This window comes from Crotalus tigris, unplaced genomic scaffold (genome assembly GCF_016545835.1).
Source record: "Crotalus tigris isolate CLP2741 ecotype Arizona unplaced genomic scaffold, ASM1654583v1 scf7180000018173.423308, whole genome shotgun sequence".
In the NCBI taxonomy this organism is placed as follows: domain Eukaryota; kingdom Metazoa; phylum Chordata; class Lepidosauria; order Squamata; family Viperidae; genus Crotalus; species Crotalus tigris.
This window is the reverse complement of record NW_024096865.1, coordinates 14,772-85,833: the sequence shown is the minus strand read 5'-3', so window position 1 is coordinate 85,833 and position 71,062 is coordinate 14,772. Positions and strand designations below refer to the sequence as shown.

At 40.1% G+C, this 71,062-nt stretch overlaps 3 protein-coding genes across 12 annotated transcripts in view; 1 reads left to right on the top strand and 2 right to left on the bottom strand.

Moving 5' to 3' along the window:
* Positions 1 to 11,219, bottom strand: part of LOC120310404 (mitochondrial chaperone BCS1) — a 12,037-nt gene extending 818 nt beyond the window's left edge. The window contains exons 1-8 of one of the 4 annotated variants that reach the window (XM_039348780.1): positions 11,135 to 11,219; positions 9,644 to 10,029; positions 8,168 to 8,307; positions 7,748 to 7,942; positions 6,147 to 6,210; positions 4,978 to 5,147; positions 3,355 to 3,472; positions 1 to 1,083 (exon numbers count right to left, since the gene is read on the bottom strand). The exon at positions 1 to 1,083 is cut by the window's left edge and continues 818 nt beyond it. In XM_039348780.1, coding sequence (XP_039204714.1) covers positions 831 to 1,083; positions 3,355 to 3,472; positions 4,978 to 5,147; positions 6,147 to 6,210; positions 7,748 to 7,942; positions 8,168 to 8,307; positions 9,644 to 9,963 — 1,260 coding nt within the window. In that variant the 5' untranslated portion in view covers positions 9,964 to 10,029; positions 11,135 to 11,219 and the 3' untranslated portion in view covers positions 1 to 830. Of the gene's footprint in view, positions 1,084 to 3,354; positions 3,473 to 4,977; positions 5,148 to 6,146; positions 6,211 to 7,747; positions 7,943 to 8,167; positions 8,308 to 9,214; positions 10,030 to 10,439; positions 10,943 to 11,134 lie in introns of those variants that run through there. The other 3 variants (XM_039348781.1, XM_039348779.1, XM_039348782.1) reach the window with 3 other exon arrangements.
* Positions 11,220 to 11,225: 6 nt separating this feature from the next.
* ZNF142 (zinc finger protein 142) lies at positions 11,226 to 28,827 on the top strand. Of its 2 annotated transcripts, none has more exons than XM_039348777.1 (10): positions 11,226 to 11,372; positions 11,745 to 11,825; positions 15,505 to 15,725; positions 17,131 to 17,220; positions 17,309 to 17,827; positions 19,673 to 20,485; positions 21,927 to 22,104; positions 23,068 to 26,275; positions 27,666 to 27,771; positions 28,161 to 28,827. In XM_039348777.1, the coding sequence occupies exons 3-10, from the start codon at positions 15,551 to 15,553 to the stop codon at positions 28,646 to 28,648; spliced, it is 5,577 nt and encodes a 1,858-aa protein (XP_039204711.1). In that variant the 5' UTR covers positions 11,226 to 11,372; positions 11,745 to 11,825; positions 15,505 to 15,550; the 3' UTR covers positions 28,649 to 28,827. The 2 variants fall into 2 exon arrangements, with proteins under 2 accessions (XP_039204711.1, XP_039204710.1); XM_039348776.1 differs by having other exon boundaries at positions 15,505 to 15,806.
* Positions 28,828 to 30,708: 1,881 nt separating this feature from the next.
* On the bottom strand, positions 30,709 to 65,697 carry PLCD4 (phospholipase C delta 4). 6 transcript variants are annotated; one of them, XM_039348769.1, is made up of 19 exons: positions 60,290 to 60,826; positions 59,819 to 59,998; positions 55,547 to 55,595; positions 53,733 to 53,795; positions 51,150 to 51,208; positions 49,512 to 49,670; positions 48,246 to 48,474; positions 47,699 to 47,828; positions 46,112 to 46,343; positions 45,584 to 45,785; positions 43,821 to 43,965; positions 42,884 to 43,036; positions 41,586 to 41,750; positions 40,976 to 41,132; positions 40,206 to 40,322; positions 38,632 to 38,810; positions 37,419 to 37,554; positions 35,663 to 35,812; positions 30,709 to 34,409 (listed from the first exon to the last, which is right to left on the bottom strand). In XM_039348769.1, the coding sequence occupies exons 2-19, from the start codon at positions 59,871 to 59,873 to the stop codon at positions 34,306 to 34,308; spliced, it is 2,484 nt and encodes an 827-aa protein (XP_039204703.1). In that variant the 5' UTR covers positions 59,874 to 59,998; positions 60,290 to 60,826; the 3' UTR covers positions 30,709 to 34,305. The 6 variants fall into 6 exon arrangements, with proteins under 6 accessions (XP_039204703.1, XP_039204704.1, XP_039204707.1 ...); XM_039348770.1 differs by lacking the exons at positions 55,547 to 55,595; positions 59,819 to 59,998; positions 60,290 to 60,826 and adding exons at positions 65,178 to 65,265; positions 65,572 to 65,689; XM_039348773.1 differs by lacking the exons at positions 59,819 to 59,998; positions 60,290 to 60,826 and adding an exon at positions 65,572 to 65,618.
* Positions 65,698 to 71,062: the final 5,365 nt, after the last annotated feature.

Below are 71,062 nucleotides of genomic sequence, written 5' to 3'. Positions count from 1 at the left end.
TTCCTTGGCTGCATTTGTTGGTATTTGCGAGAATAGGCTGGAACAGTTATAGACAGACTATGTTCTCAGTACAAAGACAGTGGAAGTCCACAGATCAAAACAGTTTCAGAGCAACATAAGAGCAATATGAGAAACGGGTTGCTGTATTTCAATATCATATTCTATGAAAAGCATTTAACCCCTAATGCTAGCAGACAGATTCCATTTCCTTCAGGCAGAATTAAAACCAATCTATTTGCAATACATTGAACTGCCCACACGTACAATTAACCTATTAAGAGGCTTTGCTGCTCCTCTATAATCACCATTTTCCGACCTTGGAAGATCATGACAAGGCAGATCTGGTTTTGATGTAGGCTACAAGTAAGACATTCTAGAAGAGAGATGCTTTGTTTCCTTTCTGGAGCCTGTAAGTTGCTTGAAGCTGAATGGTATGCCCTAGAGCAGGGGTAAGCAACCTTGGCTTTATGACCAGAATTCCTGAGCCAGTTATGCTGGCTCAGGAATTCTGGGAGTTGAAGTCCACGAGTCATAAAAGAGCCAAGGTTGCCTACCCCTGCCCTAGAGCCATCAATTTTAAAAAACCAAGTGCCTTCTCAGTATATTACTACAGCAGTTATTGAGGCACAGAGGGGAAGGGAGAAGTCATTCAATCTGAACTCCATATTCAATTTCTTTTTCAGAGAAGTGCAATGAGATTGTTTGGTTTATTCTTTATTTTTTACAAAAAGGACCACCTCACTGAGACAGAAATATTGACGGTATCCCCTTTGTGCTGGGTGAACAGCCCACGCAATTACCTTCAATGTTTTCTCAGTGTTTGTTCAAAATCAAGATATAAGCATCTCTACATTCTGAATGGCTTTAACTGGGTCTGCTTTGTGTAACATGAAATAACCTTGAACTTGTGCAGCGCTGATTTTAACAGAGACAGAAAGGGCTCGTTTAGCAAATTGCTCAGCTAGAACAGATGGCTGGTCTGGATAGAATTTGTGGAACATCTGTTTGAACTGCCACTCTGAACAATACCCAATGTACTGTTTGAGGTCTACTCGGCCTGGGCGAATCAGGGCTGGATCCAGCCTGCAGGAAGTGAAAAAAACAACAAAGAAGCTCAGTAAAAGTTTAACCTCCCAAATATAGCTTCCCTCTTTATACACAAGCCCAAAATGCTGTTATTTCTAAAATTCCAAAAAGAACGAGGCTAAAAAACTTTATCTTAAAATAAAATCTGTTTTATTTTATCTGTAATGTATAATTGGCCATCATATTCAGGAAAAATATAAATTTGGTGGCCAGTAAATATATTAATACCAATAGAGGTCCTATTTTAATTAAATCTTTTAGTTCTTCCTCAGCTATACTACATCAATCCACACTAAAGAGTCCTGCACAGAATAAGGAAGAACTATCACTAAGGTATGTACAGCACAAAGTAACATTTTAAATAATTGTGCCCATATCCACTTCACACAGAATGACTATACAGTGCTTCATATTCAGTTCTGATTCATGAAAGCAGCTGTGTCTATTTTATTTATTTTATTTTATTTTATTTTATTTATGAGACTTATATACCGCTTTAAGTGCAAGCACTCTCTAAGCAGTGTACACCAGTAAGCAATGTCTATATATATTTACATTGCCCCCAACAATCTGGGTCCTCATTTTACCTACCCCGGAAGGATGGAAGGCTGAGTCAACCTTGAGCCGGTGAGATTTGAACCGCTGACCTGCTGAACACAGTCAGCTAAAGTGGCCTGCAGTACTGCACTCTAACTGCTGCGCCACCTCAACTCATTTTCATAGCTACTACATAGTTAGAATCAATCATCGCTAATTTAATGTTATAATTGCACTCCCACAAACTATGAACCTCCTTTACAGAATCATATAAAGCTTACATAGCCTAATATAGATATATTTCCTCTTCTTCCTCCTTCTCTATCACCTACCTTTAAATTACCCACCTCCTTGCTACAATCCTAGCAGCCAACATGAAGCCAGGAAAGGTAACAGCGAAAACTACATGTATATTTTGCAGGTTCAATGTTGTAAATGTTTCAAATCATGACCAAGGCCATTAATGACAATGCCACTGCCAACACATTTCAGCCTTGTCACTCCATAACACTTGACCTATGATTCTTTCTTAGCAGGCTAACATTGCCCCGTGCTTGGGAAGAAAAGCTGAAAGTTATACAGATGAAGTTTCTAGGACACTTCACAAGAGCCTCTCTTTTCTTTGATTTCTTTCTCCTGTTTTCTCCTCCAAAATAATGCCCTACTATATTCTTTTATCAGTCAACACTTGCCTTAGGAGAGTTTATATCTTTGCTGTCTTTTGAACACGAGGGGTGCCACAAGCTTTTTTTTTTAACAATTTGCTTAGATATTGCATGAGATAAAATGGGATGTATTGATTTATGTCATCAAACCATTAGGGCTTCTACTAGTGTAGGGGTGTCAAACTGCTGGCCCGCGGGCCGGATGCATCATAGTGAAACCACGCCCACCCCATTGCCAGCAATGGCAAAAAAGTCACGATACGTCAAGACACATCACGTGATGTTGTGAGTTTGACACCCCTGCACTAGTGTTTCAGCGTGCAGCTGATAAAGGGCATCACTGGAAACAATACTGTGACTGGAAATTGATAATGGAAGAAACTCTGGGAATGGCAGCTGTTTGTTTTCCTATTCTGTGGTTTTGATTTAGCAGCCAGAGCAGAGGTGTCAAACTCGCTGTGTCACGTGACGTGTTGTGACGATTGTGACTTTTTCCCCCTTGCCGGAGTTGAGGTGGGCGTGGCTTCCGCGTGACGCATCCAGCCCATGGGCCGGCAGTTTGACACTCCTGAGCTAGAGCAAAAACTGCTAACTAGTTATGTCATCATTATCAGCAACCGTTATTACTTAGCCCTTATTTGAGGGAGTGCAATCTGGAAAGTGGCTTTATTGCTAGGGAAATTGTCAGGCCCAGAATTGCCAACCCCAGCAAACATGAGCATGTTATTGTCATGGATCTGCCCACTGGACTCCTCTCCAGAGGTGAGTTCAGGGGAGGAGGGCAAGTTTGAGTCATCAGATGAAAGACTAGAGCTAAGTGTTGGTCAGGATCAGGGCTCAAAGAGTGCTAGCCTGAGGGAACAGCCTTGTTTTAATCAAATGGGCCACAGGCTGAGGCTGAGGGAGATGAGCCACAGCTTCAGGGAGTTGGCCAGGAGGCTCCAGGTGAGGACCTGGAGCAGCTGCTGTCTGTTAGCAGTGAGGAGGAGGTGGAGTTCTTCTAAGTCAAAAGGTCGGCTAAGTTAATAATCCCCACCTATCCCACTTTTTGTTCATCAGTTCTAACCTGTCCATATAATTCGTAGTCATAAATACTAGTCTGGCTTCAGAAGAAGCTACACCATCCAACGCATTGAGAAGGCCACTGAATGTTAAACGTCCCATGCCTTGATATGCAACAGGATCTGAAGAGAAAAAGCAACAGAGTGTTATTCAGAAATATGGAACAAAAGAAAACTAACAGTATGAGTAAAGACATAAATATTACTAAATTTTGCTTGGATGTAGAAGCAGCTTCACCAACTGGTTTTAGAGCTCCCATAATTCTTATTCCCACTACCCACTACCACAGAGAGAGAAAAAAAATAAAACTTTTTTTTTCTATCAAGGGCTGTATCAAAGGTATCTGATTTAAGAATTTGCAGGTTACCAGCAGATATTGAACCGTTACAAATATGATGCTAACCAAGGTTGCCAAACTATTCTCTTTCTTCTTTCTATTTTGCTATGTGGGAGGAGAAGGGCAATACATTATTGTTAAGTTCTGAACTGATTGCTTATCAGAGCAATCTTTAATCTGGGATAGGCAGAAGTAGATGACCTGCAGTCCAATTCCTGGATTTGTAATACTTGGAACATCTTCTAATCATGGCTGCAGAAAACGGATGGCATCATTTGAGCCAGTAGTGTGCTGCAGCTGCAAAAAAAGCCAACAGTTCTAGGCTGCGTGAACAAAAGGACGGAATCAAGATCATGTGAAATGTTAATACTACTTTATAATGCCTTGGTAAGGCCACATTTGGAATATGGCATCCAATTTTGGTCTCCATGATGTAAAAAAGATGTTGAGACTCTAGAAAGAGTGCAGAGAAGAGCAACAAAGATTATTGGGACTGGAGGCTAAAACATATAAAGAACAGCTGCTGGAATTGGGTATGTCTACTTTAATGAAGAGAAGGACGAGGGGGACATGATAGCAGTGTTCCAATATCTGAGGGTTTGCCACAAAGAAGAGGGAGTCAAGCTATTCTCCAAAACACCTGATGGCAGGACAAAAAGTAATGGATGGAAAATAATCAAGGAGAGAAGCAATCTAGAACTAAGGAGAAATTTCCTGACAGTTAGAACAATTAATCAGTTGGACAACTTGCCTCCAGAAGTTGTGAATGCTCCAACACTGGAAGTTTTAAGAAGAGTTTGGACAACCATTTGTCTGAAATGGTATAGAGTTTCCTGCCTGAGAGGGGGGTTGGACTAGATGACCTCCAAAGTCCCTTCCAACTCTGTTATTCTATTCTATTTTCCAACCATGTTAGAGGGAATGCATTTCATTGGAACACATACAAAATTAGCATGTATTAAACTAGACATATCACTATTAAAAGGCAAAAAAAAAACCCAAAACCCAATCCTCCCAAGACCCACTCCCTCCAAGCTTACATACGCATGTTTGGTGTTATTCTAGCCATTTTGTAGCCCTCAGCCCTGGAAAAATGCTAATTGCAGCCCTTGGCCATAAGAAGGTGGCTTATTCCTAGAACTAAAGGAAAACAGCTTCAACAAGGCATTTCATATGACATCTCCATGGTACAATGACTCTGTCACAGGTTCAAAGTTAGGCTCCAGCTGGAATGAAGGAATAAGACAGTTTGGAATAGGAAGCCAGAAGGAGCACGTGTCTCTCACTCACTTTCAGCAGCAAGGTCCCGACTGACAAAGGCCGCATCTATGTCTTCCAAGAGGATGATGCTCTGTTGTGGAGCTACACTCAGCAAATGATTGAGGCGATCATCTGAGAGACTTCGATCACTCAGGCTCAGAAGACAGATGCTGTACTGCAATTTTCCAGCCAGGGCTGTGCTGTAATAGGTAGGAGTTTCATTTCAGAATGTACACATGCAAGAAAAAAAAAAGTGTTTGAAAAGAGGGGAGGAGCTCCTCCACATTCCTCTCAGAATTTAAACACCTTTGTTTGCTCCATATCCATGTAAATAGAGTTCTGCATTTACACACAGAGAACCACCATGTTAACTTCTAAATTAGCCTAAATCACCATTAAATAAAAAGGTTCAGAGTAAGAGGATACTATCTAGAATAACATAATCAAGTTGCACTTTAAATCTTAAGAAAACATATTTGATTAAAGTTTTGTTCAGAATCAGATTCTCTGAGAATTATATCCCTTTTTCCTGTGATAGTTCCATTACTTCTTGCTTTCTTGACATATATGTACTATATTCTCTCTAGGATGGCTTTTATCATCACTTCTAAGAAGAAATATTCCACAGGTGAATCCACTTGGAGCAGTTAAAAACAGCAATAGGTTGAACCAAAAACACTTTTGAATAATTTAATGTAGCTTGATATAACTCAGCTTGCAGGGAAAGAGACAATAAGTATCAAAATTGCATGAATGATTCTTCCCCAAACATCACAAATTATGAGGAAAGGGAGACGCTAGATTAGCAAGCCCTTATCACTTTGCTCCCTGCTGAAAAACTATTTCTAAGTCCACAAAAGGACATTTATTACATCACTTTTATGCCCTGCATTTTGTGAAAGTTACTTCCTAATACAGGTGACTGCTGTTAATTTGGCCTTTAAAAAGATCCTAAAATACTTGTTCTAATTGGTCTACCAATGATTAATTTAAAAACATTTAACCCTTTTGTTCAAATGACAATTTAATTCCACTCAAACACAAGTGTTATCACTTCGAGATACCTTAGAATCAAATCAAGCCTCTTCCAATTACACAGTGGCATACAATATTCTCAAACACTGCTAAATAAGGATGGGAAGAAGGGATACTTTTTGAGAACAGGTTCGATATCAAGACTACAGAAAGCCCACACTTACATGAAACTGCTCTTGCCACAACCTGGGGGCCCATACAGTAAGTATCCTCTCCTGTAAGGTATTCCTGTGAAGAAAATATCTAATCAGAAGACACCATTCAATTATCCAATTTTCTACTTTATGAGTTATAATCACCATGCTCTAGAACAGCGTTTCTCAACGTTCGTGTGACGGCGACCCCCGTCACACGAACATGCTGCGCATGCGTGGCGGCGCCCCATGTGCGTTGCACATGCGCGGCAGCGCCCCCATGCGCGGCGCACATGCGCGGCGGCGCCCCCTGAGGGGGGGAAATGGCGGATCGCATTGTTTGGCGACCCCCATAAAATGGTCGATCGACCCCAAATGGGGTCGCGACCCATAGGATGAGAACCGCTGCTCTAGAAGTACGCAAATAATTTTTCTGCCACTTCTAAACAAGGAAACAGTTTTCTAATGATCAGCTCCAGATATTGTGAAAAAAGTTGCACAAGAGTACTTGCATTGTGGTGAAAATGATGAAGTCCATTTTCTTATCCTCTTACAGTCTTACGGTTTAGGCTTATCCTGGGTGAAATTATATGTAACTTTATTAAAACACTACTTTACAGGCTGTCCTCAACTTACGACCATAATGGAACCTGCCAATTATAATCACAAGCTGTGATGGTTGTTAAATGAGACTCCCACATGGTGTGGTCTAATGACGGTACGGATCATTAAGCGAAGCATGAGTTCTTCAGGGGTGGCAGAGTCCCTGGAAGGCCTAGCACAGGCCCAGGCCTAAACTTCAGCATCTCTCCAGCTTCCAGCTTCCGGGGTGGGTAAAATGAGGACTCAGATTGTTGGGGGCAATATGCTAACTCTGTAAAACTGCTTAGAGAAAGTTGTACCATTATGAAATGGTATTTAAGTTTAAGTGCTATTACTATTGATATTACATATTGCCTGCCCATCAAGCACCACATGCTCCACTTCCCACTTCTTAGGGTTCCTGTAGGCCTTGGGCCTCTTTCTTGCCCCACTGGTTCCCAGAGCTCAGACTGGGAAAGGAAAGCAGGCTGCTTTACCTTCAGCATCCCTGCAGACTACATGGCTCCAATTGAAAATAATTTTGCAAGCATTTATTCAAAAAGGATTACCATAATGTGAGTTTGACCTAGAAGATTTAATTGTCTTTTAAGAAATATCCTAGACATTTTGGAATACTTGGAGCAGCATAATGAAAAGCAAGCTGCATTATTTTCTTAGACAGGTGCACATAAGACCTTTGGAAATTTGAACTGGGCCTTCCTGATTAAAGTTTTAGAAGATATGAATTTTTGAGAGAATTCTATTACTGTAAATGCATAAGATTGATTTACACTTCAGAGAAAGCACAAATAATGGTGAATGAATTGTGAATTGTGAACTAACAAAACCTTTTGAGATACAAAGAAAGAGACAAGACTGGGATGCCTGTTGTCTCCTCTCCTTTAGTTCTTGAAACACTGAATACAGATATTAGACAAGAGGAGAGAATATACCCTCTGTGTATTTGGCATCAAATACATCCTGATTTATCTATAAAGGAGAATCAGCGCATTATGTCATCTCACTGCCAGCCTCTGAAATGCACTCACCTCTATCAATGTACCACTTGGGGTTATCAATGAACTCTTTCACATCTTGCACAATCCTCTCTGATATTCCTTTGTCGAACACTACAGAGGTGAGTGGGCGTTGTCGTCGTGGGAAACCAAATGGCCGCCATTCAGCAGCCATTGCTGTATACATTACTGTTTTGCCTTCTTGCTGTCTCAGAGCCAATTCCCTGGCTAAAGAGAAAGTAAAATGTGAATTATACAAAATATCTGGCTATAAATCGGAAGGAAGCCAGGACAAAGCAGAAAAAAAAGCTAATTCCTAGAAACAAAAAGGAATCAAAATACCACGTAGAAGAGATTGCCTGTTTAGACACAATGTCCAAATCTGGTTGGTTTGTACTTTGGTCTGAGCAATATTATATTCAGGGATGCTTCATGTTTGGGGTGCTAACATACCTTCTTGCATGATGTTGAAAAAAATTTCTCTTTTATTGCCAACTGCTGTAAATGTGACAGACTCCCAAGGGGTGCCTGTGTGGAGATCAATCATCTGGTTCTCCCGGTTCCGTTCTATACGTATCCACTTCTTTTGATACCTGAAAGCAGAGGAAGGAACACCTGAGTAGGATAATCTTTTCTGGACTTCCACCTCCAGAAACATCCTTTTCCATGCCTGTTGATCTATAATCAAACAAGAGTTAACATAGGATTTATATGTTCAATTATGGCCAACCAAAAAAGGCAATGGCACAGATAACAAAGATATCTCTTTTGTGACTACCTACTCTCCCAACTTACAAGCTTAAAAAATTGGGTTTTGCTTTTTGCCTGAAATTCCATTTTTGCTGTTTACCCATGCTATAAAGCTCATGTTTCTCAGGACTTTCTCCAGTTTTCTGAAAAAGGAAAACAGGAAAGAGAAATTTGTTCTGTGAGTTTTCTTCTGCTCTTGTAGCAATATAGTGTAGGATACTACAGTAATAGGAATAAGGAAAAGTTACCCATCCAATCAGTTTTGCTTACATAAAATGTCTCTATTCCATTGTTTAAATAGCTCCAAATTTTTAGAAATAAAACTATATGTGTATAATGCAAACAACGAAATAGTGCAAAAGGAGATTTAGCTATTAAAATAACAAAAAGCATTTCAAAATATTTTATTATCATGATCTGAGTTGGAGGAGTAAAAAACCAGATGTAATTGTATGCTTGTTTACTGGAGATTAAATTAAATAAGCTTACAAAAAATGTCAGTGCTTAGCTGATATTGATTAATCTTAAAAGATAAACAAAGTTGAATCTAGTTCATATTCCAATTGATAAATCAGAAAATAAAAATAGAAATGAAATAATGGAATTGATTATTCAAATAAATGAAAATAAAATAATTTTAAAAATCCACCATGGAATAAGGCAACAGCATGACTGCTAAAAAAAAACCCCTGCGCAGATGCACCCATGAAATAAGGATTTAAGCTAAGCTCAAGGGAGATTTTATCTTACCTTTAAATCCTAGAGTTCAATTTATTCTTAAATATGGAGGCATGAGAGTATAGAATAACAGCATGAAGTTTCAAAAATAAGACACTTGCTGAAACAAAAATTTAGCCACTGTTGGAAATCATTGGCATAATAACTATCCTTTGAGATTCAGCAGAATATAGAATTTGCTCTGACTGCACACTTGTAAATATCCATTCTATTTCTCCTGCACATGCATTTTGCTGTTTTCTTGATCTTTGCCTATTTTGCAATTTTAGAAACTGAAGTTCAGGATGTAGACATTTAAATTTACTTTCTTCTGTTAGTTGTGCACTGAAAACTCCTGCTTATTGCCATAGAAGTATTTGGGAGTTATTGCAAAATATATCTATTCATGTTCATAATCTTCCCACTACTTGCAGCCTGGAGATATTTCATGGTCTCCCTTACCAAATGAAATGATTCCCAGGGCTGGGAATAAAGTCAAATTTTGTACTGACACGGCCACTCTCGTGTTGCAGGTAAGAAGTCTCCACGCTCAGGTGCTGGGTGTGCTTAGCATGGTGAGATATCCAGTTCAACAGCCAGTGGTAACTCTTGTCCCTGCTTGGCACTTCCAGGGTGATCATATAATGCCGTTTGAAAACCATCATGCCAACCTGAGCCCCCTTACGTGCCAGGGCCAAGGCTGTGCCCACACCAACTAGACCAAAGCCTGCCCCAAAATACGGATTGTCCTTTAGGGCTAAGATAAAGTCAGAGAAAGGCATTGTGTGTGGGAAGAGCAAATAATGCCAAAGTTAAATAATCACTCTGTGTGGCATTTCTTTTAAAACCTGAAAAAAAAAAGGAGAAAGCAGTTAAACCCATGAACGGTTTACTGACAAAACTCAAAGGCACGAACAGCTTGCATCAAATACACCGGACTTTTTGCAATGTCTAGATACCAGACGGCTCTCTGTCTGGTATTACAAGCCATTCATTTCAGCGTACTGCAGTTGCTTAGCAAACTAAACTCAGGAATCAAAGAGAACTTGGTCTCTAGACTCGCCTATACAAAACAGAAACTGTGCAGATTCCCATAACTGCCCTTCACTTGTTAAAATAAGGTGGGGAGAACCTCTTTGGGTTTTAAACTTAAAAAGTGGTTTGTCCTCTTTTCCTCCCTCTCTCTCTCTCTCTCTCCAGATTTACTGGAGAAAAATGCAGCCTCGTGTAGATAAAAGGAACGAGAAAGCTATCCTACCTCCTACTGCAAACCGGAGCTTGAGTAAACCCCACTTCCCACCTTCCCGCATACAGCGTACTACTGTAGACACCCGATCTCCTACTTGCCCTTCCTTGAGCGACCTTCCCCTCTTCCAATCAGCGCCGCCCCGTCACTTCTGTGGTTCCACCTGATCGGGAGAGGTGACTCTCCGCCCTCTTGTTCCTACCGAGATACCTCTGTAGCATATGCAAGAATAAGTTTAGAGCAGCTTTTCCCAGCCTTGGTGTCTTTAAGGCGCCTGGACCAACTCCCAGAACTCCCCATAATTCTGGCACTTAAAGGCCGCAGGTCTTAAAGTCCCTGAGGTTGAAATAACGGTTTAAAATAAAACGGAAAGCAGCCACTTGCTACTCCTCGACTTTTACAGGCACCGTGGAACCACTCTAGAGAGTCAAGCCCTTTACAATAAACACGAATAGAAAGCAGAGATCCGCTCTGAGAAAAGGTCGGCATGGGTGATTCTAATTTTCCTAGCTCTATCTTCATTTTTCGCTTCGGAACCGAAGGCTGGCTACTTTCTATGACATTATCCTACACTCTATGGTTTCTGGGAAAGCGGTAGGTTCCTGGGTTCCTATATACGAACGTTCGCGGCAGGGAGTCTGAATATCGGGATTTTGATTTGTGAGAAGATGACGAGCTGTTCTCCTGCTTTGCTTTAAGGCACCTACCGCGCAGCAGGGATAGGAAGACACTCTCTACACCTCGTCTTGGGGCAGCGCCTCCGATCCCCCAACGCCGAAGCCTGTGTCAAAGGTTACCATAGAGTTGCTCGAGGAGAGCGCGGACGAAGCAACAACAAAGAGGGAGGGGGAGAGAGGCTAGAGAGGAAAAGATGGGTGCTTTCCTACCGGCGCGGGGAAGGAAGAATCGTTGAGACACGGTGCCTGGAGTGGGAAGCCGGGCATTGTAAGTGGTGAGGAGGGGAGAGGCGAGAGGAAGCGCGAGTCAGGACCGGTGTTTTTGTCGAGGGAAGGCAATGGAGCTATCCTGGGGCGGAGGGGGAAATAGGTAGCCAGAAAGGCAGAGGACCAAATTGGCTTTTTTCGGGAGGGGGGTGGTGACGGGGTGGGTTTCTGTGCTGCTCTCGAGGATCTCTTATGCTTAAGGGATTTTTGAACGTGGGTACTACAATGGAGGGCTCTGTTAGGGGCCTGAAGAGGAGCAGGCCCTGGCTCCAGTTGAGATTCGTTAGTCCTATAGAATTGGCTGTTTGTCATTCGGATTCAGAAAATGCTGTCATCAAATTGGTGGTTTTGTATCCTTTCTCTTGCACTTCAGAGACTGATAAGAATGGTTCATGCCTGGCATACAGAATCCAGAAGGTTGCAGAAAAAGCCCACGAGAAGAAGAGGAAACTGGGTGTGTGAGTTAATCCTTTTCCTCTTGCCTAATGAGATGGCTACTGTTCTTAATCACCAATGCTGCTTTTATTATAATAACTATTAAAACAATATAGAAAACCTCTGTATCACCTAATTCTCAACATCTCAGAGCAGCTTGAAAGTATATAGAAGAGATACCATGAAGGAATCCTGTGTCCAGGAAATAAAAGTATAGGGTAATGTGCATATATACATAGTCCTCAATTTACAGCCATTCATTTAGGGACCAATTGAAGTTACAGTGGCACTGAAAATGTGACTTGTGACCAGTTTTCATACTTACAACTTTGCAGCATTCCCATGGTCACGTGATCAAAATTTGGTTGCTTGATAACTGGCATGTATTTATGACAGTTGCACTGTCCTGAGATCATGTGATCACCATTTGTAATCTTCCCAGCTGGCTTCTGACAAGCAAAGACAGTGGGGGAAACCAGATTCACGTAACAACTGCAGTGATTCCCTTAAGTGTGGCAGAAAAGGTTGTAAAATGGGATACAACTTGCTTAACAACTGTCTTCTTAGCTATAGAAATTTTGGGCTCCATTGTCATACGTTGACAGGACTACCTGTATATATAATGTACAGTATGGACAGAACCTGGTGAAGCTGATTGGCTCCAGGGTGACAAAGGAGTGTGACAAGTCTGTACTTTCATCTTATGTATTCAAGTCTATATGCTAAATATATATTAACAGAGATTGGATTGAAAGAAGATGAGTGTGGTTTTAAAATTGGAGGAAGAAACATCAATAACCTGTGCTATACTGATAACCAAAAATGCAAAGAATCTGCAAGCTCTAGTCATAAATGTCAAGGAGCAAAAATGAGACTAAAATTAAATATAAAAAAGATCAAATTAATGACGTAACCCAATCAGCCTTAGAATTGACAATGAAGATATTGAAGTGGTGGATAGCTCCTGCCTTTTAGCTCAATGATCAACAATAAAGGAACCAGCAGTCAAAAAATATGTTGTAGACTGGCCCTTGGTAGAGCAGCTGTAAACTTCTTAGAAAAGATATTGAAATGCCATGATATGGCTTTACATACAAATATCAGAATCATGCAAGCCGTGATATTCCCTGTGACATTCTATGGAAGTGAAAGTTGGACTTTGAAGAAGCTGGATAGAAAGAGTTTTGTTGTTTTTAAACTTTGGTGTTGGAAAAGATACCTGAGAATTCCATGGACAAACAAAAAAACAAGCCAATGGCTCTTTGAACAAATCAATTCAGAATTCTCACTTGAAGCACAAGTGACCAGGCTCAAATTATCTTACTTTGGACACATTATCTGAAGATTCAGCTCTCTGAAAAAGGCTCTAATTCTGGGAAAGATGGAGGGAAACAAAAGAAGAGAACTAACAGCAAGATGGATGAACTCAGTTATAGTAGCAATGAGTACATTGTTGGAATACCTGAAAGACCAGGTTAGGGACAGATCATCTTGGAGATAATCTGTATGGTCACTAAGTGTTGATAATGACTTGGTGGCACATAATCATGGTGAAATATTCTTTCCGCAGAAATTGCAATGCATGTAACTGTAAACCATACCCTTCACTTTTCCTGATAGAATTATTTATTGTTTGCAAATATACGTGCCACTTCCACATCTTAGCCAGCAGCCATTTATATTCATTTGGTCTGGAACCTGTTCTTTAAACAATCATGTTTGTGACTAAATCACTCAGCCTTTCTATAACATCAAGTATAGTGTAGATTAATTTCTGAGAATGCAGATCAAAAATATTAAACACCTTTGGCTGGCTCTTGTGTCTGTAGTCTATGAAATTACTTAAGAGCAGTCTTTCAGTTAAATACATGTTTGCATGCTAATGTGATTTCTATACTATAAAGTAGCCCTTCATCAATAATACAATTAATTAGTTGAACCAAACAGATCAGGAATGGCTATAGTTGAGTAATGAATGGGTCACTGAATGCTAGGCTTTAGAAAAATATGTAAATAATTAAAATAATTATGTAAGTAATTCAAGAAATGGCTTTATTAGGATTATGAAATAGATAAATAAATAAATGCATACAGAAATGATTATAAGAGGCATTTAAAAAGATAGTAATGAGCTATCTGCTAGAGTGAAAAAAGCAAGCAAAATTATGCTTATTCTTTGGATTGAAATTAAAAATGTATATATAATAAACCTACCTTGGGGTGAGCTTCCTCAGCTCAGGCTAGTGGTTCTCAACCTGTGGGTCGGGACCCCATTTGGGGTCGAACGACCATTTCACGGGGGTCGCCAAACAACGCAGTCCGCCATTTTTTTCCCCCTTTTCCTTAGCTGTGCTACTCCCTTTTATTCTGTTGGCTTTTGAAAACCAATAGAATAAACTCTCTTGAATAGAGTCTAATTCTATTGGCTTTCAAAAGCCAATAGGAATTGTCCAGGCTGTCTCTGCCCTGCTGAGCCCGCCAAAAGTCCCATTCTGCAAACGTGCTGCACCAGTTGAATAGTCCTCGACTTACGACCGGTTGAGTAGTCCTCGACTTACGACCGGTTGGGGGTCACGGCATTAAAAAGGTTGAGAACCACTGAGTTAGACTGTGTGTATTAGCATGCCTGTTGATAAATCAGACTTTATATAACACACTGTGATTTCTTTAATTATAGTTTGTATGAAATACCAGAATTGACTCATCTTACATAAAAAACAGTATGTCATAGATTATGATGTACAAGCTGGAACAATGGGATTCTCACATAAAATGCTAAACTAGGATCAAGCAAATTATATCATAATTTAATATGCAATGTAAATCCACTTATTATATCTGAATCCATCAACAATCTGTGATAACATACTAGTGCATTCCAGCTTTAATTTGAAAATATTGATAGAAGACGTCTTAGCCCTTCCCTTTTCATCTTGACTTCATGAGATTAAAACAATGTCTCTTTTTTTCCAAATCCCTTATAATCCTTGTTTGCCCCAATTTAAAATCCTATGTATTTACAGTTAAACTATGTCAGTGGAAATCCTCATGGGTGTAAATTCAGGTTACACTTATTTGCGAGTGTTAGTATGAAAACCATTGTGTTTGTACCTGTACAATTATTTCCTCTTTTATGTAGTCCATTGGAAGATCAAAGTACTGAATTATTTCACATACTATATCAACTGCCCTCCTGCATTTTCTTCTACACAGGTGTGGCTACTAGCAATACTGAACAATTATAGCTGTTAACAATATATTTCTTTATTGCAGTTATTGATGTCCCACCTTTAAAGACACTAATCCTTTCAAAGCATTTAGAATCTATATAAATAACTACAAATAAAATGCGGGAAATGTTGAAAAGCAAGTAAATGTCTAGTATCTTTTCTGCAGGGCAGATGGTAGTAATAGCCCTAAAAGGGAAGGCAGAGTTTAGCTAAGGAGGCCTTGTCCCTTCCTCTCTAAATATCTTCTGCCACAGCTAACTTAGCAAATCCCCTGTGGGAAGGGGAAGAAGTTATCACAAATACTATTCCAGGATAGTTGTCATCTGCCTTCCTCTGGTTTTTTTTTTTCTCCTTTGTTAATATTGGGTATTATCAGTCCATTCTGTATTCATCTTCCTTAGAAACACTATATGTATCCTTATTTATTTCCCTTTAGAAGACTATTTGATTTTTGTGTGTCTTTAACAGGATCTATATCTGTATGTCATGGTGTAAAGCTATTTGAGGAAAGACAATGAGCAGAGGAGCAGTAGCAACAGAATCCATTGGAGACGACAGAATGAGTGGGCTTTGCCAAGAGCTGTTATTACCTGGCTCAGGAATTACAGGAAATGAAGACAGCCATGGCATCTCAAGTGAAAATCTACCAGTGGGACAGAATTTGCTCTTAACAGAGGCTTCTGTTGTAGGTACAGAAACAGGTGGTATTGAAATATTTGTAGAAACCATGAGTAGCACCATGGCTGTCAACAATCCAGATAGCCCAACAGGTATGTTGTACAAAGATAGATTATTTCACATTCACACAGCACTGTCTTAGGCCTAAAGATATTTACCCATGTAGTAGGACTGTATTGATATCCTTCTCATCTTCTCATCTTTCCTATTGCCTTCTATTGGGATCTGTGATTTATCACTTATTGTATCTTATGACTAATGATTGTAACTATGATCTATGACAGGGGTATCAAAGTGCCGGCCCATGGGCCGGACGCATCACGAGGAAAGGGCACCCACCCCATTGCCAGCAATGGGGAAAAAGTTCCGATATGTCGCGCGACGTCACATGACATCGCGAGTTTGACATGTTTGATCTATGATATAGAACATGTCGCTTTGTTGTTGTATGCACACTGAGAGCTTATGCACCAGAGACAAATTCCTTGTGTGTCCCCTCACACTTGGCCAATCAAGAATTCTATTCTATTCTACTCTACTCTACTCTACTCGACTCGACTCGACTCGACTCTACTTTACTCGACTCTACTCTACTCTACTCTACTCTACTCTACTCTATTCTATTCTATTCTATTCTATTCTATTCTATTCTATTCTATTCTATTCTATTCTATTCTATTCCAAACTACAATTGGTCCATAATATGATGGCAAGATTATGGGGTCAGGTTCCACAATTCTGAAGTAATGCCTCTCATGAAGTTGCTGCACTTACTATCAATAGGTTTCTTGGTCCAATTCAGTGTACCTACAAAACCCTGTATAATAACACCAGGTTACATAAGCCATTGACTTGATGGAATTGAATTTGCCTGTCTGGTGATAGTATATTGGAAAAGCTGTTAAAATTCTCCCTTCTCTCTAAAGTAAAAGGAGGTGGATGAATCCATAAGCCTCTTCTGTAGTAACCCCCATACTTTGGAACTATGTACCTCCTGAAATACTTAAAGTTGTCCCTGTCTCTCTCCCCCCCCCCCATCAACTAGTGTGTTTTTTAGAAGATCTGTGAAGGAAGCTTTATTTCAGTCCTAACATTTCCATCCATTTTAGAAGAGATTATTCCTGTTGTTTTTTTAAACATTGTATTGTATTATAATCTTGTTTTTGAACATAGCTATTGGAACCTGTTGCAAGGGAAGCTTAACCCACAAATCCCTTTGATGCCAATGCCGTTTATTAAAATAAATGATAATAGTGTTTTGATGTAGTTCCTAGAGAAGATTATTCATGGTCATTGTTCCTGATGGACCTTAGAAGAATTGAATGTTTGTACTAGGTTTATAACTACTGGTACTGAGAGGTGAAAGGGAGAGGCTTGTTTGTTTTTTAATATAAAATGTTAACTTTTTTTTCCCAGAGGTCTTAGTCAAAGTTGTGGAACTCTATTTTTGTGAACATTGTGGACGAAGCTTCCCTGATCCCAGCCTTCTCTCCCAGCATCAGTGTGGTGAGCTTTTCAGATGACAATTTGCAAAACTTCCCTCATCTCCAAGGGTTATCATTATGCCTCACTAATTAAAACTTACCTGTTTCAGGAGAACAGTCAACTGTTGGTCAGGCAGAAGGGCAGAACTTTCTGGATGGAAGCCGACAAGACCCTCAGTTCTGCACTGAACCTCTCCTGTGTCCTATATGTCAAATGGAATTTGCACTGCCTACTGAGCTGAAAGAGCACTTTAAGGAGCACCACAAACCTCAGGGTGCCCAAGCCTGTCCTGAGGAGGGCTGTCAGTATAGTTCAGAGGATCGCAAGGAGCTCCGAGGACACCTTCAGCATGCTCACCAGGTATCACCAATAGCCTGTACATACCGTGGCTGCCCAGTTTTGTTCCGAAACCATGAGGACATGGAGCTTCATCGTAGGAACCACTTCCCATTTCATTGTGACCATTGTGACTTTATCAGTGCAAACATTAAGCAGTTTGGGCTACATAGGCAAATCCATCTGGATGAAGCTATACAGCAGGACATAGAGACGGTTGCTGAAAACGTGGAGGGCAAATTCCCTGCCATAATGAAAAAGGGATTGACGGATAATCTGCTTCTAAACACAGGTAATCATACACTCTGAACTTGACTAGGGTGAATGGAAAGGAATATTGTGGAATGATGTACCTTATTCTGTACCCCTTTGTACAAATATTGCAAATTTACATTAATTAAGAGAAATGTAATTTGAAAAATGGTAAAATTAATAGGGATGATAGTTGAAACGATAGGGTTAACAAGAGCAGTTTCAGGGGAATATGGAAATTAAAAGCAGTTTCTTTTTGAGAGCGCTTTAATATTTAATCTTCATTTGTGCTAAATACCCTAATTTCCACCTGATATACACCATCTTTAACCCTTTTTGGTTCTTGTTTCTGTAATTAGTTATTTTTACTTGCAGTAAGCAGTTCCTTGCATACCCCATGCCAGAGTGAGAGTATGGAATAAATACAAATCCAGGTTAAAATACCTTTATGGACCTCAGCACAGGAAGCATTTTGTAGAAGAGGCATAGCAGATAGGGCGAAATGGCTAACAAGATTTATTAATACAGGGAGATAGAGAACTAAAGTTTGGAGAACAATTGACTGTAGAAAGACTGAGTTTTCAATGGTTCTCATGCACCGTTAAAAGTTTATGGATAAAAAGACAATTGGAATTGAAAAATACAAGAGAGAATTTGAAATTGAATTATGCACAAATGATAAATATGTAATAGCAAAAATTGTATAAACCTTTGTTAAGATTTGAAACAGAAAAAGACAAAATGGGCTATTAATTTTAGATATGACAGAGATGGACACTTGGGAGAGAATGTGGGTAATGATATTAAATTTATATTATGTCATAATATAAGAGACATTTTTAATAACATGGTGTAATATTGCTATATGACACCAGAGAATGTACAAAAATATTTTAAAGTTCTTGCAAGGTGGACTTGTGAGAATGCTAAGAAACTTTGAATACAAATTTATAGAATCATGCAAAGGATTTTAAAAGTTAATATTGTGAGGAAACTAGAATCTTTTTATTGGGATCTATGTACAATGAAGTGGAAAAGACATATAGTAGATTGATTTTGTGTACAGTAATTATTGTGTACATAGCAATGGAGGAATAATGAAATCCCACAGTGAAAAAATTGATTGTGAAAATGTCAGAATTTGCCCAAATGACAAAACTGATCTGTTTGGTCAGAGAGAAAAACAGTCTGGAAACCTTATGTGGATTTTTTTGCTGAAAGAAGAAAAGACAGAAGAAGAACTTTATGGATTTGAAGATTAAGAAAGATGTGGATTAAATAAAGTGTTGAAGAGGTTTGAATAACATCTAATAGGGAGGAGGATAATAAGATTATAATTAATTATTGTAATTGTTGAAAAGAAGATCGGAAATCATTTAAACAAATGTCATTTTTTTTCTGGAGTAAAATAGGATGCTGTGTAAAATAACTACTTTCTAGTAGGTATTGACAAATTTTCAGATTGCCTCTAAATCAGTGGTCCCCAACCTTTGCGGCTTGGCTACCCGGCTGGAGAGGGAGAGGGGAACCAGGTCGTGCGAGCGGTGGGCTGGTGCTCATACACACAGTTTGATCTGCACAAGTGGCAGGGCCAGCAGGCACACACATGTGTGTGCAGCTTGACTTGTGAGAGTTAAGCTCGGCACACATGTGCATGTGGCCCGATTCCGAATAGGCCATGGCCTAGTAATGGGCCGCAGCCCAGGGATTGGGGACCCCTGCTCTAAATCACCCCGGAGCTTAATAGTAACATGGAGTTCTATAAGAAGAAACATGAAAAGTGATTCCTATTCAAAAAGCTGATTGTTCCTCGAAGTGAGACAAAGCACAAAACAGGCTTCTACTTTTCATTTTTCTGTAATGAACTGCGATTTGTCTTGTGCAGGAAATGTCACCGAGGAGTCCAAATATTTGTTCAAGACCCACATGTGCCCAGAATGTAAGCGTTGTTTCAAGAAGCGGACCCACTTGGTAGAACATCTTCACCTCCACTTCCCAGACCCCAGGCTGCAGTGCCCAAATTGTCAGAAATTCTTCACTAGCAAGAGCAAACTGAAGATCCACATGATGCGTGAAACCGGAGAGAAAACCCATCGCTGTCCATTGTGCCACTACAGCTCAGTTGAGAAGAATGCCCTCAACAGGCACATGGCCAGTATGCATGAGGGCATCTCCAATTTCTATTCAGATGTATACTCTTGTCCTGTGTGCAAAGAGAAGTTTAAACTAAGCCAGACCCTCAAGGAACATCTGAAGACCCACAAGACAGAGCCCAAGCAATTGAGCTGCTTTCAGACTGGCTGCAGTTACACCACGGAAGATCGCAAGGAGTTTCTGAGGCACGTCAAGGAGGTTCACGGCATTAAAGCAGTGGAGTGCAAGTATTATGCCTGCTCTCTGCTTTTCCCCTCGATGGAGATTATGGAGACACATCGTAAAACCCATTATGCCTTCCATTGCCAACAGTGTGACTTTATTTGTTCCAACAAGCATGTCTTCCGCAAGCATAAAAAGCAAGGCCACCCAGGGAATGAGGAGCTCCAGTGCAGTTTCTGCTCCTTTGCCACATTTAACTCGGTGGAATTCCACGATCACGTTGGCAAGATGCATGCCAGTGAGAAGATCCACAAATGCACAGAATGTGGCTTTGCCACCGCACACAAGAGGGTTCTCATCCGCCATATGCTTCTCCATACAGGCAAGTGTCCTTCCCAATTCGATGATACTTAACATGTGTACAAATATATCCTTACCCTCTACTTTTGTTTTTCTCCAAAAGAGCTTTGCAAGTCAGGCCCTGTAATCCAGAATTCAGCATTGCAGGTGTCGGTTATTGGCTTTTCATAATTTATATCCGTGGGTAAGCTGGGAATTGGAGAGTTTCTTTGGCCCTTTTTCCTCCCAGGATCAAATTCTGGTATATACCTTTTCCAATTTTACGCGGGAGAAAACCCGAATAACCAAAGACCTACATACAAACACCCACGAAAACCTCAGAAAACACACACACACACACACACACACACACACACACACACACACACACATAACAGAATAATCAGAGAAGCCATCAAGATAGAAAAACGCCCACACAGCATGAACAAACGAGATGATACCTCCCGCCTACCAGCCATTTGGAAACCTGTCCTTATTGACAAACGAGTCCCTAACACAAAGAATGACACCAGACCCACACTCACGAAAGCCACACAGGATGTCACCACCACACGTCCACGCAAAAAGCAAACCCAAACCCACACCGATGATGAGGCACGACCACAAACCAGAAGCCAGACCACAGCTGCATCATTAGCCACTTTAAACCCCTCCAATCCATACATGAAGCAAACTGACACCCACCATGAAGATGAGGCACGACCACGAACGCGAAGCCAAACAATAGCAATGCTCACCATCTCACATCCCCCTGCAACTCAGATTAACCTGAGCACAACAAAGCCCCCACCCAAACAGAACACTCCCCCACCCAGTCACAGCACAGCCAACCCCCCCCCCATCCAATCAGAGCATAGCCAAGCTCTCATCCAATCAGAACACACTTCCATCCAATCAGAACACAGCCAAGCTCTCATCCAATCAGTTCATACCCCCACTGGCAGTTAAAAGGAAGAAACAGCTACGATCACACATTGCCCCTAGAAGCACGAAGCCAGAAACATCAGCCTGAAGATGACGAATGAGACTTCGTTGAAACGTCGTCAAGACACTTCCAATTTGACGCGGGAGAACCCGAATAACAAAGATATATATATATATATATATATACTGATGTTTTGTCTGTCTGTGTGTGTGTGTGTGTGTGTTATATATTACTTTAATGCTTTTAGCTAGCTGAGCAGGGAAGCCTGGGAAAAAATGTTGTTTAAGTTCTCTCATTAAATTATCCTATTTCCTTAACCCTAGCTTCCTGAAAATACTTAGCTTTTGCATCTCAGTTTTGGTCTCACCCAACCTGTGCAAGATCTGTACTATTCTAGTCTCTGTGAGAAGTCCTAGGTCTGTTTTCAGGGGGGAGGGGGCAGAAGGGGGCAGAATTCAACTCCATTTTAAATTTAATCTGCTGACTTCAAGGGGCACGACCATCGACCCACAGCTTCGGGTTTGCTCTGTGACTTTAGGAGAGAAGCCTCACAAATGCCAACTCTGTGACTTCACTTGCCGAGATGTGAGCTACCTTTCCAAGCACATGCTGACCCACTCTGACGATAAGAACTACATGTGCACAGAATGTGGCTATGTGACAAAGTGGAAGCACTACTTGAATGTTCACATGCGGAAACACACGGGCGATCTCAGGTATTTGGCAGCCTCCTCCTTACCACTTGAGCTTATTTCTAAATAAATAAAGGCTAGAATTGATTGGACACCATATCTATAGGGTGAAATCATTTCCATAATCTCTAAAGTCCCAGCATGGGTATGGTTTAAAACTGGATATAATGCAATTACGAAATATCATGCAAAAATCAAAGACGGAGCAAGATTTCTGGTTAAGATAAATTGAACTATTGCATGAATTGGATGCCTGCTCCGGTGTCAGGATGGTAACCTGTATATTTCAACCCACTAGTATCTGGGAGTACTTGCCTGTGATAAAAGCAATAAAAATATTAGCATTATTTGAGGGAGAATGTTTTGGTTTGGTTGTGGTTTTCTTGTTGGATTTATATTCTTTCTTTCTTGCAGTAACTATTTATCTTGAGTAGTTCAGATTATGGTGAAGTCTATTGCATTCCTGCATTACAATGTTAATAAGAATAAATTCACCTCTTAGGATTGGAAGTGCAAAGGGAAAAAAATCTAATTTCAACCTGGTGCTATTTAAATACCTTGGAGAAAGCTGTTCTGAGTTTTTACTTTCAAGCTAAGGGAAGCTGTACATTTCTAGTCATTGAACTGAACTTTGTTAAAAACCACAACGAGAGGTAGGAGCTTTAGGCCGGGGCAGCCCTTTTCAAATCCCAGCTCCTCTGTGAAACGGTTCCGCGAACCCCGACAAGCCATTTTCTTCTGCCTGTTTTCCAGTTTGCAAATAAAGAGCTAAAATCATTAGTTTTAAGTTTTGTGAGTGGTAGTGATTGTAACTGCTGTAAAGCAAAGTAGTTTTTGGTTAGTTAATCTTAGCCTGTGGAAGGCTATGCCGGTTGGGAATTTGGAGAATTGTCTGTCCCAACATTTCTGGAGAACCATCAGATTTGGAAAGGTTGACTGTGCTGATGTTTTGTCTCAATCTCTGATTCACTCTTGTTCTTATACCAGGTACCAATGTAACCAGTGTCCCTATCGTTGCCATCGGGCTGATCAACTGAGCAGCCACAAGTTGCGCCATCAGGGCAAGTCTTTGATTTGTGAGATCTGCGGCTTTGCTTGCAAGCGCAAATACGAGCTGCAGAAGCACATGAAGTCCAAACATTCCCAGGATTATCAGATACCCATTTTTCAGTGCCAATATTGCAGCTACCAGACTAAATACAAGCAAGCCCTGCTGAACCACGAGAACTGCAAGCATACCAAACAGAGAGAATTCTGTTGTGCCCTGTGCACTTACCGTACTTTCAGCAACACTAGTCTCTTTTTCCATAAGCGGAAGGTTCACGGCTATGTGCCTGGCGACAAAGGCTGGCAGGAGAACTATGCCAGCAGAGAGCTGGAGGTTTCCTCTACTGAAGTGCTGCTTAGCTACAACCTTGCCATGACTCTGCATTCGGAGTCGAGTCCCTCTCTGCCTGGGAAAGAACCATGTCAGGATAAACACAAACTCCCTGCTTTGGAGGCCCAGGAAGAAAACCTCCCTCAGAAGCCCCTCTGTTCAGATGAAGGCAGCACTGAGACGGAAAGAGAAGAATCGGCGGGAGAACAAGATTATAAGAACACAGACGTGGTTTCTTCCAAAGTCGCCTCTGTGAATGCGTCTTCTGAGAGTCCAGAGGAGCTGGGCAAGTCTGCTCAAAGTTGCATCCTGCACTTAGAGCCCTTGTGTGACTCGGAGCCAGCTTTGGAGCAGCTGGCGAAAGGAGCACCTGCAGCTTTGTCGGAGAATGAAAAAGCTCTAAACGGCCAGGAAGTAGAATCCACTTATCAAGTGTTGGGTTCCAAGGATTCACTTCTCCTGGAGGAGAGTGAACCCACCCTCGAAGATATTCCCGAATTTGAAGACGAAGCAGAGATCCGCGACAGCGCAGATTTGGAGAAAAATAACAACTTTGATACTGGTGGAAATAGAGAAAAAGATGCTCTTCAGAATTTAAAGGACAGTAGCGGTGATAGCCAGAATGCTGAACTTTTGCAGATACCGCTTAGTTCTGAGCAGAACTTAGGATACAAAGAGTCAGAGCCTTGGTCAGGGGTGCTAAAACAAGGTCCCCTCCAACCTGAGAGTAGCCCTGAAACCTCCCTTGCTCCAGAAGACGCACTTTCTTCAGAAGAGGGTTTTCAGTCAGAATCAGTGCTTAAAGCTTTAAGGAGGCAGGACAAAGAGCAGGCGGAAACCTTGGTCCTTGAAGGCAGAGTGCAGATGTTGGTAGTCCAGTCCAAGAGTCAGGTCTTCAAATGTGAGAAATGTTCCTACATCACCAGGAAGGAGAAGTCAATGTTGGTGCACTGCAAAGCTGATTGCCAAAGCAAGAAATGCCCTTTGGTGTGCCAGGAGTGTGGAGCCACCTTTAAGCAGCAGAGAGGACTGAATACTCATCTCCGTAAGAAATGTCCAATTCTAATAAAAAAGAACAGTGGAAGTGCAGTTTTCTTAGAGCAGCCTGCTGCTGTACTGCCCTGCAGCAGGACTCTGGAAAGAATAGCAATCAGAAAGAATAGTACAGGAATCCTAGATGAGGCAGAGATAAACAACCTGCCAGAAGCTTCCTGGGAAGTAGAACTCAGGCCTGTTAATGCTGAATCTATGCCTACCGTACTTCCTGATGCACCATCTTTGGCCATCAGCCTGCAGGATAAGTCATCTCATCGTGATTCTGAACCTGTGGTAGAAGAAACCTTGTCAGAGACTGTGACAGGGGCTGCCAGCCGTGTCTCAGAGAGATACTTCCTGGAACAAGGCAAGTTCCATTGTAAGTCCTGTTCCTTCCTCTGTTCAAGAGAATCCACCATCCGCTCTCACGTAGAGGATAGCTGCCGTGGCTTGGAACAGTTCTGGTGTCTTCTGTGCTGCAAGCCTTTTCGTTCTAAGAGAGCGCTCAAGATCCACCAGTCAGAGGGACATGCTGAAGCTCTCCTGCCTAGCCTGCTTGAAGGGTCTAACAGCACCACATCCCCAGAGGTTGTAGCAGAACAAAGAAATGAACACAGCTGTGAAGAAAAGCACCAACATTCTGAGCTAGCAAGAGTAGTACCTTCACCTCCAGTTACCCCCCATAAGAGACGCCATTTCTCCTGCCCTACCTGCCCTTTCACATGTCACCAGGAACGGGCTTTGAAGACCCACAAAAAGCGTGGCTGCCTGAAGCTGGGTGAGTTTCGCTGCACACTGTGTCCTTTTACCTCCAAGGCTGCTGCAGCTCTACGACTCCACCGCAAGCTCCATCGGAAGTATCTCAAAGCCCGTCCTCAGTTGACCTGCCGCCAGTGTGACTTCACCTGCAAGCAGGTGCGCTGCCTCCGCCAGCATGTCCGCATCAAGCACGAAGGGGTGAAGCCTCACAAGTGCCCTTACTGTGATTTCAGCACCACCCGGCGTTACCGCTTGGATGCCCACCAGTCCTTGCACACCGGCGTGGGCCGCATCGCCTGTACTGCTTGTGGCCAGACGTTTGGCACCAATTCCAAACTGCGCATTCACCACTTACGTGTCCACGAGAAGAAGCCCACCCACTTCTGCCCATTCTGTGACTACAGTGGCTATATCCAGAATGACATCACTCGCCATGTCAGTAGCTGCCATCAAGGGGAGCTGAATTTTGCCTGCTCCCGCTGTGAAGCTCGCTTCAGTTCCGAAACAGCCCTGAAGCAACACACCCTGCGACAGCATGAAGAAAAGATCTCCTATTGCTGTCCTCGATGTGCCTTTGTCTGCCACAGTGAGGCCACCCTCAAGTGCCATATCCAGAAGCAGCACCCACATCTGGAATGTGCCACCTGTAAGGAGACTCTAACTACTCGGGAGGAGTTGGAAGAGCACAAGAAACTCCACTTCAGTCACCGCTGTGACATCTGCAGTTTTGCAGCCAAGGAGCGGCAGCAGTTAGTGAGCCACTATTTGGAGGCCCATGAGCCCTCCGTAGGCGCTGAACCTCCATTCAAATGCACATTCTGTGACTTTGGTTGTCATCATCAGCTGGTCTATGACCATCACATGAAAGGCCATGGTGGCACCCGCGTCTATAAATGCGCTGACTGTGAATACACCACCAAGAACAAGCAAAAGATCACATGGCATATCCGCATCCATACTGGGGAGAAACCTTACAAATGCCACCAGTGCCAGTATGCCTGTGCCGACCCTTCACGCCTCAAGGTGAGAACGTTGGGCAGCTTTGGTGAGTTGATAGTGGAAGGTTGTTGTGGAAGATGTACAAAACCATTTTCCAGGAAATGGGAACTGTGTTGCCATGGCACTCTTTATCAATTGAATAGTCTCTTAGGGATCAGATTTTTCAGGCATTGGAGCAGAAGAAAATACTTGGATCTGGTAGTCTGATCCATAACCCACTTTAAGGAATGGCTTCTCGTTAGGTTGCTTAAATGTCTCCCCATGGTGTCTTGTCTTACAATGTATACGAATAAAGAATTCATTCCTGCTTCTATAATCTGCAGAGATCTGTATTTTCATCTCTTTGTTTTGTGCAGAGCAGATCGACATTTTGTGAACACCCTGGGTGAAGAGCACTTTGGATTGCATCTCTTTCCCTCAGACAAATACAAACTTGGGGTCACCTTTATGATGTAATACTTGATGAACAGATTTGTTTTTCTGATGGAAGGATCTCTGTCTTTATTTTCCACATCAGTCAATTTGATACTGTCTTTGGAGATTAATGAATTTCTTGATATGGGAAAGTAGTTGAATTCAAAATGAAGTGCAGACCTTTTATAGCAACGGACCATTTTGGAAGCCCTACAACTAGGAAATGAGCAAACGTTTCTCACTCTAAAAAGTTTAAAGGTTTTATTAAATTTAAAACTTAAAACTAAAATTTAAAATGTTCACTTAATTTACACTCTGAAAACAGATTGAACTAATCAAGAATGGACTTTTAAAAAAAAAACCCAGCTTAATTCTGGAGCCAAAAAGAAATCTCTAGTTCAGGGGTAGGCTACCTTGGCTCTTTTATGACTTGTGGACTTCAATATCCAGAATTCCTGAACCAGCCATGCTGACTCAGGAATTCTGGGAGTTGAAGTCCACAAGTCATAAAAGAGCCCAGGTTGCCTACCCCTGGCCTAGTGGTATGGCACACTTTTAATAGGGCTGTGCCACCTTGGAAAACGATTTAGCAGTGTTTTGGCTCTTGCATGAGCATAGTATTTGTTTAGTATTTATTAAAGCAGTATGGTTTTATTCATGCTTCTATATAAGCCTTGAAAGAGAAAGGAGCAATTACTCTAAAGAGCCCACTAAGTCTAAGAGAAGAAGTGTGAAGGAACAGCAAATAAGTGTTCTCCTTCTGCAAAGTCTAAAGCACCTGTTCCAAATCATTTTTGAAATTTACTGTTCAGTACTGACTCAGTGTGTTCCATTATTCCACTTTTATACTCAAAGTCCACCAACCAGTTATATCCAAAAAACTGTTGAGTTCTGCCTAGCCCATTCAGCCCCTAAGATTTCAGTCATGTTTATAATACTTGGTGTAAACAGGTAACAGCTTAGTGTCTCATGCACGCCTGACTTTCCTTTCGTTTCTTAGTATCATATGCGTATCCATAAAGAGGAGCGAAAGTATCTTTGCCCGGAATGTGGCTACAAGTGCAAGTGGGTGAATCAGCTGAAGTACCACATGACAAAGCACACAGGTAGGTTTTCACACAAATGAAGTGGGCGTGAGTCTCAGGATCAGACAGGGCTGGGATAAAAATCGCAAGGGGGAAGTTTTGTTTTTTTTAAATTTTTCACTTAAGAATTATCATATTTCCAGTGGCTATTGTGCATGCCTGGAGGTTGAGCTGTTGGATTTCATTTTCATATTGTGCTACCATCTGTTAGTTCTATGCTGCAGCAGTGGGTGATGATCTCTTGAGCTTTCACTTCCCCAGGGCATGAGGTATTCTGCACCTCCAATGGAATTAAGATCCCTTGTAATGGAAATCCACCAAGTGAAAGTTTTGTTTGGATAATATGAAAATATTGTCCCATCTCCGTTTCCGGTGGGGTTTTTTTTTTTTTTTTTCTGTTTCCTGTGTAGGGATCAAGCCTTACCAGTGTGATGAGTGTAAGTACTGTACCAACCGTGCTGATGCCCTGCGTATTCACAAGGAAACACGACATCGTGATGCCCGTTCTTTCATCTGTGAGCAATGCGGGAAGGCCTTCAAGACTCGGTTCCTCCTCAAGACACATCTAAAAAAGCATAGTGAAGAAAAGCCATACATCTGCAACGTGTGTTTCCGTGGTTTCCGGTGGGCAGCTGGCCTGCGGCATCACTATCTCATTCACACAAATGAGCACCCTTTCTTCTGCCGTTTCTGCAGCTACAAGGCAAAGCAGAAGTTCCAAGTGATAAAACATTTGCAGAAGCACCATCCTGAGCGAGAAGAAATAGAAGGGGATCTCAGCAAAGGGGTGGGCAAGGACCCAAGTATTCTTGGTGTCCACCTGCATGATGTTCAGCTTGAGATTTCCTCCTCCAGGCACCTAGAGGAAAGTGTGGCTCAAATGTCTCCACAGGACTAAGGACTTCTACATCAAGACTGCTGTTTCCACGAGCCAAAATTGGGTGGAAGTTCTTATCCAGCAGTATGTGAGGTCTGGCTTGAGATGCTTGGTTACCACCTGTCTGTTCTCTCGTGTTTATATTTATCTCTGTATATGGGATGTAAAATATGTGATTATATAAAAGCTATTTCCTTTGATGGCATGTAATCCCTTGATTTACAGAGCAAAGCAAGAATGATGGTGATAATAACACTTCCGGTGGCTTCTGCATAAGGCCTTCAGCGATGGGAGAGTTTGGTTTAAGTTCATATACTTTATAAAGGATACTTCTGGCAAATTGTTCAGACAGTTCCCCCAAAATGCAAGTGATAGATGAATCCAAAGAACTGCAGACGGAACTTCATGGGCACAGAATATATTCCTTAACTAGCACTGATGATGTTACCTAGTTTAGGTAATGAAACAACCAAGTTCAAAGAGCACCAAGGCTAGCTTAAATCACAATTAACACTACCAACAGAGTAGGGATGGAGAAGTTTTGATATTCTCAAGTACTTGGAGACCTGCTGGTCTTAGAGCTTTGAAATAATCCAATTGCTTCAGTTCTTAATGAGATTTGATGAGCGCTCCTAGACCTAGAGCAGCAGTTCTCAACCTGTAGGTCGTGACCCCATTTGGGGTTGAACAACCATTTCACGGGGGTCGCCAAACAACGCAGTCCACCATTTTTTTCCTCCTTTTCCTTAGCTGTGCTACTCCCTCTTATTCTATTGGCTTTTGAAAGCCAATAGAATAGACTCTATTCAAGAGATTCTATTCTATTGGCGTTCGAAAGCCAATAGAATCTATTGGCTTTCGAAAGCCAATAGAATAGACTCTCTTGAATAGAGTCTAATTCTATTGGCTTTCAAAAGCCAATAGGAATTGTCCAGGCTGTCTCTGCCCTGCTGAGCCCACCAAAAGTCCCAGTCTGCAAACAGTGCTGCAAGTTGTCTGCAGCTAAGGCGAGCTTTCTGGACATTTCCACCCCTCCCTGCTGAGCAACTACTAAATGTAAGTAAAAGAGGGCCAGGGGTGGGAGGTGGGAGGCCGGTTGGCGCAGGGAGGGTTGCTGGCGCGCGTGGGGCCTGGCAGGTGCCTTACCTCCCTTGGGCTGGCCCAGCTGGTGGCCCAGCTGGTGGTCGCCCTGCACCCTTGCTGCCGCGTGCCATGGCCACCCAGGAGCACCTGGGCCTGCCTAACGCCACATCGAATGTGCGGTGGCCAAGGTAAGGCTAGCGGGGCAGCGGTGGGCGCAGGGAGGGTTGCTGGCGCATGTGGGGCCCGGCGGGTGCCTTACCTCCCTTGGGCTGGGCCAGCTGGTGGCCCAGCCGGTGGTCGGCCTGCGCCGTCGCTGCCGCTTGCCAGCTACACCTCGGCCTGCGCAGGGGGCGGCACCACGCATGCGTGGTGCTCCCGGGCCGAGGCGGTTGCTGGGCGATGGCCTGTGTGCACCCTTGGCCTGCCCAGCGTGCACTCCAGCCGCATTTGGGGTCCTGCGTGCACCCTCCTCCTGCCCCGCCCGCAGGGAAATACAGGTAGTCCTCGACTTATGACCACATGGTTGGGGGTCACGGCATTAGGAAGGTTGAGAACCACTGACCTAGAGGATTTATTGAACTGCTGCTTTGCGGTACTTAGGTTAGCAATTAGCTACCAGTTTCCAGAGATTGCATCACCAAAATTGGGTGGCAAAATAGCTAAATTTCAATGTTACAATGTTTCACTTGTGATTTTTCAAAATACTTTCCAAAATGGCCTGACTTTCCTGTTTCTCAGGCCACTTTTATTTTAGTACCTATTTTAATAGTGGGAACAGGAGGGGAGAGTCTCCAAATGGAAAACAGAAAACAGTTGCCATTCTACTCTTAAATTCTGAAAAAAGCAGACCATAAATGTTGTGTTTGTGGATGCTACAATTAAAACATGCCAATTTTTGTGGATATTCAGATAAGCAAATAGGCGTGCGTGTTTCTATAAGACACAGAATCAACAAAATTCTGCTGCAGTATTTATTTCTTGAGTAACGTACAAACAACTGTTTGGGGCATAAAAGGTTTAATGGTTTCTTTGTCCCATTTATATACAGCCTTCAGTTTTTCTTCTTTATTCTGTCTGCAGTTCATCAGCCAAATAAACTGAAATTGTACAATCAAAAGCAAGCATACAAAAGTAGCAAAACGAAAGAAGCAATAATTTTAGCTTCACCATCGGAGTCTATAGTTCTTTCTTGCTCAGATGGCTCCTGTTGTTTATATCTCCTTTTCCTTTAATTTGTTTATACCTCCATGCATGTATTACATAACCTTGCATCGGTAGTAGGAAGGTCTGTTGCAACAAGATGCAATCCTATGCAAACAGCTCAGGGACTAAATGTTACAGCTTTGATTGAACAAGCATAAGATCAGGCTATATGAGACTTTCTGCTCTACTTTAAAAAATGAATCATACAAAAGAGATACCCTGAATGTCTCTATTTTCTGACAGTTTAACAGAAATTGCTTGCACCAAACTTGTTTTTAATTTTAAAAGTAACTTCTGTGATTCTTCCTCTATCCTGGTTTGAGTTTGAAACACGAATCTAAACATAATTAAATAGACTTTCAAGGGTCCTTCACTTACGCTGAAGGATTGCTACATTTGGGGAAATATGCCAGAAGCATAAGGAGAAGCTGATGAATGTTTTCTAACTTTTTAAACTTCTTCCTGTATTTTGCATGGAATCAAAGCATCTGAAGTGGGGAATAGGAAGCTTAGGTTCTGTGGAATCCATCTTGTTACATTGATAGATTCCTAATGAAACTAATGTTAGCGAGGTTCAGCGACTGGGGTTACGATCACTGTTACCCATCAAGACTAGCTTTCTTTTCTAACACACTAATAAACATTGCAATGACATCCATTTTGAAATTAAAAAATAAAAACAATAAAACCCCTGTACTTTAAAAGTAATTTGAACCATTCTTTTAAGTAATACATTTATTTGGATAAAACAATTTCTATAGGTCCTTACAAAAAAAGCCATACTTGAGAGGCAATGGCATTCCAGGGAGTGTTGCACACACTGCAATTGTGTTAGATATTAAATTAAGCACAACCATGTTGAAAGCCAAGCGTCTTGGATATTTAGGTGAGCTAGAGAGCAAAATATGGATATGGTGTCCATAGCACACGAGCTAGCTATAACCAGATAAGATAGCTTTGAAATAGATCTTTAGGGCTACATTGGTCCTTTTGATTAGAGTAGGTACAAATGAAATTCTAATGGTATGCTCCTCAATCTACAGACAATATGCAATTTCCCTCTTTCTTACATTTTAGCTATCCATTTTGTTTCTTTAGATTCTGGAATTGGCATTCCAGCTGCTAATCTCTATTTCCAACAAACACCCTACATGAGAGAAGCTGTCTCTCAATATAATGTAAAAAGCTGAAATAGTTGATGGCCGGTGAGCAACGTCAATGTACCAGGAAAGGCAGATTTCAAACCATTTTGTAATGTTCCCAAGTTTTTTTGTTCTACAGGAGCCATAGAAAAAAAATAGTATCCATAACCATCTTTTGCTAGAATTTCAGCATTCTCAATTTGATCCTAGCTCATTGGTTTCTTTTTTTAAGACTAGTATTAGATTACAGCTGACCGTCAAAGGTTTCCTGGTAACAAATGCTAGAGAGAAAGTCTGCTCCACTGATTTCAGAAAAGAAATTGATCAGAAATGGTATAGGGTTTCCTGCTTGAGCAGGGGGTTGAACTAGAAGACCTCCAAGGCTCCTTCCAACTCTATTATTTTGGTCCTCCAACCTCTTGATGAAGGTTCTTCAAAAAAGAACATCAGTGGAGTATGTTCTTGTTATTTCTTGCCTAAAAGAAATCACCCAAATTCATATGCTTATAGTATTGATGGCATCCATACTGCTTCCAAGTGGAAAATACAAATCACAGTGTTACACATGTCAGGTTCACACACAACTTAAAAGATTTTACCATGGGCATCCTAACTCAAAAAAGTTTAGCTTTCATGAATTGGAAGGGATCTAATGGGATCTTGACAAACCCCTAATCATACATATGGGGGGAGAGAGAGGGAGGGAGGGAGGGAGGGAGGGAGGGAAGGAAACAGACAAGAGTACCAGATCAAAAGCTAGGATAAAACAAAAGTCCCTTGTTTCAGGGTCAACAGCTTTAGCAGGCTGTCTGCTGCCTCAAAAGAGGCTTGGCCAGGGTTAAGTTCAATTAACCTACTTTAATCAGTAATACATATATCCAGGGTGCAACACAAATTGCTGGTTATGGTTGCTAAGAGAATCACTGTGGATCATTAAGTGTAATGTGTGACTGTGACTTCTTGCCAGCTTTGCCACTGACTTTGTTGGCAGCTGGTTGTGAAGGGGGCAAATGGTAGTCACATGACCATAGGATGCTGTGACCATTGTAAATGCTCGCTGGTTGCCAAAGGCTGAATCACAATCAAGTGACCATGGAGAAACTGCAAAAGCTGCAATTTCTAGGAACCAGTTAGTTGTAAGTCTTCTTTTTCAGTGCTGTTATAACTTTGCATAGACGCCAAAGAAGTGGTTGATAAGCAAGGACTATCTGTTTAGCCAATCTCAATAAATATAGTTCTAATCTATCTATAGAGTTGATCTCTGGTTTTACTTAGTGGGATTTACTTACTTATAAATCTGACTGTGTTGAATCTCCCCCACTCCTTTTTCTTATAATCTAGTGATTAGGGAGGCATCTGCTCCTGAATATTATCTTCTTTCCCAAGGCTTAAAAAAATGTTTCAGCTTCTTTTGCCTGGCTAATGATTCTGTCAAGGTCATCTCCTTTCCTTTCTATACCTCTCAGCCCCATTATCTTTGGACAGGGGTTTTATACTCTTTCTACAGTGTAGTAGTCTTGTTTTTAGAAAAAACTTGCTTGTTGTGTTACAATTGAAGAGAAAGAGTTGTACAAAACAGGAAGATTGCAGACACTTCTTCCTGCTTTATTCCACATATCCCTCCCTATCTGACAGGTGGCTAATTCATCATTTAAGCACCTTCCTTCAGTCACCCAGTTCTAACCTGTATAAGGGAGAGTGATTAGTGATTGTTTTCCTACTAGAACCAAGAGAAACCAGGCTGGGGAAAAAAATACATCAGTTCATTTCTTAGTATTGGCCCACAATAGGACAAAGCTTTCATCAGTCTATTACTGTTGCAGAATACCAATCAGCAATAAAAGCAGCAGAATTTATGCCAGCATATAGTTCTGCTGGCTCAAGGCTTGGTGAATGGTACTTTAACAAAGCTCTTCTGGTAAGTCCTTGATTACAAAAAACATTGTTAAAAGAATTTTGCTCTGTCGGGGTGGGCTGGATTTCTTACAAGACGGAGGTAGATTATAAGGTGAGACCTGAACAAACTACAGTCATAAAAATAAACAAGCAAAATAATACAATTGGTATTTCTTTTCAAATATATATATATAGTAGTGGAAAACAATGTTTTTTGTCCAAATCCCATTCTGCATAGAAGTTCGAGGTGATTTTAAAAAAAACTTAATTCTTGTCTCCTTCGTTCACCCTCATTCTCCAAACCAAAGGGGGCAGAGAAGGAAGAGTTGCATAGTGTGTATGCAGGAATGTGATTTAGTCGTTCTCAGTTGCCAACTCTCCTATCCGAATGTGGACAAACAGAGATGCTGGTGGAATCCCAGTGCCATCCTTCGAAAGAAGATGGATGTGGCGATATCCTGTATGGGAAAAGAAGGTGCAAAGAAGCCTTATTTTAATCAGGCCTAAGGCCAATCCTTTTACTGTCTTTTCCATCTGCAGGAGAACATGGGACAGATTGTCACTCAGAGCTCTTCTAACTGCATATTTCGCAACACCTCCCACCTCCCAGTGTTGGCCACTTGGGTTCATAAGACCAGGCCTGAGTGGAATCCCATTGGTTGTTTCATTCAGCACTGCCTACTTTCATTAGCAACACTTGTTAAGCTCTCTCCCACCCTTGCTATCTCAGCCTTTAGAGGTCATAAATAGCAGCAAAGTAAGATGCCAAAATATTTGTATACGTAGCTTGCAGTTTTACTTTAAACACTGGATTTTCCCTTGTAAATAGCCAGAAGTTCAGAATAGTTCAGAAGGATGTTTATCGTTAGAAACATTTTTTTTTAGTTGTTGATTCCTGTCTGAACTGGATCATGTTTTGAGCTCTGATTTTTCATATAGTTTTGAAACATTGCATTTTCCTCCATCACCTTTATTTGACCCAAGATGACTCTATGGATATACATGAACAATATTAGTTTCTTATTCAGAAAACAGGTTGACCTGATCTCTTTTTCTTCCACAACATTTTCTTGTTTGGCTTTGCTACAGTTGCAGACATAGATAAAAAATCCATCTAAGCAATATTTGCAAAACTTAATCCAAATAATAAGGACAAACTACAGTCAGGGAACTTCTGAAGATTGATCCATCCAGGATCATGTCCATGTCTCTATATCTTTGTTTTTCTATATTGCAAGTTGCTTTTAGACATTTTGTAGTGGAAGGAGAACTTGTGAAAAAAAATGTCTGAAATAAAAACAAATTTGGTGAATTATTGTACATATATTTTAATGAGGGCTCATTGGGATGTATAGCATATTGATATGCTAGTTGCTGCCAAATAAAGGATCATAGAACTTTAAATTTGGAAACGTATGATATAGCTCATGATGTCACCTGAAAAAAGACTGAAAACACGTTTTCTTTCCTTTTTTCCCTAGAGCTGGGCTGAAAGGAGGATATCCTTGGTAGAAGACCTAACAAATTCCCAGCTGTATAGATAGGATTTTAACAGGAGATTCAGCCAGATGGGGGTCATAGCCTATTGTAATTAAACATTACTGCAGTACTCTTGGAAAAGGAATATCCAATGAAGTTGCAAGTGATTTCCCCCAATTCCTTTGTCACAGAGATCACTATTATTTTTATCGCCAAATAAGGAGTCCCATACCTGCTTTGACACTGGTGAGAGGTAGTGTATACTGGCCCACAAAGTCATTCCAAGTCGCCTTGTCATAATCTTCCACCACAAAACGTAGAAGGGCCAGTTCTGGGACCCACACGTAGAACCGAAAGGACTCACCCCAGTGTGGATTAAAACCTGTTCAAGAATGTTGAAATAAAGTGAAGATGCCCTCACTAAATGGTATTTTAATATCTCTTTTAACTTTCCCTTAGACCGATGTTTCTCAATCTCGGCAACTTTTAAGATGTGTGGATTTCAACTCTCAGAATCAGCAACTCCGAAAGTTGCTGAGACTGAGAAACGCTGCCTCAGACTGTGCCAGTCTCATCCCCTAAAAATCTCACCCAGCTCCCCTCTTCAATGCTGTTTCTAAAATGCTTCCTTAAACAATTGTCTTCTATTTCCCTTCTTGTCTTACAATCATCTTAATACCCCGATCTTGCAAGTTCTATTCTGAATGCTTGAAAAAAAAAAAAAAGTCCTTACGGCTGGTAGTATGGAATCTGGGTAACTGGCAGATACATTGTATTTTTGACAAAGTTCTTCTTTCTTTCCAAAATATTGCTTCATGTTTCCAACATGAATGCAAAGATAAAAATAAAATAAAATAATTGAAATTGGGTGGAATTAAGCAACTGAAATTATGAAGAAAAGGTTAGCTATGATGAAATTCCACTGGATTAAACTGGGCAAATCTGTTGCATTCTGTGGTAAAATTAGATTCAGCTTTGGATTTTTTTTAAAATGATTCCTATACTTTGCTGTCTTGTTATATAGGAATGTTTAGCCAACGTACTTTGGAGATGCTCTTTAAAAAAAAACCTTCTCAAATCTACTAACATTTTTAAAAAAAAGAAATATCCCTGTAAAATAACATAAATATAATTGATGTAATTTATATATTAAATTGATATAAATTGAATTGATATAAAACAGCATAAGAACAATATCCTCCATTAGTCTGAAGAAGGCTTTGCCAACTAGTTTTTGCTAGGCTTAATACAAAGAGGTACAAATACTGCAATACCCTGTTGCTTAAGAAGTTTGGCATATTTACATAATATTGTCTTTCTCCAGATTTGTATATTTATTCCAGTGACAGATTTATTTTATTCCACCCAGAATCCGAATTTCATTGGCACAGATTGCAGAACAGGCATATTCCATCTACGAAGGAGTTCTAGCTGACAGGGCTCACAGCACCCGCCCTCTGGAACATCATCTCCCCTGAGGTTAGATTGATCCTAACCTTGTGGGTCTCAGAGGATACAGCTATGTCAGGGGTAGGCAACCTTGCCTCTTTTATGACTCATGGACTTCAACTCCCAGAATTCCTGAGCCAGCCGTGCTGAGGGAAAAGGGAGAGGTTTCCAAGCTGAGCCATGCTGGCTCAGGAATTCTGGGAGTTGAAGTCCACGAGTCATAAAAGAGCCAAGGTTGCCTACCACTGAGCTATGTCATCATCCCATGCAGATGGGGAACCTGAGAGATGGCTGTATTGTTTGTGAGCTGTATAGGTCTTTACTGTCTCATTTTTTTTAATATTGTTGTTTTATCTGTTTTAACTGTTTTTAATTTTATTTATATGAGCTCAGTTTTTGTTGTATTAACCTGGGAGCTAACCAGAGTCACATTTGTGAGGTGGGCAGCTACAGTATATGAATTGAATGAACTAAAAATAAGGAAAACATGTAAGATCTAAGGCCCACTTTCCTTCATCTTTTCAATAAGACTGGCTCACCATTGTTTTCAACATATTTGGTTTCCTGCTTGGCACTGTCAGAAGGGGTCCCATGAATCTCCACTCGCACTAATGGATCCACAATGGAGCCTTCTTTGCTGTTGGGAATCTTGGGAAGCTGCTGCCCACTAATGATCTGAAAGAGAAGATTGCATGAGCAGAAGCTGCAAAAGCTACAAGGCAGAAGCTGAAAAAGTACTAACTGCTGAAACTTGAAACATGCTGCTCAACACAGAGAGCAACTCATCAGGAGTCCTAGAATGCCCAGGGCTTCTTTTGTCTCCAGCTGCCAGTTGACCCTAGAAGTGCCACTTTTGCATTGGCACTGATGTTACTGAGTCAGTCATTGCTCTGGCAAATGCTCTCAAAGGTCTTCACCAGCATTTCCTTTGAGTGCAAAAGTTGGAGGGTCTGCTAGAACAGTGGACCCCAACCTTTCTGGCAACAGGGACCAGTTTCGGAAGAAAAAATGTCTTCTACAGATTGGGAAGTGATGGCTTTGCACATAACCTAGATCCTGTGCATGCAGAGATGATGCTTCGCTCACTCGCCCACTGCTTGTGTGATCGAGTTCCTAACAGATTGTGGACCGGTAGCAGTCCATGGCCCAGGGGTTGGGGACCCCTGTGCTAGAAGATACACTAGCCATTATTCTTGGAGAGCTCCTTCATTGTATCTGTTCTTTTGCATGGCTGTTGGCAAACTGAACCTGTGTTCCAGAAAGAGGAGATGCAAATTTTAAACAAACAAAAGTAAATGACTGGTTTGATTGGAGGGAGAGGAGAAGAGTAGGATGGCAGCAGTAATAAGAAAAGGAAAGGTGGAGAAAAAAGTACTTTTCCCTCTGTTTTCATTTTTGCCTTTTGCCCCACCCCCCATTTTGGGCAACATAAAATGCAGCTCTCTCCAAATTTAGATCCTTAGTTAATTTCATAATATGTAGACTTTCTGGTACAAAAGGAAGAACATTCCAATAGAAGTTGCCATTATACAGGGGAAATTTAAGGGAAAATTCCTTTAAAATATAATTATTTTTATTGGTCATTGTCTACTGAACCATAAAAGCATAGCAGCAAATGTATATATATATAATTTTAAAAACTTGGAGAGGGGCAGAACTCTATGTTCATTGGTCTGGCTGAGCACGAGGAAGTTACATATTTTTTTAACCTCCCCCAAATCTTTAAAATATGGGTACAGACATGTACAGTACCTTAACCATTAAGCTCAAGGGGTTACCTTCACCCCTGCTTTCATGGTTCTCAGGGCTGAAGGCTGTCTCTCTATCCCTCATGAAACTTGGCTTCAACACATAACCACAGCGGCCATTTTGACTAAAAAGCCCATCATACAAGTCCATCTCTGTACCAGCCGTTTGAAAATTCAAGGCCACTGAAATGAGGAAGATTAGATGGAACAGTTATTTTATTATTTATTTTTAACCTTAGAATCTCACACCTGTCCTCATAGAGTGGTTCCAGAGAAAAGAGAACAAAGAAAAAGCAGTTGAGAGAGAGGAACATCATCTTTTCTCTGCAAAACAAATTAAACCCCAGTCTAATACACTGACCAAGTTCACACAATACATTAAGCCATAATGTGAGTTGCTTCTTGTGCTAGGCAAACCCAGTTAATTATGGTTTCAATAATTCAGAGAACAATTCATATACTATGTGAAAACATCTATTGTGTTTTATAAAATAGCTCAGTACAAAGTGTAAACTCTGCAAAGAGGGGCTTACCCTATAAATACCGGATAAGCAAACAACTGCTTACGTAAATGCCATCCACTCTGGAAATTCAGAGAATTATCATTAAAAGAAATCTGAAAAGCATCAGGTTGGAGAAGTACAGTACAGATCACTTCTCCAATTAATGTGTACTGTAGCTGACAAAAAAGAGTGTAAGCTGACATTATTGTTCTCACACTTTTTTTGTTTACCTTATCTCTAATTTTTATTTCTGTTTGCCCTTGTCTGGCTCAACAATACATACAAGAGGAGGAGGAGGAGGAGGAAGAGGAGGAGGAGAAGATGATTCCTTTCTCATATAAACAGCAACACCATAAAAACTAGATTAGCAGGATTCACTCAGGTCATAAAATGCAACAGCAAATAGTATCAAAAGAGTGAAATTTCATATTCTTTCACAAATGACATTCCTAATCTATTCAGTCTATAATATAAACGATGCAGCGCAAATGAATGACTTTGTCCTAGAAAAAAACTAATTGTTTATCATTTGTTTTTCAACAGACTAGGACTGCAATGATGTAAAATGGTTGGAGATGTCATTTGTGATGAATAATTGTAAATAAGAGCTGAAGAGACCAGACATTGGATCAGATCAAATACCAACATCATCCATTATCTCCTGTCTGAGGAGGACAGCAATATGAAGAACATGACACAAGAGCCCACTCCTTCTATTGTGCCCCACCAAGTAATATTCAGGGATATGGTGCATTTCACCCTGATATTGGTAGATATCCACTAGTGGCTTCCAATAGCCTCATGGCTTTGCTTTACCTTCTTTTAAAACTGCCTGCCTTGCTGATGATTTTACCATCTTTTGTGACCAGGTTTCTCATTCATTTATTGATGCTGTTTAAAGGCCACTCAGTAAGGGAGTCTTCAGGACAATTTGCAGCAAGAAATAACAAAGTTAGCTCTCTTGCTCTAGGTAAAAGTGCCAATGTGCCTTGTAGTGGCTATCAAGCAACCACACCATTACAGAACATTCTCTTCCCTCCTCATCTTCTCCTTGTCCCTTTCATCTTTTGCGTACCCATTTGGCACCCCACATTCCACATCGCCTGGGGGTTGAAATTGGAGGAGTCCGTCCGTAGCCCACTGGGGAAGATCCGTGTCAGTTGCCAGGTATTATGGCGGACAAAGTCATTCCCTATGGGAGATAGTGCACCAATTGTTAGGAATTCAGTAAAGGCAGCAGTGATTAATTAGGTAAGAAGACTATCAGGATTGTAATACTAGAACACCTATCATTTATCGAAAACCACACACACCAAGCAATGTTCTATGTATGTATGGCTTGTCTTAGGATAAACTTAAGAAAAGAGCCCATCCCTTCTCAGAGCTCTGAGAAAGAATGTTGTAGAAAACCTTAATGTAAGCAGAATAGTTACTTCATAACAAAAGGGAGAAAACAGACATTTCTTGCATCCTTTCCAAGGCTTGATAGCTACTTGTAAATTGCAGAATCATCCAGTTTTAGTAAAATTCATTTTAACCAATGCTATAGGGCTAATTAGTGCTGAAATTCCCTCCTGGATGAATAACAAACACATGGGTAGAGTTCTGAGTTTACCCAATCTGATATTATTATACTACTGTTAGTATTATTTACTGTATCTTTATGGCTGGCTTTACATATTTTTATCTTTTTTAATCTGACACAAAATTTGTGGAATTACAGCCTGCCTGTACCTGCTAAGTTCTAGCGGTCGAGGAAGTTGAATGAGCAAGAATAGTATTGGGCAGAATTGTATACCCATGGCCCATTTTGCCCGCCAGCAGATTTCACCCCCAGTTTCTCACCAGCTTCTCGGATGAGCTTGCGAGCTTTGGATTCAGTGAAGGAAGACATCTCATATGACTTGTAATGGCTGCAAGAATGCTGGAAGTTGTAGAAAGGTACACTCTTACAGTAGATAATACAATCCGAAAGTTCCTTGGAGAGGGAATGTTTACCTTTCTAAAATAAAAATAAAAATGTTCATCTGCAGATTATTCACAAATAACACTCCTGCCAAAAATGGGGGAAAGTACCCTGTCTCTGAATATTTCATCTGTACAAGTACTGTAACCCAACACAGCCCCCCCTCAAATATTGCATCCAAAGTGACTATTATTAAAATATGATAACGACACGAGGCACTATCCTAGAAGCCGCATTTGGCCAATAGTGGGAGAGGAATAAAAAATTTTCACAGCAAAGAAGGGAGGGATTAAATATTAATAGATAAGTGAATCTACTGGAGACCATTTTGAGGACAAATCAGCAGAAATACTGCTATTGTTAGTCTATGATTTGCCAATGAATTTAGGTGACATGATTTGGGGGAACTTTGTGGAAGGTACAAAATAGGGATCCAGGTTGCCTTCTCTTATTGTAAACAGCAGGCCAACCAGGAAGGTGTCCACATACCTTCTCTTTTCTCTTGTCTTCACTGCGCAGGGCCTCTTCTTCTATCTCGTTTCCTTCCTCGTCAATAACTTCTTCCCGTTCAGGCATCTTGTCTGGATGCTCATTCAGAGAATCTTCCAGATATCCAATCTTCTTGCCTTTTAGAATGATCTTGCCCTTCAACTGCTGCATGTGGACACGGAGACCAGATTGGAAGAGGAAGATGATTCTATTGCTTTTGACAGAAGTAGCTCAGCTAAGTTACTTTGGTTATAAGACCCCAGCATTTTCACAAGAACAAGTTTTGACAGATGGCAAGGTTGCTGAGTTTACACCTCTGTTCAAAAACTTACTGTGACTTTTTTGCAAGCACTTTGCATTGGGGCATTCAAAGGACGTCCAACTATTTCCTGGATAGTTTTGGACGTAGCACTTTTCCAGAAAAGTAGTAAATCCCTCTTTAAAAAGCAACCCAAACTACAAAGAGTACCACTTAGACCATGCTGGCTGGGAAATTCTGGGAATTGAAGTCTACACATCTAGAGTTGATAAGGTTGAGAAACACTGGTTTAAAATCTCAAGAAGCATTGTTCCACGAAGCAGTAGAGAACCATTTTGCAGTCCCTCTATCATCATCAATCAATTGTTCAAGGTGATGCAGATGTCTAAACTGGGGCCACCTAAGAACCTGGAAAGGCACAGGCGGCGATCCTGGTTGGAAAGACCTGAAATTTCCTGTTGCCTGGAAATTTTCCAACAATCCTAAAAACAAGGTCCAGGAAGGCAACGTGCGTACAACAGCTTAAAGTGCCCAAGAGATATGAGCCTGGTGCTATCTCTAGTGGGTCACTTGACTGTACTGCTGACTCGTTTTTTAGTTAAATGCATTTTTCAATGACTATGAAATGTAAGGGGGGAAACAGGATGTTTTGAGGCTGTCTCATATGGACTGGGGATGAGACAAAAAACACAGTATGGTGATATAGCAGGGGGGAAAGGGGGGGTTAGCTGTGCTTATTTGCACTGCTGTAGATGTAAGTCAGGAAAGGTCTATGTAAGCTCATTTTGTTGCTAACTCTGACATGATTTGGGGCATTTCTATTTCTTCTTCTTCTCTTGGTTTTTGTACCATCTAGCTTGATGAAGAATTCTGAAAACTTCAATAAAATTGTATGTTATTTTCTGGCATTTTAGTTGCTCAATATCCATCTACTTATCTATGAATTTGAAAACACCTCCTAGTTTTACAATCAAATTTTGTAAAGGGCTAGCCTGGATAATCATTAGGTGAAAGTTTATTAATTACTCTATGTTCTTACTTCAGGTGAAGGCAATTGCACAGGAACAAGGTCATCAATGGTCTTGATGAGGAGACATTCTCCCAGGATGCCTTTCAGCAGTTGTGCCATGATGTCTTGTTGTTCTATGCTACAGTGATTGTCAATAGATAGAATGATGGGATAATCAGAAACCTGGATAATAGAGGAAGACATAGGGTGATAAATAAGAGAATGAGCTTTGTTAGTGTTCATATTTAAAAGTTACCCTTTAGGTATTTTGTCCCTTTTTGAATAACTTTAATATTTGTCTGTTCTAAGATGAAAAACTACAGTATAGTATCTGCCCATCAAACACATCAAATTCAGTCCGGCAGGGTTGGTGTGTTCTTTCGATTAAACAATGCCATCTATCAGGATCTCAAAAGCACACCTCTGTAGCAATGCCTGCCTTCTGGAATGAGACTTGCCCTAAGATCCAGATGGTTCCCAACCTGCTAGGCCTTTGTCAAGTGTAAGTGAAGCCCCCTTGGATTGGGTGGGTTTGTTTCTTTTTCATTCCTGTCCAGATCTTGTACTGTTACCATCTTTTTTATTTCTATTTTATTTCTTATTGTATTTTTAAAAGTATTTTTATTTATGAGCTGTCCGCATTCATTGGCAGTTCAGCAGCATACAAATTTTCATTATCATCACCTCATCGTCAACATCAATAAATGGCCATTGTTAGTTGCTTTTGAAGGGATTTTGACTTACAGTAAGAGAAATGGTGCAGATGGAATAAATCTCTAAGGCTACCTAAATCCTTATTCAAAAAGAGCTAGCCAGAATATACCTTGCAACATGGCGTTGTTCTATGCTGTATTAAACTCCTCCTGCTCAAGCCTAACAAATTCATACTTTTATCGTTATCTCCTTCCCACCTATAGGGGGAGTTCAGCCCTACAGGTATTTCTTGTGGTAGAAGCATACAACTTACCCAGAAGGCATATTTCTCAAGAGTTGTCACAACATCACGGAAAGGGATCTTAGAAGTGAATGTATAGCCATGATAGACAATTGGTTCTCCATTCGGTCCATCCCAACAATCAACCTCTAAGCAGCGGCAGCCCCGTTTGAGAGCCCTGCAAAGAGGAGAAAGTAATTCATTGGCCCTTTGCCTTTGAGACCCAGAATACAGTCTTGGCAGTTTCCTCAGCTGCTACCTAATTAAGAGTGAACATGGAGAAAATATTAAAAAAACACCTATATCTAACACTTTTGTGGCTTGCCTATTCCACAGGCAGCTGATGGAATGGCATGGCAGAACTGATCCTCAAAACACCGGGAAAAACCTCCAAGTGCCAGTCAAAAAAATTAACTGGTTATATCAGATGCCTAGGGGAGATTATCTTAATTGTTCCACCATCTTTGCAAAGGTCTGAGAAGTTAGTAATGTCCAGCTTGATTAGAAAGTATTCATGTAATGCAAATGAATGATTATTTCTGTTCTCCTGATATTGCTCCATTGGGTCTGACGCAAATTTTAGGTCTAACAAATGACTGCCCTTGTCAGAGCCAAGATAACTTGGGATTAGCCTATAGTTGTACTGAAAGTCAAGGAATCCTGAGCAGCACTGCTTCCCGTTCCCAGGACACAGAAGCAGAAGTCCTCCAGCACTATAATCCTAGGGGACTCCACCACAATCCACAATAAGATCTAGAAGTTCAGGAAGGACCATTTCTATTCTTTCTGTGAGTTCAAAGATTGGTGGATAGCACTTAATTTGGCTGTAAGGAAGAGCCATAAGGTTAATCATAGAGATAGTTGGGGATATCAGTCAAGGAGACATGATGAGTTGGGAAAGGGCTTGGAAAATCAGGAAATGTTAACAGCATAATAGAGAGTGAAATCTATTAGCCTTATTAGGGTTCCACCTAAAATCTGTAGAAAAGAAAGAGAAGTTTATACATGGAATCAAAGGACTGGAGATACCAATCTGCTCAGCCTCTGTTTGAAAACTGTTTTTATTCTTCACAGGGCTTGTTTTGCCTTCTGCTAGCCATTTCCACTGCCCTCCTTCTCAGCTGTCTGTTTGGCTAATTTCTTTCTTAAGATAAAGGAAAGGAATGAACATAATCATGACAGGGACTGATGGACCCGCAATTTCAGACTCAGTTTAGGATTTTAATATACCGATGGCATTCTGATGTGCTTGTTGCATCATTATAGGTAGTCCTCGATTTGCAGTCATTCATTTAGTGACTATCTGAAGTTACAAAGGCACTGAAAAAAAATGACTTATGACCATTTTTCACACTTAGGCCCATTGCAGCATCCCCATCGACACGCAATCAAAATTTGGACACCTGGCCATTCATTCATATTTATGACGGTTGCAGTATCCTGGGATCACGACCCTTGGCGACCGTCTGACAAACAAAGTCAATGGGGAAGCCGGATTCACTTAACAACCGTGTCACTAACTTAATCACAGCAGTGATTCACTTAACCGCTGTGGCAAGAAAGGTCATAAAATGGGGCAAAACTCACTTAACAAATGTCTCAACAACAGACATTTGGGGCTCAGTTATGGTCGTAAGTTAAGGACTACCCGTACTTATTAAATGATAAAGAATTCCCACATGCACACATAAGTAATCGTTTTGGAAATACAAGGGGAAACAAAACTAATGTTTGGCTCTGTCGCTGAAAGGACTCCTGATGCAGTTGCTTTCTCATCTCTCCTTTCATTTGGATACCTGATGTATCCTTCAACACTGCTTTGTCCTCGCAGCTGGTCCTCAATCAGATACGTGTTGTGAGAGGAAGAGATAAAATAATGGCCAAGAGGCTGAGACATATCCTGGAAAATCTTCCTGTGCTCAGGGTTGAAGATGGAGCCGTCTGGTGAGCAAAGATACATGAGGAATCCATCTGGGCTCAGTATATGGCGAGCTTTGCCTATCGGAAGAAAAGGTTGGTGAGAAGGAGCAGAAATTGATAGGGCTTTCAAAACAAAGGCCCTGCTAAGGGACGGACACTGAATTAAATAAAAACTATGAAGTAAGAGTCTTTGATCGATCAGGAAAGAACGGGTCTTAGCAGTCTCTACGACAATGGGGTCATATAACTGGTTTTAAAAAGCAATGCTGGCTTTGGGGAATTCTGCTAACACTAGAAAGTCACACCTTGGATATATCACTGAGTACTCCAGCAACAACTTGTGCCAACTCTGGAGGCTGGGTTACAGATCTACCAGCTCTCCTTTTGTTACTCCACCAACTCACCAGTCTCAGATGGTTCATATCTGTCAATCAGTTCCATTGCAAGCTCATCAGTGCCCTCAATTTCCATCTGCTCCTGTTGCAAGAAGTCCACAAATTCCAAGAGGGTCAGCTTCTTCCCATCTTCAGAATACTCCTTGAAAATCTCAAGCACCTCATCCCGCTGAGTTAGTGCTTTGTAGAACAGCACAAATTCCTCTCCCTCCAGCGACCCTGTTTCTGATTTGTCAGCCATCTGTAAGGAATGGAGGGCTCTAACCAATGGCTTCCTTATGCAGGAAGTAGAACACAACAATCACACCAAGCCAAACAAGTTATCCTGCCCACTGAAGGAGCCTGTGGAATTAAGGGCCTTTCTCCACTTGGATTGAAGAGCAAACGTGCCCTAGCAATGTATCTTTTTTTGCTAGTTCCCACAATGTTGCTTTCATTTCACCTTGAATCCATGAATGAGACAAATTTCAACCACCCAATGTATTCCTTCTTCTTAATAACTGAAGTATTCTGCAGGCATATATAAGGATTCCAGAGGTAGGAAAATTGGACTTGAAACAAATTAATGAAGTATACTTTATAAAAGAAAAAAGATTTATTTTCCAGGAAATATATAAGATAGGATAGGCAAAGTCTAGCGAATGGTTACAAGACACTGAATGAAAAACTATATACTATGTACATGTACATGTATGTGCCAATGAAGAAAGGGAAATAAAAGTGGCCTGAAATAAGCAACCTCGCAAAAGAGAGAGCACACAGAGTATATCCTTAATGTTCTTCTACATCCCACAGTTTCTCTCATGGACGGTTGATCATGAGGTTCTAATGACTCAGTGCCACTGGGTTGACATTTTCTACAATTCTGATCCCATCTGAAGAAAACTTGTATAACATCTATTAGGATTTGGAAGGAAATCAGGTGGGTTGGTAGTGATTGAGGCAATAGAAGGGGAAATAGGGATTGGCAAAGGGAAGATAAATTTCATGCTGGTTCATATTTTTTGTTAATGCAAGGATGGCTGCAGAGCAGTTCAATTCAGCAACAGAGGAAGGCTAATACCATTGCTGCTTTGCTGCTATTGCATGAACTGTGGGTTGCAGTGTTTTGCATGAACCTCACCTAAATGGACTTGCCTTTACCTTAAGCAGATGAGATAAGAAAAGGAAGCTGTCTAATTATTCGTTGGCCCTTTTGTCGCTCAATTTTACAACTGATTGTAGTATTTTAAAAGTGCCAGGCTACAAATTCTACCACTTCCATCCACCATGCTGACTGAGGAAGAGAGGATTAGACTGATGGCCGACGGTGTCAGGTAGGCCAGTGTAATTGTATTCCAGAAAACAAGGCATTTAGATTGGCAAGGAGCCACAGCCGAATGGATATTCCATTGGGATATAAATAACGTCATTGGAAACAAATCGAACAACCAAGTCTGAGGATAAACATTATGTGCAGAGAGCAAGAGAGGCTAGGATATTTGCACTCTCATCAGTAGATGATGGTGGCAATGTGCCTTCTTATGAACTAACAGAAGAATGGCTTTTATGTAACTTAGCTCCACATGTTCTCCACTTTGGCTCATACAGATTTACCTGGAAGAGCTGGAAGGCACGGTCTTCATTCATATCCACATTCATCATCCTAAGCAAGTGCTGCACCTCTTTGAAGTTCATGCGACCATCATTGTCTTTATCAGCTTTTAAAAACCAGTCACAGATCCATGTGCAACCCAGGTGTGGATTAAGGAAAAGAGACTCATAGGATCAGAGCAGACAAGCATGGTATACTTTTGTCAAAACAAAACACCCTGGAAACGAGGACAAATTGACACCTTGTTAGTACAGGACAGATTGTAATGGAAGGGATCTGGAATTGCAATGGAAGAGAAAACTCTTTCGGATGTTTGTTTCCTATATTTTATAAAGGGAAGAAAGTATTATCTTTTAGCTAAGTATTGTATTTTTAACTAGTGGTTAAAATAACAAACTGAAATAAAGACATTTCCTTTACATTGTCCTTCTGCAATAAAGATAGACATCTCAATGTGTCTCCAATATTAGACGCAAGCTGAGCTTCCTTTTTTCCCCTTTTGTGGGAAAGGCACTGAAAGGAATAGCAGGTAATTAAAAGTAAGGATATTGATCAAGCCTCTCTTTTTGATCCATGTTAATGACCGCCTTTATGAGGCACCGCAAACCTTGAATCCAACACTGAGCCTCCTCAGCTGAACTAGCAATGAGATCGAGATTGCTTCGCCGCCCATAGAAGACAACAGTGAAACAGCAATCAGCAGGGAACTCCTCAGCCAGACTTCGCAGCACCTCCGATTGATGTCCTTCACGGATTGTCTCCACATCACTTACAGAAACTTGAGAGAAGAATAACCAGAAAAGATAAGCCTTTACATAGAGCAGGGGTCTTCAAACTTGGCCCTTTTATGACTTGTAGACTTTAACTCCCAGAATTCCTCAGCCAGTGTGCCTGGTTGATGAATTCTGGGAGTTGAAGTCCACAAGTCATAAAAGGGCCAAGTTTGAAGACCCCTGATGTAGAGGGTTGAACTTAAGTTATAAAAGCATTCCTTTCTTCTCTATCCGGGCTGCACATAAACACAAATGGTGAAATCAAAGTGACTGTTTTTTTTAATTAGAGCCAAGTACATAAATTAAATAAAATGAATAAAAATATAACTAGCGTAATCCCAGAGTACGATTCTCATTACTAATTGAAGAGAAGATGAATGCACCCAGGATACCACAAATTCAGCAGCAGAAAAATATCAAGAAGGTACTCCATGCCTCTATGGGAGATACAATAACATGCAACAAAAATATCTTTAATTGGCAATTTGGTACAATATAGTTGATGCCTGAAGTTACTCTATTCAACATTCTTCTATTTGGTATCCTCTAGATAAGATCAATTGCATAATATCCACCAGCCGAAGTAGCAATGGTAATTCCACTACATAGACAATCAAGCAGTGGGGATGGTTTCAGCTACATCCCAAACTCCTGTTTTCTCAACATTTTAAACAAACCTTACAAAATTTATTCTAGAAAATGTCACGCACATGAGAAATTGTGAGGCTTGAGAGCACACATGGACATATGCATCTACATTCCCAATAATTCCCAACATTATGAAAAATTTTATCTTCTCCTCTGGATCTGGGAAACCAATATTTACATTAGCCTTATTTGTTTTTTCGTCCTTATTGTGTGCCCTGAATCTTTCTCAGGATTGGAACTCACAAACATTTTTATATAGGTTGTGGGTAAATTTGTGCAAGTTTTCCCAATTTTTCTATTCTGCACTTACAGGATTTGAAAGCCCATACTCAAAGACAATGTTCCTGAGAATCAGCCCTGTGGCAAATAATATGGTGCAAGTAGTCAAACTCACAGGCTGATTTGGCTTTGCCAGACATCTTAGATTTGTACCAGACTGTCATGCAGTCCTGCTGTAACAGAAAGTAGCGTTGTTTCTTCCAGTTCTTGGATTTCACCTTGCGCATCATTGTTCCTTGTTGCATTTGAACAAGATTGTCATCCAGTTGTATACCTGAGCAGAGATTGGGACATTTCAAGTCAGGGAGGGTGCTGGTTCTAGTACAATAACAACTATATGCAATTAAATGCAAATGTTAGGCACTCTGATCAATGTTTGTGCTTCAATAAATTCCTGAGTGAACAAAATCTGATACAACCGGGTACATAATTTAAAATGTCATATTTTTGCTAACTGGAATGCATATCTATTATTTGTGTGCAGTATTTGGATATACAGTTGTTTCCTTAAAAAAAAACCAGTGAATTTAATAAGTGCACAAATTTAGATATCCTTTCACTCAGTGCTCTGCAATACTCAGTGCTTTGCAATTCACTCAATACTCCGCAGCTTCCAAACATTTCCTATATGCAGAAGTCATAAGAGTCTAAGAATATATCCACCAGTTAGTTTGCTTAACCAAGGGCTCGACTGAAGATGGAACTGACTATGGCAGGGAACCTTATAAACAGAGTAGTGGGGAGCTGAGTATTAGAATGGAACAATTCTGGGACAAGAGTTGAGGAGCAAAAAACCTTTTAGAGCTTCAGCAGTCCAAACCAAGAAGTGACATTTAGAGTCTATCTAAGGAAGTCAATAGATCTCACAGAAACAATTTGAAGCTTTTTCTTCTGGTCTCACACCAGCAATCTCAATAATCATTTCAGCCTCAGCTTTGAGAGGTCTTTTACTTGCACCCAGGGGGTGGGGCTGACACAGCAGGGGCTGGTTCCTCACTGTTTCTAGACGGCCTTGTGGAGTTAAGACTGAATGTGTTTCAGCATAGATGGCCACCACAAAATTGTACATTGGCTCCTGGCCGGCCCGGGCCAGGACCAAGGCAGCGGGGGCCGTTCCCTCACTGTTTCCAGGATGGCTTCACGGGCCACATGAAACTACTTTGCGGGCCACATCCAGCCCCCAGGCCTTGTGTTTGACATATCTGGTGTATAGCATCACCTCTTTACACCATATTCTGCACTTCTCCAACACCTGTCAGTTATTAGTTGGGCTGATTCCTCTTCAAAGCCTGGTGTATGGAGGAGAAAACAATTTGGTTTTGGAGAGCAGTGGCCAGGGAGGAGAGAAGAGGGGGGATGCCTATATCCGTTGAGAGTTCTCAATAAATGCTCAGGGATCATCTAACTCTACTAAAACATCAATAAACCACGTCAGATTGTACTTATGATAAAATTGGTATTCTCTTTGGCTTAGTTATAAGGAAACATGTTACTTTGAAGCTGGAACATCTAAGGAAAACTTAAGGCATTTCTCTGGCATTTATTTACCTATTTATTTTAAAAGATTTATGGTATGGTCTGGAATGAGGTGAGATGGTGGCAACATAACCTAACCCTTGGGCCCAGAGAAAGATCGGAAAACAAGTAAATGGTCACATGTAATGGCTACAAGGACTGAATTGATGTGTGGGCCTCATAACTGAGGATGGCTTGCAGGACTGTTAGTTTCTCAGAGCTTCCAGAAAATACTTACGAGGACTGTAGAGAAGTGAAGACATGGCTTTTCCTCCTTTAGCTTGGAAAAATTGACACCTATAACATAAGAAAGTAGAAGCAAAAGAAACAGGGAAAGAAAAAGCAGCAAGTAGAGGACTAGACCGAATACTCTGTTTCTTGACTTTCCAAAAACATCCCAAAAACACTTTTATGGAAAGGAGATATCTGCAGTGGAATCTTATGTACCTTACCTTGGAAATTATTCCCAATAAGGCATACTTCTAACTAGAAAGGTGTAGAAGTTAGTTTTGTTTAGATGCTGGATTCTCCCTTATCTCTCTAACACTATGGTAGCACTTATACATTGAACTACAACTCCTTTTATGACCTTCATGTTCTCTAACTGGGTTGACTATTGATTTTTTAGGAAATAGTTGGTGTTGCAGACCAATAGATTTGGAGGACATCATTTTTGGAAATGGTATAAAGTCACAGATTAGGATGGTGGCTGATTAGGATATTGCAGTAGGACTGGAAAGAGACCCAGGTTCAAATTCACTCAGTCATGGAAATAGATTGGGCGACTTAGGCCAATCTCTCATCCTGATCTATCTCACAAGGGGTACAATTAGAGGAAATATTTATATGACACCTTGAAATCCCAGAGGAAAGGTTGGCATATATTGATCACAGCTAAAGTTGCAAACCATGAGTATAAAAACTGCAACTCACAAACCCTATTTCTATGCACCTATGCACCTTTTACTATTCCAAGCAACAAAAAGTTCCCAAGATAGGATCAGTTCCATCATGAGGACAAATAAACATGTAAATTGATTCTTTGAAAATGTATAAGAAAGGCTGCAAATGCTACTTTTTAAAACAAATAGCATCATTCATTAAATAGTAGCATCAACCCAAAACTAAACCAAACTGAAGCTCAAAAAGGTCCAGCTAACTATAAATTCACACAGATTATTTGTTCAGTCATTAATTATAATTCAGTAATTACAACTGTCCTATTACAAATTCCTGTGTTTAGCAGTAGCCTCCAGAGGCCGTTGAGGAAGATTATGAAGCTTTCAGATAATAGAAGCTGTTTGAATGGAATGGCTAGGTAATTTTAGATCTTAAATCTAATGGTCTCATGGGTGCTTACTATTTCTGTTAACAGTATTTATTAGGTCATATTGTTATAAACACACAACTGATACCATTTTTCTATATCCATAACATGCTGCATGATTTACAAGTGCTTCTATATTCCTGGCATACAAATCTGTTTTCTAGCTCTAGCACCCGAATAAAGTGTTGTTTAATGTTGTACACTACCTGGAATCACTGTGTGCAAGGTGGGTAACCATATAAATCTATTTAAGTAATAAATAAAATAAAGGTGTTTTAAATTCAAGGCATGATCATAATTTCTGCATCACTCTGTGAACATCTAATTCCCACAGCACTGTCTTATGTCTAAGGATATTCATCCACGGAGTAGGTCTGTATTACTATTATCCTTCCCATCTTTCCTATTACTTTCCACTATTGGTATCTTATGATTATATTACTGAGTTTTTGTATGTTCACTGAGAGTTTCTGCACCAGAAATAAATTCCTTGTATGTCCAATCACACTTGACCAATAAAGAATACTGTATTGTACTGTATCTTCTGTAATAAAATAGAGTTGTGAATGCGCCAACACTGGAAGTTTTTAAGAAGAAACTGGACAGCCATTTATCCGAAATGGTATAGGGTTCCTGCCTGAGCAGGGGGTTGGACTAGATGACCTCCAGGGTCCCTTGCAGCTTTATTATTATTATTATTATTATTATTATTATTATTATTATTATTATTATTATTATTATTTTGTGGTGGAAAAAGTGTGTGTGTGTATGTGTGTGTGTGTGTGAGAGAGAGAGAGCGAGCAAAAAGGGAGGACATTTTGCAGCCATGTCAATGCCTGATGGCTCATTTGTTGTTACCCCATCACCAGCTGTTCTTAAGTGACCTTTGATCCTTAAAATTCTTCCTTTTCCAAATTGGCTATCCTGCAGCTGTATGGAGATTACAGTTCCTAAAATAATTAAGCAACACTGGCTGAAAATTCTGAGATCTGTAGTCCCAAAATGTTTGGAGGACATCCATTTGGGCAAAGCTGTTTTAGGAAAACTTTCTCCAGTATGGCCATCACACCGAAGAAAGGTTTTTTTTAATATTATTATTACCATCACACAGGTAGAATAGGGCTTCTATACAAAAAAAAAAAAAATCAGTGCTGAATATCCAAAGTGCCTGTCATGCTGAAGATAACACATCTAGGGGGAATTTCAAGACAGTACTTTCAGGACTCTGCTTCAGAGCACATTAATTAAAGTGCTGTATCCCACTCCTTGAGCGGGTACAAATTGCAACTATCTCATTGCCGGTTTCTAGTCTGTCACAGGAATGCATCTGGCAACAGATGTTGAACTGACAGACTAAAGAAAGCAATTGGTGGTTTTGCTTCCCTCCCTCCAATTACATTATAAGCACAAAGATAGAAAGATGCTGAAATACCCACAACAGAGGAATGGTTGGTGAAAATGACAGAATTTGCAGAGATGGCAAAACTAACTTACTTGACCAGAGGAAAGACAACAATTACAGATGTCAGTAACTGGAAGCCCCTTATGGACTTTTTGCTGAAATAAAACAAAAAGAACATGTGATTTATGGATCTGATTATTATGGAAAGAAGTGAGCAATGATGTAACCTTCGCAAGAGAATAACATATAAACGATCAAAATAGAAAGATCAGAAGCCATTTCCTTGTTTCTTTTTCTCTCCTCTTCTATTTACTTATCACTTTTTATTTTTTACTTTCTATAAATTATTTTTACACTTTATATAAAACTTCTTTAATAAAAGTTAATTGGAAAAAAATACAGATTTAATCACTTGTTAGGCTCCTTGTGTAGCTCTGAATAGGGAGGTGCTATTTCTGAAACAAGAATCTGACAGTCACACCATCAGGAGGGAGGGGCATCATCTGGAGCCAGTACATCAAGAGCTGGCTGAGGAATTCTGGGAGTTGAAGTCCACAAATCTTAAAGTTGCCAAGGTTGAGAACCCCTGATCAAGAGAGAACTTTATTGTTTCATCCCATGATTTTTTTTTCATGGCTACGACTCATCAGCCTGGCTATCTTTGAACTTGAGTTTGTGATGTTTCAGAAGAGTGGTAGATGTGATCAAAAAAAATCTGTCAGATCATAGGTACAGAGGAGAGGCTGTGAAGAAAATTGCAGAATCTTTCTCCTGAGTTCACTCAGGCAATCATTTAAGTATGAGCCAGCAGTGTGCTGCCACCACCAAAAAAACCAATGCAATCCTGGGCTATATTAACAGAGGGATGGAGTCAAAATCACGTGAAGTGTTAGTACCACTATATAATACCTTGGTAAGACCACACTTGGAATATTGCATCCAGTTTTGGTCACCACAATATAAAAAAGATGTTGAGACTCTGGAAAAACTGCAGAAAAGAGCAGCTAAAGTGTTTAGGGGACTGGAAGCTAAAATTTGAAGAACAGTTGGAGGAACTGGAAGATTACAGTTAGGGATCTCAGAAAAGGCAGAAGTGGGATGATTTTACATATCTCTTCATACCGCTAATGTTTTTTTAATGGTAGTTTTACAGAATAAAACAACAGAAATTTAATGAAACAGTGAAGAGATATTCCATTAAATATTGATATAAAACTCAAGTAACATCCCTTAAAACAGAATTACCAAAGAAACTGTCCTTTCACAATGACTTTTATGATCCCCCTAAATGAGAGTTGAAATCTCCAGTTTTGTTTTAATTTTCAAAGAAGAGGATTTGGTGCAGGTTATCAATTTTTTCCCCCCAAAGAAGTCAGTCAAGGGGATCAAGCACTCTGAGCCGACATGTAATATGAGAAAACAAGCACTACTTGTTTCTTTGGCCTGAATGCTACTAAAATGCAAAATACATCTCCAGTGCTCCGACCAGGAGGCCAGCAGTCGTGATTCAGCATACTTTAAAAGCCACAAATCCTATTCTTGCTTTAGAAATTGGGATCTCTTGGGATATTATTATTGTGAGCACTCAACCTGCATGTATGCGCAAATAAGCCTATCAAAGAATGAGTTACAATCCTCGACTTACAACGGTTCATTTAATGACCGTTCAAAGTTACAATGGCACTGAAAAAAATGACCTTTTGACCATTTTTCACACTTAACGATTGTTGCAACATCCCCATGGTCACATAATCAAAATTTGGCGACTGGTTCTTATTTATGACGCTTGCAATGTCCCAGGGCCATGTGATCACTTTTTGAGATGTTCTGTCAAGCAAAGTCAATGGGGAGCCAGATTCACTTAACAACCATGTTACTAAGGTAACAACTGCAAAAACTGTCTCACCTATCAACAGAAGTTTTGGGCTCAATTGTGGTCGTAAGTTCAGAACTACCTGTATAACAGAAGCAAGATTAGATTTCAATGACCACCCATGGAGAGCAAATCTGGGCACATATTGCTAATTTAACGTATCTCATTATTAATAGTGGAGTGGATATCTATCATTCCAAGTTATATAAAGGAGTCAGCTGTCTGCAGTGCTAAATTATCAAGCATCTTTATACTTTAATCTATCCCAGCTGAATGCTCCCTTTCCTAATTGACAGTAGAAGTGGAGAAGAATAGCATTCTATTTCTGGAAGTAAAAGAGATGCTTAATGTTATTCCTTCTTCAAAACCATCACTGTTCCTCTTTAATGCTCTTTGTGATGTTTTGTACCTGCTCGGAGGCATGAATTTAGGTTAAGAAACATCACGTGGTATGCATTTAATGGAGTGATGTGGTAGATTTCTGAGAAGAGCTCCTAGCTTTTGGAACAAATGGTTGTTTCTTTTTGGCACATTTTGCTCAAAATACATGCAGTACTTTCAGAAATTATAGTTTCATCTAAGCTCATTTCTTCCTATTACAAAATCAAGTCCTCAAGGTTATGGACATCCTAGCAAAAGACCTGAAAAAGATTTGAACCTGGCCAGGTACAAGTCTCTGAACATTGGTTCTTTGTGCAAAGTGAGCACTTTAACATAGCTCTAACCTTGGAATTACATGCTATTTCTCACTCAAGCACACACATACTGTACATAACCATTAATGTACATGATGAACATGCATAGGCAAGGGTAGACTCTAGAGCAGCCGTCAGTTTTGGGAAGTTTAAGATATGTGAATTGCAATTCCTAGAATTCCCTAGCCAGCCATGTTGGTTGGAGAATGTTGGGGGTTGAAGTTTGCACACCTTCAAGTTGCCAAGATTGAGAAACACTGCTCTAGAGGTCTGGGATCTATCTGCATAATATTTTGCCAAAGAAGCCCATCAAACTGAATAAGTGGCCCGGAGCACAGTCAAATGGACATTGTTTCTTCAGTGGCAAAAATGACCTGGTGTAGCTGAGTTATTACATTCCACAGATTCTAATACAGTAGCCTACAGAAAAGGATGGGTGGGGGAGTAGATGGATGGATAGATGGATGGATAGAAAGAGGATGGATGGACAGACAGACAGACACCTTTTTCTTATTATAAACAGTTGGGATAAAAACATAGTTGATGATTGCAAAACAATCCAGTAATTCACTAAAATACTCCAGTCTATAATCTAGCTAACTATCATTCGGATATAAAGAAATGAAAAGAAATAGGAAGCAGATCAATTCAAAATGGGATTCCCTGTGATTTCTGCCTTGTTCAAATTACATTTGGTCATTTATAATATTTTAGGCAGTCTATTTCATATACAAAAGTTCTTGGCAGTGTTTTAATTTCATCAAGTAGAGTATAGTGTAGGATACTTATGCGGTAATAAATTTGGTATTCTTCAAGGTATTTTTCCTGCAAGAAACTAACACGACTGAATCTCTCAAACTTATTGTACAATTTACAAATATCAGGAACTTTATTTCTGCCCTCTGTGTGATGTTTTTAAAGGATCATTCTATAAAATTAATCATCTTATGAATGCCAGGATTTCTGTTTTATCATTAACAATGGCTATTCTGCTACTATTAATAACTGTACTTTCTGCATCCAAGATCTCTTGGGCCTCACCATGACAGTACCACCACTATGCATATGTGCATGTGTATGCACAATTTATTCATTTATTATATGCACCCATTTTTTCTCTAGCTGAATATGGGTATAGAGTATATAATTATATAGAAGGAACAAGGTAGGCATTATATCCAGCTCTAAGGTCTGGGTGCCAAATTTAGGATTTGGGTTTTGTTTATTTTAGGTCTATGTTTTATTTTATTTTATTTAGTGTTCTTTTTTTTCTTGTGAGCTTCTAAGAGTTTTGTAATTATATCAGCTATGGTATATACATTTTACATATATTGTATGAGCATTTGGCTACTAACAGAACAATTGTAGCTTACCATATTTCTGGCTAAATTGGTTCCATTGTTCTTACTGTTTAGGAATATTGCACAATAATTACAATGGAATATAAAAACCTGTGAGATAATAAACATATTAGCTTTAAAGTGGCCATCAGATTCTGAAGATTACTGGAATCATTAGTAGTATCTAATGTATAAGAATAGCCTATGATTACAATCTGGATATTACAAGATGCTTTCTTTAAGTTGACCAAAACAAGACTCAAAAGAAATACAGTGGTTTGATTTCCTTTACACCTGCAAGCTGGTGTACCATGCAATTTATGATGGATTAATAGAGACCTTTTTAAAAGAGGCTAACACAATCACATCAAAAATAAACATGATACATTTCTAAATGGCACAATTAGTTTTGGTCACCGCGATGTAAAAAAGATGTTGAGATTCTAGAAAGAGTACAGAGAAGAGCAACAAAGATGATTAGGGGACTGGAGGCTAAAGCATATGAGGAATGGTTGCTGGAATTGGGTATGTCTAGTTTAATGAAGAGAAGGACGAGGGGGGACATGATAGCAGTGTTCTAATATCTCAGGGGTTGCCACAAAGAAGAGGGTGTCAAGCTATTTTCCAAGGTGCCTGAAGGCAGGACAAGAAGCAACGGGTGGAAACTAAGCAAGGAGAGAAGCAACCGAGAACTGAGGAGAAACTTCCTTGACAGTTAGAACACTAAACCAGTGGAACAAACTGCCTCCAGAAGTGGTGAATGCTCCAACACTGGAGGTTTTTAAGAAGAGACTGGACAGCCATTTGTCCGAAATGGTATAGGGTTTCCTACCTGAGCAGGGGGTTGGACTAGATGACCTCCAAGGTCCCTTCCAACTTTACTATTATTACTTAATTATAACTCTTCCTTTCATTAATATGGTTGCCACTCCAATTAAAATAAATGCATTACTCCAGGTCAAGGTCAGCCACAAAATTTTACTGCCTCCTGAAACAAGATGTCATCAACGCTTCATGTATAAAAAGTCAGCAGACAAATTTTACTAACACTGTAGTATCAGGGCAGAATTTCTGACCAAATTTGAAGCCAGGAGGCCACAAAGAGGACACAGAACAGGATGAACGGCGGTCATGGCTGTACCCTCCAGTACTTTCTTACTGCTTTCAGGCTCATTACCTCTGTTACCTGATACAGTACAAATTGGCTCACTCTGCTTCGCTGAAAGGAAAGGGTATGCTAAGCATATAGTCTAAAGAGCCCTTTAGGTCTAATTTACTCACACTAAGCAATACAGTAGACATTTCTTTACATTATCACTGCAGTAACACAAATAGCCCAACTGAATTCACTTCTTCATTACCGTAATTCTGCAATTCCTATCAACCATATGAACGATTGTTCTATGAAAAATAAGTCTTGTACTTTGCTTAGATATAAGCAGGTCCTAAATAACAATACTAATGCTAACTGGAATTTTAGTACAGATTTGTACTACTTTATTACATTGGATTCCAGAACTCTTGTTTCATTATTTAATTGACAATACACAGTAAGCTCTGAAGCTCTTATCTAACAACCAGTTCATAAAGTCAAAGAATTAGAAGGCACTTTTTAGGCCAATCCTTCGCTGAGTGCAGGAATCTAAATTATAGTATTTGTGAGACATTACTAGCTAATGTCTGCATGAATACATCCAGTTAGAATTTATCATCCTGCGTTTTACGATAATAGAGAACTGTCTGCAGTGTTTTTGTATGTGATCCTGAATAGTGTCACAGTACAGTATCACTTTACAATTCAGTCTTCTCTCAAGATTAAACTCTCTTCATTCCCTCTTCTTAGACCTTGGTTTCCAGCTTACTGATAATTGTCACTAGCCTTCTCTGTATTCTCTTCAATTTGTCTCAATTCTTTTTAAAGCAGTCAGAATTGTATGGAAATGTTGAGCTGATCTGACCATTGGAGGCTAAATCGGGCTATCTCTATGAGTTGGAAAATAACCAGAAAATAAATTTATGTTCCAACTTGTCTGACCTGGTTCCTATTAATATTTTGATAAAAGCTTATTTAATTTCTCTACATTGGCACCTTCCATTTATGAACTAGGCATTTATGTCTACAGAGGGTGATTGCCCAAACAGATAAAGAGACAAGGCTAAATTGTAAGAAAAAAGACCCTTTCCCATCATCACCTACAGTACCCCACTCCAATATACAAGTATATTTGTAGATCTCACTAGCTGCAGTCATTAAACTCCTTAAGACTTACTGGATTCAATGGAATTTATATCCAGGACTATTAGCTCGGTCCCTACTAATCTCATCCATTTGATCACTAAAAACAGAAGTCCGACTGCAGCCACCGTTGTATTCCTTCCTTGATTGCCTAGGCCCTAGGCCTTTATATCAGCAACAGTTCTCCTTTCTACCTGGAAAGCAGTCAAGACACCTAACAATAAAAAAAAATGAAAACATACTTAAAACATTGTGAAGGATTTAAAATCATTTGTTCAAATCTAAAAGGCCTGACTCAGGGGGAAAACTTGAAAAATAGAAAGAATGAGGGCTGGACACAATTTTTGAAGGAATGTACTCAGTAACATGGGGAAAGGACCTTAATGGAACTCTTTGGCGAGTAGACTTTCATTATCATTCCACCATGCTCTACTGTGTATGTAAATATTGTCCATATTGATAACTCCTACTTCACTATTAAAAAGAGAAAGAAAACCAGCCTTACTTTTGCATCTGCTCACTCTAGCAACATTATTTCTTATTATGAAGGAAATTTGGCCAACTGATTCTTATATGTACTGTCTAGGCCAGCATGGCTGGCTCAGGAATTCTGGGAGTTGAAGTCCACGAGTCATAAAAGTCTAGTCTGGTCTAGTCCAGGGGTGTCAAACTGCTGGCCTGTGGGCAGTGCCCACTCCAGCTCCGGCAATGCAAAAAAAACTCGCGATACATCGCGACACATAACGTGATGCGGCAAGTTTGACATCCGTGGTCTAGGCCAACTCTGCAATACAAGCCATGAATATGAAGAAAATTGATGTGGTTTTTCTCATGTCAGCAGCAAGCTAATAAGCTTAGGTCAGGTTCTTAGGTTTTTAAAGTTCTGCAGATATCCCCTGCTTTCATAATTGGGCTACTTTTCCCTTCCTCTTCCCCAATAACTTTCTATATAGCCTGAGCTCACCTCAGCTCTATCAGTGCCTCTCAGTCCTCCAAATTGTTCCATGTTAGTAAGAAGGCACTGTTCTTGCTCAAAGCATCTCTACTTAATTGTGGTTGCTATCAGCAAGAGAATGCCACTTTGCTTTAAACTATAAGTGTAAAGCCAAAAATGGGGTAACTGACTATGCTAAAAGGAAACTAAATTCAATCAAAATAGAGTTGGAAGAGACCTTGGAGGTCTTCTAGTCCAGTCCTCTGCTCAAGCAGGAGTCCCTATGTAATTTCAGATAAGTGGCTGTCCAGTCTCTTCTTAAAAACCTCGAATGATGGAGCGCCCACAATTTCTGGTGACAAGCTGTTCCACTGGTTAATTGTCCTCACTGTTAGGAAGTTTCTCCTTAATTCCAGGTTGCTTCTCTCCTTGAGTAGTTTCCATCCATTGTTTCTTGTCTTGCCTTCTGGTGCTTTGGGAAATAAATTGACCGCCTCCTCCTTGTGGCAGCCTCTCAAATATTGGAACACTGCTATCCTGTCCTCCCCTAGTCCTTCTTTTCTTTAGACTGGTCATTCCCAAATCCTGCAACCTTTCTTCATATGTTTTAGTTGCTCTTCTTTGCACTTTTTCCAAGGTCTCAACCTCTTTTTGGTAATATGGTGACCAAAACTGGATGCAGTATTCCAGATGTAGCCTTACTAAGGCTTTATAAAGCGGTACTAATACTTCACGTGATTTTGATTCTATGCCTCTGTTTATACAATCAAGGATTGTATTAGCTTTTTTGGCCGCTGCTGCACACTCCTGACTCATGATCTTAAATTCTTTTGGAGATGGGACAGGACAATAAATCCAAATTAGTAATACTGCAACCTTGTTTCTGAACAAAATTCTACTTCTGCCTATTATAGATTTTCCTTCTACTTTTTCTTATGATGCTCAGGGCATTGTAACATGAAGATCATAACCCACACAATCAGCCCTATTGTTAGGCAAACAGAAAATCAATAATTTAGGTGCCAGATTGTTAAGCATCAATCTCTGACCCTCAGCTTGCACTACTGTAATTACTTGAAGGGAGCACTCCAGAGAAGATCCAGGTGTCTGCTGAGTCAGTTGATCCAGAATCTGAACTAAACTAGGCTTTGAGTCCACCATACATCACAAATGAAGAAGAGGAGTCAAGCCATCCACCCAAAAGAAGGAAAAGAAGAAGGAAAAAAGCATGGCTCAGCCAACTAGTCAAATTGATAGGGATATGAAAAAGTCTTTGTAAATGACTTTTTGTACCAAATAACAATGGATGCTTTTACCTGTCTATGTGCAATTTTTGGGTTACCTGCGACTCTGGAATGGAAATGTACTGTTCTTGGCAGTTTTGGCTCTTCAGATTGTCTGCCAGCATAAGGTCCTACGGCTGCGTTCTATACAGAAACTTTTGCAGGTTTTACTTTGGTAAAAATTTTATGATAGCAGAAAATATTGAGCTTGTTATCATAAGCTGGGTTTATGTTCCTATATGGCAGCAGCACTTGGAAGTGCTCTGGGGGTGTCCTCTAGAATCCATTCACAAAATACAGGCAGCTTTCATGAGTAAATGACATCATTGTTCAGCAACCCCCCCACCTCTTCATCCAGGGGAAAGAAGTAAAAGAGCAGTCCTTGTAGCTACAGTCATATTCCCTAAGGAGGTAATGAATAGGATTTTGCTTCTCTGAGCAGTCAATAAACGTTACTACTGCAAAACAGCTGGGTCCCTCTCTGATTTTCTGTGCAATAAGGGAAAAGATTCCCTCACTCCCAAAATGTAAAAAGATCATTTCGTAACGGTTTGATTCTCAAAACATATTCAGACTTATAAGATATACCCTCATGGATATAAAATTGGGCTTTTCTCTAATGTGTCTCACACTAAGCTTCCCTATAAGCTGAGGGAAATGTATGCTAGGTTGAATTGCCAGAGTGTATATTTAGTTCCCCTCTGGGGTGGTGGTGAAATATAATATCTCATCTCAATCACACAAGAATGAACTGCTTGCTGCCTCTGTGGATACACAGAAAAAAGGGGAGGAGTGTATGTCACCTGATCTTGCATATGTTGGGTTTGGCAGTGGATCATGATAGGATATTCTTCAGATATATTTTGAAAGCTGCTTTGCAGACATGTAACAATTTCTCTTAACTCCCTATCAATCTATATAATTTTTGGGGTTGCTGACCCTCTTACCGATGATTTCTGAAGAGCCTAAAAGCTACTTTGTTGAGCTGCTTCCAGAACAATGTTATCTATTTGTTGCAGCAAAATTAGATACCACCCAGTGAATCACCAATCAGCCACTCACATGTTCACCTGCTTGTTCTGTGAGACCAGATTGAAATAGTCATAATTTGGTTTGCCATGCCACAGAAATGCAGCCATAGAATCATGTAGCATCTAAAAACCTAACATTATTGATCTATTAATATTCATGAGCTGTATATGGCCAGCCCCTATTTGCACCTAACCAAAACCAAATAGGGCCTGGGAATATCTTTTTTTTCTGCCATTTCTGATGATGTTGCTTTTACTTTGCCACCAGCCCACAATTGAGCTAGCCTTAAGTCATCCTTCACTTTACTGAGTATAAAGTATCTTTTCCCTCTTATTCCGGTTTCATTCAGGATGTGTCACATTTGTTTGGTTTTCTCATCCTTTACTTTGGAGTGAAGTCAGGTGTCTGCAATGATTTGAAATAGAGGCCGCTGAGGCATGGTGGGGATTGGCAATGGGAACAGAAATATCAAATCAATACGATTTTCTGCTGACTTAAATATAAGGTCTAAGACTGTAATTAATAGGGAAAAGGCCTTAAATGAATTTTCATTCCGGTAAAAGTAGAAATATATTGCATTTTTTGCTTTTCTAATGACACTAAAAGGAAACTAAGTTACAGCATACAACATTTTGAATGATTGCAGCATAGTGCTGTCATTGCAGTGATAAGTATATGTCAGTGACGGAAAATAGAATCTTGGTTGAATGAAATGGAATTTTGGCAAAAGCGCATTTGGGAACATGCCGAATTAAAAAGCTCTATAGAAGCATGGTGTCCAGTTTTGAAAAATGTTATAGAGTTGCCCTCCAAGAGTGTCTGAGGGAATAGAAACTGCCACAGCACCCATGGCTGTGTTTGACCTTTGGTGGAGCTGTGGATCATACTATGTCCATTCACAAGGCAGACTCCTAACAAAAAGGGCAGGAAAATATTAGAAGGTACTCAAAAATGTTCAGCATCCTGAAAACATCCCTCCACCGCACAATAAATCTGAAAGATACAAACTAAAGGGTGATACTTATTGTCATGTCTACATAAACGATCAGTCTACTGCCAGTAAAATGAGAACAAGAGTTATTTAGGGTTATTGTTAGGTTAAATGCTAATAGTAGAAGTGGCCAACTAAATCAACAATTCTTCTGATGTTAATCATTAAGTTAAACTGAACTTTAAAAATCTCTAAAGATTTTAGAAAGTAAAACTAAGAGTTCTCTCTCTAGACAGAAGTGGGAATTTACAGTTTTCAAGAGATTTGGGGATTAGTGCTAAAGATACCCGGGATTGGGGAAGCACTTAGAAGTTCCTCAACTGCTATATCAAAGAACAACACTTTCTTTGAAAATCCTAGCTGTTGTTTATATATCACCTTTAAAAAACAACTCTCATTAAGTCTCCTTCCTTGAATATATAAACTGAATTCTCAAGGAAAATTCAAAGAGCCTTCTTGGAGTTGGGCAGTCTCAACAAATAATAAAATTAAATCTCCTTTGTTCTTTGTTTTTTTTTTTACTTTTTACTTTCACAAAACATTTCCTATTATCATCACTCTTTTCTTTTCTGCTTAAGGTCTAATTTCTTTAAACTTGCAGGAATATGCAAAGTGATATTACAATTAGCAACTAGTTTAAACATCAATATTTTAGAACATTTTTTTATATAAAACTCTCAGGAAGGTTTTTAAAACGTTTGTGGTGGGGGAGTGGATAAGAATCAAGACTTTTTTTCCACTTTACTAGAATATCAAATATATGCATGCACATACAAAATGCATAAATACAAGCAGAACAAGAATGTAGCCAAAGAGTTCTTCAAAGGGATGGTTATCCAATTCCTTGCAATATTAAAAAAATATTTAAATAAACTGACTCTGTTCCTTTACAGAGTGCTTCATTGTCTCACCGTTTTTGAAATTTTAATGCTCAGATGTTAGAAAGGATATACTTTCAAGAAACAATTTAACCTCTCCAAATATATAACTGCAGCTTTGATTTATCCAGGATTGTCCTTGAGAATCAAAAATCCAGTTAGATGTGCAGCAGAAATGTATGACATTCTACTCTAATCCAAGACTCACAACACACTCTTCCATCTCCAAGTAAACATTTGGTACACTTGAGATTTGCATCTGTAATTATACTTACACACAGGTTCTTAAGCTCATTGATTAGCCTTAACTTCCCTCTTCCAGCTTTGATTTACATTTCCAGTATCTTTTTTTCTGTGCTGCAACTAAGCCATAGAAAATGAAAGAAATTCGTGCCTCTGAAGACATGCAAAGTTTTTTTCCTTAACCAAACTCTATATGTATATACACATTCTCTCTATATATAGAGAGAATTAGACTGAAATCCCTCCAACACCATCCATGCATACTCTTGCTCAGCATCTCTTATTTTAGGAACGCAAGGTTCACTGCCCTGATTTGTCTTCAAGCACTTATTTTTCCTGATCTCCCGCTTTCTTTTTTTTAGACAGCACTGCAGCAAAAGTCTCTCTGTCGCCTAAATACACCAGTCTTTGCATTAAAACTCTTACCAGTGGACAGAGAATCCCAGCTTGGGTGAGTATTGTGTCAAAGTGTCTCTATGCCCTGAGATAGCATGATGGCTTCTCTTTCAAGTATCCTGACTTTGCCCTACCACCTCATCCTGTTGGTACTTGAAACTGCTACTGACGCAGCAATTGCATTGCACACACACTAAAGCTCACAGCAGCTCAGCCGTGCCCAGGGCTTTGCCTCCTCCCTTAAAGGCACAGAGCAAGATGCTCAGCTGTCACTCGGATGTTTGGTAAAATTGATCGGACTTGCATAGGAAGGTGGAGAGGTGAAAAAACTTCTCAGATGGATTAATATGTATGTTAGGGTGAATAATGAAACAGATTGATCCTGGTCTTTGGGACTGTCCTGATACCTAATGTCTCCTTTTTCTCCAGTGACCAACCAGGTTCGTTTGTTCTTATAAAACCTTACCTAACTGTGAAGAATATCACCCAGCTTGTCTGTGCTCTTTTGAGTTGTCATTGCTACAGCATTACACAGAGTCTGAAATTTGAAAAAAAGCCAATCTTGTCTCTTGGAAATACATAATTTAGTTCTGCACAAAAAATATTTGCATTATACCAAGGCTTTCCAACCAGTGGTACGGGTACCACATGTGGTACATTGGCACCTGGCAGGTGGTATGCGACCATTCTAGAAAAGTGGTAGCGGGGGAGGGGAATGAGCTGAACTGGTGGCAGCACCGCACAAACCTGAGTGAAAGATGGCTGGAGCTGCAGGGCTGTCAGGGCTCAGCGGAAGCGCCAGGATCAGTGCTTCTTCGGGGCTGTCAGGGCTCAGTGGAAGCGCCAGGATCAGTTCCAGGCTCCAGCTGGAGCTCGGCGCTGATCCTGGTGCTTCTTCTGAGCCCAAAAGAAGCGCTGATCAGCTGGAATGTTGCAGCATCTCCAGGGTCTTGTGATTTACATTCAGATGCTTGGCAACTGATTCATATTTATGATGGAATCAGTGTCCCAGGGTCATGTGAAGTGACCAAAACCTGCTGCAACCACCCAGCAGACGGAGGGAATAAAACCAAACACCACCCCACCCCACTCCTGCTGCCAATCCTCAACAGAAATGCTCACAACAATGAAAACCTCGGACAGGAGGAAGAGTGCTGCTGGGTGGGCAGGCAGATATCTTGCTCAGCTGTGCCTTGGGGGGCACTTTTTTCAGTGCCATTTTAACTACGAACAGTCACTAAGCGAACTGTTGTAAGTTGAGGACTACCTGTACTTCATCACTTTTTTCTTTTTTTGGGGGGTCATCAAGTTTTTGACACCTTGCTAGGCGACTGGTGATACTCGGATATTGCAATATCCTAAAAGTGGTACAATGGGTGAAAAGGTTGAAAAGCCCTGCATTATACAGTATGTCGATAAGCATGGATTAGAATTTATTTCTTCTTAAAAAAAAAAGATTATCTATAGATGGTGAGAAACTAATGATTTTGTTTTTCTAAACTCACTGGTTCCTTTAATAATTTGTTCTTGTGACTAAGAAAATGACTTGTAGATTAAGAAGGCTTTTGGAAATACTGTAGTACATTTTGATCTATTTTTGGAATGTGACAAATGGCTTATAATTGAAGGAAGTTAAGAAACTCTACTTATCTTCTTCAGTCACAATATGAAGTACATTAATAAGATTTTGTTGGAGAGCAACTGTCCTAGGCAGGAGAAGGATTCAAGAGGGGAATTAGCCTAGATTCCTTATGTAAATACAAGAGGGCAAGGTCTGACACCCCTCTCTCCAAATGCCTATGGACCTTATCTAGGTTTTTTCCAGGTGAAAACTACCAGTCCGGGGAGATTCTTGTGAAATAGGCATAGAACAATAAAGTAGTTAGATTGAACTCTGCATGTGAGTCAGGTTGTTCGCTCCTGACATATTTTCTTTCCTAAACTAAAACAAGCACTTTTTCCTTCTGATAATCTGTATACATCAAATTTATTAGAACGCTTCTTGTACTTTAAATCAAAAGTTAGGTGGTTTTTTTTAAGACTTAAGTGTTAAAAATAACATATACCCCCTTATTGCTTCCTCTTTGCCTCGTAAATTATTATCTTGTAGAACCCCTTTTCATGAGCTTCATCTCAGTACACAGTAGTTCATTTTACTTCAACTTATTTAACTGAGATATTAAAAGTTTCTCCAATGGGAAATTAAATTTAACCTTTTATTTAGGAAATATATATATATGTCCACCCAAGTCGTATAATTATGGCTCTTGGCAGTGTATGTCAATAAAACAACACCAAAAATTCAACTATCACATAATCTTGAGGATTTTGTGTGGAAAATAGGGCAAAATAGGGATGTTTGCCAACTTGAGTTACTTATAAAATAATAAAGGTGGGTCAAAAATGTAATAATAATAGTTAATATCAGTGTAATGAAATATATGAATAGGTTCCCAGATCTCAGATGTAGATCCTTTGGGAATGGAACTAGCTCTTCCGTCTTGGTCAGCCAAAATAAGGAGTCCATAGTTGAACTAAGTGACTCAATAATACAGATGCAGTAATGTGTTGGGGAAACTAAATTTATCTCTCAGAGTTAGCTTTGGGTCAACAATTGTAATTGATGTCACAAGCAGAATGAAAGCAATTATTAGCAGTAGGCTGAGCATATGTTTATAAGAAATAAGAATTCAGAGGATTAATTGAATGATCTCAGACACCAGAGGTCAAACACATTTAAAGTTTTGTTGTTGTTAATTGCGAAGTCGTGTCCGACCCATCGTGACCCCATGGACAATGTTCCTGTCCTCTACCATCTTCTGGAGTCCATTTAAGTCCTACTGCTTCACTGACTCTATCCAGCCATCTCATTCTCTGTTATTTATACCTAAAATGTAAGTGCCTCTTTGTATGTCTTGAGAGACTGGATGCAACCTACCAGACAGCATCTGATTTAAAATAAAATACAAAAAGATAGTATTTGAATTATATGTGAATTATGAATATATGAATGGACTTGTTCTCAGAATAGGAAAATAAACAGGAATTGCTTAAAATCTAGAATACAACGGGCAACAGAATGTGTAGTGGATAAAGGGTGAGGATTTGGACTTGGACCTGGTTTATTTCAGCTTGAGCCTTGAATAAATCATCAGATCTGTGTAAAGAAAATTCAGGTAGCATGTACTATATGATGACTAGAAGGACTGTACCATAAGTATAAATCAATGTCTCTTTATACATTTATTTTTTTAAGTCAAAAATATGACTGGTCTATTTGAAGTCATTGGTTTCTATCCTTGTGTGCTGAAAGGATGACAGAGGATGAACCCTGCTGCTAGGCACAAAACGTTGTTATCCACTGCTATGACTTGGGTTACAAATTACATTCAGCCCTATTTAAAATACATTAAAAATGAATCAGTACAATTACAAAATATTGTTCATTTTAAAATACGTGTCTGTCTTGTTGTAGATTCAAATAGCGCCTTGTGCTGAGTGTTAGCCTTATCGTGTTTTAGCTAAATATGAATATTTTACGTGGACAGCATTTTATAAGCTAGTTTTGTTTTATAGTGCTCTTGGCAAAGGAACGTTCCAAAATGTGATGGGATTTTATACAAAACATTTTCTCTTGGCCTTTGAGGTTTCTCCCACTGCTGCCATTGAAAAGCCTGTCTTTTTCTTACACTTGTTTGCCAGATGATAGTTCAAACAAGGGGAAGCTTTCTGCCCCATCTATGAGGAGACAGTCTTTTAAAGCAAAAAGAAGCAGGATTAGTCTAAAAGACAAATCACCTCAGAGTGACTAATCAGAGTTAGACAATATGGGGACCTTGGCAACTTTAGGACATGTGGACTCCAAGTTCCAGAATTGTTATCACCTCAAAGTAACTAATCGGAATTAGACAATATGGGGATGTGGCAACTTTAAAATATGTGGACTTCAACTCCCAGAATTCCCTAGCATGCATGGATGACTGGGGAATGCTGGGAGTTGAAGTCCATATATTTTAGAGTTGGCAAGATTGAGAAACCCTGTCTTAAACTGATGCAGTAGAGCAGGAAAGGAATCAGTAATGGGAAAAAAAACTATCTGCTAATGTACTTTTTTTTTTTTTTTTACTAATTCAATTATGGATGGAGATAACCCCAACTCAATAGTTCGAAGAGGTTCCAAGTGTATCTACTGGGATTAGAAAACACTTTAAATTCAAAGAGCAAATAAAATGTGAACATTGACGCACTCAACATTAGGACAGGGACCTATTCCCCCAGGAATATGGTAAAGCCAAACTAAAAACTTGTGTTCATTAATTTTTAATTAAAAATAATGCCAAGGGAACAATCGTGCTGCAGTTCAAGAATAGATCATCCATATGTCTCTAACAAAGTCATTTGATTTTAGAAGAGAATTCAGTTAGCAGTTTGTGGAAACAATGGAAATCTGTCGTAGAAAAATAGAGAAATTTGTGTTTCCTTGGTTAGACTTAAGCAACATTAGCGAAATAGTATAGTGAAGCCTGGAATGTACAGTAGTGCAGCAGTGAGAAGAAACTTCTTAGGGTTTATTTTTCTGAGATGTAATACACATGTTTATCTTACCATGGTTTCATCTGTATCCAGATATGAGTTCCCTTGATACCTGCCTTGTAACCAATAATCTGCTTGCAAGTTGAAACTTTTTGTTTCTGTAACATATAGCTTTTAATGGGCAATGGGAGGAGTATTTCACCTTGGGAATGTTACTAACATGTCCTTTGTATGATTGATTGACCATAAACTTAAAAATAAACTATTTTGGAGAGTGAGTACTGTAATATTGGATTCATGGCCTTGACTTGAACAGACAAATGGACTGGGATTACCCTTACTGTAAAAAAAAAAAAAAAAAAAAAAAAAAAACAGCTGAGAAGTGAGAGAGCTGCAGTCCAGTTAAGAATTTTGTTTCCAACAATGCACAGGACAGTTGTGATGGACAGTATACATATGGACAGAACACACACTACTTTCTCTAGCTGGCTAAAAGTGCACAATGCTGAACCATTGAAAACATCAAGATTTAGTAGCTTTAAGAAGATTCTCTCTCTCTCTCTCTCTCTCTCTCCCTCCCTCCCTCCCTCCCTCTCTTCTGCATAGGAACCTTAGGCTTCATTACGTCAGATGAGTTTTGTTGATTGATGTTTTTGGCAGTACCCACTGTTGTTGCATTAACTAAGCAATGTTACACTGCTATTCTGAGCCCAAAATAGCCATCTGGCTGCATGCAAAAGAGATCCAGAGAGATTCCAATCATTCCCCAATAAATCAGAAGGAGTCTGATAGCACCTTTCCCAACTAACAAATGTTACTAAAAGGCATACATTTTCATAGCTGTAACCCCTCTGGACTGTTCTGCTACCTTAGAGTAACACAGCCCTCCTCTCACAATGACATGTTCAAGTAGCATGACATATTCCTCTCAGGACAGAAGATCCACAACATACACAATGTTTCAAAAGTTTATCACTGAAAGATCACC

Excerpts from the sequence above, each read along its gene's own strand:
- PLCD4 (XM_039348769.1), bottom strand. The coding sequence starts at position 59,873 with ATGAGATTAGTAGGGACCGAGCTAATAGTCCTGGATATAAATTCCATT. Across the intron at positions 43,966-45,583 it reads AGTGTTGAAGGATACATCAG|GGCTCTCAAACGGGGCTGCC; the intron begins GTATCCAAATGA and ends TCCTCTTTGCAG. Across the intron at positions 43,037-43,820 it reads TTGAGAAATATGCCTTCTGG|GTTTCTGATTATCCCATCAT; the intron begins GTAAGTTGTATG and ends TCTATTATCCAG.
- ZNF142 (XM_039348776.1), top strand. The coding sequence starts at position 15,551 with ATGAGCAGAGGAGCAGTAGCAACAGAATCCATTGGAGACGACAGAATG. Across the intron at positions 15,807-17,130 it reads CAATCCAGATAGCCCAACAG|AGGTCTTAGTCAAAGTTGTG; the intron begins GTATGTTGTACA and ends TTTTTTTCCCAG. Across the intron at positions 27,772-28,160 it reads CCACATGACAAAGCACACAG|GGATCAAGCCTTACCAGTGT; the intron begins GTAGGTTTTCAC and ends TTTCCTGTGTAG.